This window comes from Xenopus laevis, chromosome 2L (assembly GCF_017654675.1).
Source record: "Xenopus laevis strain J_2021 chromosome 2L, Xenopus_laevis_v10.1, whole genome shotgun sequence".
In the NCBI taxonomy this organism is placed as follows: domain Eukaryota; kingdom Metazoa; phylum Chordata; class Amphibia; order Anura; family Pipidae; genus Xenopus; species Xenopus laevis.
Genome location: NC_054373.1, coordinates 144,609,092 through 144,681,180, shown reverse-complemented (window position 1 = coordinate 144,681,180; position 72,089 = coordinate 144,609,092). Strand labels below are relative to the sequence as shown.

Here is a 72,089-nt window from a genome sequence, read left to right as displayed (position 1 = left end):
GGGCTTTCTGCCAAAAGCCAATTAAGTTAGAAATTTTGTATCTTTTTTTTGGCGGTTCAGTGCAAAGAAAGTGGGACATTTCAGTATAAATGCGGGACTGTCCTGCTCAAAATGGGACAGTTGGGAGGTATGTTCAAATAATATGAGGTGAAATCTGTGTCGCCCCCCCTGCAGCAAATGGTACAGCTTCTCCATCAGCCTGTTACCTGCATGGGTTGAACCACTCATCAGAAAGGAGGACACCTGTAAGTTTAGAATAGTCCAGCTGCTGCAAGACACTAATGAATAGATGCCACAAATAGTTCTCGTTTCCTGTGTTACCTGTGTAAGGGAAGGGTTAGAGAATTAACTCCATCTTCCCCCGCGCTCTCTAAGCTTCTTCCCCCCCCAGATGTGACTGTATAGTGCAGGGCTGGGCATGTTGCCCCCTCCACCACCAGCACATACAAGCTGACCTGCCACATCACCCCCATCAGGTACACCCCCCTCATGTATGCGAGTACATGCGCACAGACCGGAATCTGCAGACTAGACTGGGCCCCCCCCCCCAAGCTCTGCCCCCTAGGCAGGTGCCTACTCTGCCTACCCCTAGTTCCAGCCCTGGTATAGTGACACGCTTTACTCTATTCCCAATCACTACTAAACGTAAGCCCGCAGACGGGACTTCAGGATCTGTAGCCTGAGACTGATTCTAGTTGTAAAAGTAATACGAAGTGACACGTGAGTACCTGTATTTGATAAGGAGACAAGACAGAGAGGTGGTCCCTTCCCCAAGTGACTGACACCAACTCAGCCTCTGATGTACATGCACCGTTTAGTTTCTCCCGCTCTGCAACTACTCCTGTTCTACTGTCCGTTGTTTGGCTCTTCCACTTGTCCCTCACACGCTTGTCCGGCCATCCGAGGTTTTTACTTGCTGTACCACACTACAATCCGTGGGCTAGCCTGCCCTTATCTTATATTTGTCAAAGAGCTCCCCTGCAGCTCACAGGGAGGAAAAAAACTAAATAAAAGCTCCAGTCGGGGAGGGAAAAAAGCTCCGGTATTTTAAGACATGGCATCCTGCCAGAGGGAATGGAAATGAATGGAAAATTAATTCCACCCCAATTCCAGCACTGGCAGTGACTACACTGGAGAATTGTAATGCTATTTGTCAAATGAGTTTTGCCTCCTTATAGATCCCTAGTAAGGCCTCACCTATGCAGTGTATGCAGAGCAGTTTTGGGCTCCATTCCTTAAAGGAAAACTATACCCCCCAAACTATGTAGGTCTCTATTAAAAGATACTGAGTAAAACAGCTCATGTGTAAAACCCTGCTTCATGTAAATGAACCATAATCATAATAATATACTTTTTTAGTAGTATGTGCCATTGGGTAATCCTAAATAGAAAATTGCCATTTTAAAAAATAAGGGCCGCCCCCTGAGATCGTACGATTCACTGTGCACACATACAAACCACATGTAAGGTCACATGAGCCAATTAACAGTCAGAGTTCTGCCTTTTGCTTCCTCACTTCTTCCTGTTACAGTTAGTGTTGTAGTATTTCTGGTCAGGTGATCTCTGAGGCAGCACAGATAGAGTCACGAAATGGTGGTTCAAGGCAAGAGATGTAAAAGGGCAATATTTATGTAAATATATATTCCAGTTTGGTAAGATTCTTTAATATGTCATTCAATTTGATATAAACTATCTGTTGCTTAAGTATTCATTTTGGGGGTATAGTTTTCCTTTAAGAATGATATTAATTCACTGGAAAGAGTGAAGTGAAACTGTAAAGGGAATGGAAGAGTTAAATTATTAATAAAGTGAAGGTTGGGGTTGTTTTCTCTGCAGAAAAGCTACTTGTGAGGGGACTTGATTACTTATTATAAGTACATTAGAGTACATTATAGACTGAATCAGAAATGTACACACCTGCACTTCTGCCTAGCTTCCCTTTAAAGGGGATCTATTGCAAAAACTAACATTTAATATACACTTCACCTAAAGGAAATAAAAAAACTTTCTAAGCATAATCATTTAAAACTATCAACTATGCCTCTCTCCGCCAACCATGCAGCTTTGGGTGTGTGTTATTTTGACAGACATTCAGCTCTTACATTTTGTCTGGACAAAGGGAGCACACGCCAATGAATTTAACTTGTCAATCAAAATCCGATTCTGATTGCAGAAAGAGGGACACTGAAGAGTAAAGGTGGCCATACACGGATAGATCCGCTCGTTTGGCGATGTCGCCAAACGAGCGGATCTCCCTCCGATATGCCCACCTTGAGGTGGGCAATATCGGGCTGATCCGATCGTGGGCCCTAGGGCCCAACGATCGGATCCTAGCGTTCACCAAACGGGCGGTCGGATCGCGGGACCGCATCAACGAACAGATGCGGCCGCGATCCGACGGGATTTTTAATCCCATCCGATCGAGATCTGGCCGACTTTCGGCCAGATCTCGATCGGGGAAGCCCGTCGGGGGCCCCCATACACGGGCCAATAAGCTGCCGACACGGTCTGTCGGCAGCTTTTATCGGCCCGTGTATGGCCACCTTAACTTGAGCATTTCAGAATCCATACAGGCTTAAATTGATTGTATCTAGAAATTTTCTTATTTCTATGAGAGAAAATTCTATCAAACTGCAATGTTCACAATATCCCCTTAAAGACAATAGGAGCAGCAAAAGGTGGAGGGACTTGACTAGCCTTGAACCTGCGCAGAGTGCCTTAGCCTAAGATTGGGAATCCATTTAGCAACTCAAGAATTGTGTTATTGATTACTTATACAGATCTTTTTCTTATAGGAAGCCAATTCACTGTGCCAGCATGGAGATCCACCCTAAAGAAGCCGAGAAGCCAGAAAGGCTCCAGTCACACAGCTTGCAGTCCAACACTCATAAACATGCTGCTTGTTTGCTCTGTGACTAATACTCTAATTACTGATAAAGACACTTCATTTCCATTTCATTTATTACAGGTGTGGCAGGTGTTAGATATTAACTTGCCAATAAGATAGCGTATTGACCTTTAAGGGCAATGGCACACATGTTGCTTTCTCTGCCAGTTTATTTCACCAGCAGGGAAGCGTCTGCCACTGCCGTCTCTCATTCATGCCATCAGCTGTTCATAAAAACCATAATGTAAATAATGCCAACATGTGGGATGCAGATCAGGTGTGGGATCAGTCTATTAGACCTGCGCAAGTCTATAGTTTCAAGATTCTGGTGGCCTGTGGGATAGCTGGAACCAAGAGATAGTTATACCCCCACTATATAGCACTGCCCACATAACAAGTACATGGAATGGGTCATGGTGGATTGAGTTTCTTACAGCAGTAATAGGCACAAGATATTTCTCTCTCCTCTTAGCATTCTGTCTCTCTTTACTTAGTCTCATACTTTGGGGCAGATTTACTAAAGAGCGAAGTGAGCATCGTTAGTGAAAATTCGCCAGAAATCCCATCCCCAGGCACATCACAATTTACTAACAGGCGTAGAGGACAATTCGTTAGAGACTGTTACTATCGTAGTTTCACGCCGTGTCGGCAGGTGAATTTTCACTCAGACGAACGATCATTGCTCCCCAAATTCATTAAAGTGCGAATTTTACAGAATGTTACCTCTTTCACCAGAGTTTCCTTTGCCACCTTATACCTTTCAGACTGATAAGATGAAGCTACATCCTCCTCCATCTTATGTCAGTGACATCATATCCTGTATGCCGGAAAGTCATAAAAGTTCTAAAAAAACTCTGGCCTTTTTCCATACTTTAAAGCGGGATTGCCTTCAAAGGTCCTAACTATTAAAGATTTTGTGTTAACCAATTTGGGGGGCATACCACATTTGTTTTAGGGTGGGCTCATGTCTAGGGCATCAGACGATCTCTTTTGGCCTTATTTAGCTTCCTTGGACATTTTAGTGAATTTGCGCCTAATAAAGTGGCGCAAAGTGTGGCAGATCTTTTGTTGTCGAAAATTCTCCCTTCAGGGAATTTGCCCGTTTGTGTTAGGATGATTATTTTGAAACATTTAGCTGCAATACATTGTCAAGACAAAGGGAGCCTATATCAATGTATCTCACCTAACAAAATCTGACTCCTGCATGAAGAAAAACAGATGCCGAGATAGGGTTAGTGAAGAGTGATGCGATCATTTCAGAAATTATACAGAATTGTGAATGATTATATTTAGAAAGTTTATTTCCGTGAGATGAGGTCCATATTAAATTATACTTTTCATGATGCTTTAAGTTAATAGGAGCTGTCTGAGGCAGGGGATTTGGCCCTGTCTTCTATTAGCCTAAATTTGGTAATCATCTTAGCAACTGAAGAATCGGTTACAGATCAGTTATTCAGATCATTTATCAACACTGGGCAAATTTGCCCACGGGCAGTTACCCATAGCAACCAATCAGTGATTGGCTTTTTAAAGCCAGTTGCAGTTAGAATAATGAATGCAACAATTTGATTGGTTGCCATGGATTACCACCCATGGGCAAATTTGCCCAGTGTTGATATATGACCCACTGTGCCAGCATGGAGGCCCACCCTAAATAGAACTTGAAGAGAAGCCAGTAAGGCTTCAGTCACACTATCAAGCAGTCCAACATTGCACTATGACTAACACTTTCATTACTGATTAAGACAGTTCATTGACATTTCATTTACTACAGGTTTGATAGAGATACTACAGTAGATATTAACGTGCCAATAAGATAATGTATTGACTAAGGGCTATGGCACACGGATTGTTCTGCCAGTCTATTTGCCAGCAGAAAAGTGCCTGTAACTGCCGCTTCCCATTCATGCCATCAACTGGGTATAAAAACTATAATGAATTCTGAAAGTAATGCTTTATGGACTGCAATTTCATTAGCATTGGGCCCTCACCTTACACCTGAGCTTTCACTCCCCCCATCCTTCTTACTGCCCAGCATCGCTCCTGAGGCCACATCGGCTTTCCCCCATATGTGATGGGCCCTTGTGCAGTCACACCCCCTTCTTCCTAGTTCAGCCACTGCATACATATAAATATATTGTTTCATATAATTTGGGGCACAAGGGATGCATTCCTAGTCTGCAGACTTGCTGAGGAATCTGGGGATTTAACACATTAAAGCTGCTCTGGGAAATACTAAGGGGGTTATGTTATAAAAGGCACTAAGTTTGCCCTGGGAGCAGTAACCGATAGTATCTTATTGGTTGGTTGCTATGAGTTACTGCCCCTGGGCAAACTTAGTGCCTTTAATTACATATGGGAGTTAGGCTTCTCTAAAAGCAACTGAATGGTTACATACTATATATCATAGCCAGAAACCAGTTTGACTTCTTTTGTTTTTTACAAGAACTCTTCAGTCTGTTCACTACTTTGGTTCAAATACAAACTTGGCTGAAACATAGTTACTAGTGTAATATATTCGTCAGTTTCTGTAAGTACAATAGTTCTAGACCTCAACCCAGTTGTAACCTGTCAATTACTAGTTGCTTATTTACACCACCATCATTATGATCAAACAGGACCCATTTGGGAGCATCTCCATCCAGGATGAATTCTGAATCATTGACTGATTCCAGATGCAACTGTCAACCTAAGGATCAGCATAAGTGATGAGTCTGAGGCTTCTTTGCCCATCATCTACATTCATTTCACATTGGATAATTAGTAATTAAATAGATGACCATATATGGCATACTACTGCTAAGGGTTCTTACTCACAGGCACCTGTAGGCGACGAGCGCAGGAAAAATGCAGCATGTTGCGTCTCAACCTGCGTTCGGTGCCTACACGCGCAGGGGAGCGCAGCTACAACCGCTCGTGAGTAAGAGCCCTAAGTGTGCCACTGTATCATGTAAATAGACTATATTTATCAGAATATGTACAGCAACAACTTTCACTTAGGTAGAACGTGTAAGATAGTGTGGTGCGATATCAGGCTGCTTTCTAAAAGTTATGTTACCCAAAAACAGACTGGTCCACTTAATATATTACTTTAGTGTCCAGCTGATTCCGTGTGATGCCTGTGCACCTTTTAAATGTGCGTCATTACATTCCTAAGGTTAGCCAGTTCCTTTCCAGTATTTGCTGAGGTTGTAACACAAGGTAACAAGCTTTACAGAACGCTGACCTGCACTCATCTGGCCTGAACTGGTTGATCTGAGAATGCTCTAGGTTTTGTTGGTCAAGAAATGCAACGTTTTGCTAATCGAACTCCTTATTCAACATGCAGAAACATGATAAGCAGCAGAGCAGGAAAACATAGTGTTGTCAGTAGATAACTCCATTAAAGGAACAGTAACACCAAAAAACTGTAAGTGTTTAAAGGAATGACAATATAATTTACTGTTGCCCTGCACTGGTAAAACTAGTGGTAAAACACATCGATTGTTTATCTAAACAAGTTGCTGTGCAGCTATAGGGCCAGCCATTCAAGCACAGGATACACAGTAGATAAGTGCAGACAAATCCTATTGTATACTACAGAGATTATCTGTTAACTGCTGTGTATCTTGTGCCTTGTCTTCTTTTTGCAGCTTTGAATCGTTGCCCCCATTTTTAGGTGTTACTCTTCCTTAAACTCAGCTCCTATTCAGATGAGGGAAGTCTGATGCTCATTTCTGTTACATAACCTTATTGCAGAATTCACACAATGACCCTGCTAATAGAATGCCTAGAAAACCAGAAGTGGCAAATTTCCTGCATTATTCATTTTGCCTTCAGTTTTGCAACATCTTAAAATCTTATGATTGTAAAAGCCCATACAGGTCATTTAAGATATTACTGGGCCCCGCAGCAAATTATTTTTCAGGCCCCCAAACAGTGGCGTAACTAGATGTTACTGAGCTCCACGGCAAATGAATTTTAGTGCCCCCAACATATCCAGAGGGTGTCCTTTTTTAACCAATATATGCTGAAATTGCTCAATAATTAGGGCCTCATGGGGCCCCATGTACCTCTTGGGCCCCCCTGCCGCCACAGGTTGTGCTTCCTCTGTAGTTACGCCCCTACCCCCAAAATGTCTAGAGGTTGATTTGTTTTACCAATATTTATTGAAATGGTATATGACTTAGGGCCTCGTGGTGCCCCTATACTGCCTAGGCCCCCCCTGCAGTTGCAGTGTCTGGTGCAAGTTTGGGGGACACAACAGAGAAGGGGTGTAACAATAAAGAAAGAAAAGCCACTGGGGAGACACCTAAACAACAATACCAGCTGGGAGGTGCATATATTATAATGTATAATATTTACTTTTACTAGGCACATGTATTACCAAGGGGCCCCATCTGAGGGCAGGTACAGGCCCGTATTTGTGGCGAGGCCACATAGGCCCGGGCCTAGGGCGGCAAAAATGTAGGGGCGGCATGCCGCCCAACCGCAACCCTGCCGCCACAGTGTTCCCGTGATTTAAATTGCGATCAATGTCGCTTCACGCAGCCGGCGCTAGGACCATGTAGTGCCGGCAGCGGCAGGGGGGCGTGCGCAACAGAAGAAGTCGGCGCTTGGACAATGCGGCCTTGGGGCGCCGCGATTTGAAATCCGGCCCTGGGCAGGTATCCAGAATAAGTGCCCTCTCAGTCCTTCAAGGGGTAGTTCAACCTAAAGGAGATCTATTGTGAAAATGAAAATTTTATATAAGATTCATCCCACTGAAATAAGACACTTTCTAAATACAATCAATTTAATATTCTGTAGCATTTAAGAAATAATCAAGTTACTCTTCAGTATCTCACTCTCCGCAACCTGTCTCTATTCATGCTGAGGTCTGGGTCAGACTTTGATTGACAGGTAGGTTTAATACATCTTTTAGGGGGGCTCCCTTTCTTAGCAGAATAACTCTAATAACCAACTTCAGCATGAACAAAAGGTAACAAAATAACAGACTCTGGCAAACACCCTGCATGCATAGAAACAGGATTTCCATCAGAACCGACTATTTTTAAAGAGTGAGCACATAGGTTAAGGGTGCAACACACCAGCAAAGGATGTATTAGACCTAACTGTCAATCAAAAACTGACTCCACCTACTGCATGAAGACAGAATGAAGAGAGAGAGGGAGAGTGAAGAGTAACTTGATTATTTTATAAATGGTACAGAATATTTAATTGATTATATTTAGAGAGTTTCTTATTTCAGCAAGATGAAGTTTATATTAAATTTTCATTTTTGCAATAGATTCCCTTTTAATGGAAAACTAAAAATGGCCTAATGCATTTCGTGCCTGTTGGGGCACTTGCTCATAATAAAACTTTTTTGTACTAATAAATGACCTTATACTTTTAATATACTTTGTTTTTGAACTCTTGGAAAAACCCACCATACATCTACATTTTCCATTATTGATATATACCGTGGACCGTGGGATTTCCCTCAAATTCTACTTAAAAATTAACTGCTGAATTTACAGTGTGTGGTGCCCTTACTTTACCTATTTTTGTTGCGGGCTTTCATACACAATTTTTCTGCTTCCTTGGTAGTTCACCTTAAGATGAACTTTTATTATGATGTGATTTTCTGAGACAATTTGCAGTTGGTCTTTACTTTTTTTTTATTTGTAGTTTTTACATTATTTAGCTTCTTGTTCAATTTGGAATTTCAGCACCACAAACATCTGGTTGCTAGGATCTAAATTATCCTAGCATCCAGCCAGTGATTTGAATGCAAGACTAGAATATAAATAGGAAAGGGTCTGAATAAAAAGATAAGTAAGAACAAGTAACAATTACATTTGTTTTATGGCTGCTGGGGTCTGGAGACAGTCAGAAGAATAATTCAAAAACTATACAAAATAAAAAATGAAGACCAATTGGTCTAGCTGCTAAGAATTGGTCATTGTATAACATACTAAAAGTTAACTTAAAAGTGAACTGCCTCTTTAAAGGTGTTGTCCAACTCACTTAATTAACTTTTAGGGGCACATTCACTTAGGGTCGAATATCGAGGGTTAATTAACCCTCGTTATTCGACTGTCGAAGTTAAATCCTTCGGCTTCGAATATCGAAGTCGAAGGATTTACCGCAATTCGTTCGATCGATCAAAGGAAAAATCGTTCGATCGAACAATTAATTCTTTAGAATCGAACGATTCGAAGGATTTTAATCCATCGATCGAAAGGAAAATCGTTCGATCGATGGATTAAAATCCTTCGAATCTTACTAAAAGTGAACTTAAAAGTGAACTGCCTCTTTAAAGGTGTTATCCAACTCACTTAATTAACTTTTAGGGGCACATTTACTTAGGGTCGAATATTAAGGGTTAATTAACCCTCGATATTCGACTGTCGAAGGATTTACCGCAATTCGTTTGATCGAACGATCGAAGGATAAATCGTTCGATCGAACAATTGAATCCTTCTAATCGAACGATTCGAAGAATTTTAATCCATCGATCAAACGATTTTCCTTCGACCAAAAATTTGTTAGAAAGCCTATGAACATTGAGGTTCAGTAAGTTTTACTTGGCGAAGTGGGGGTTGAAGTTTTTTTTAAAGAGACAGTACTTCAACTATCGAATGGTCGAATAGTTAAACGATTTTTAGTTCGAATCGTTCGATTCAAAGTTGAAGGTCGAATTAGTCATTTCGATGGTCGAAGTAGCCAAAAAAATCATTCGAAAATTCGAAGTTTTTTTTATTCTATTCCTTCACTCGAACTAAGTAAATGTGCCCCTTAGTATTGTGTAGACAGTCGATGTCTAAGATAATTTGCACTTGGTTTTGTTTGTGTGTGTCTTTTGAATTATTTACATAACATTTATTATGATTATGATTATTTACATTTTTCTATATCTCCCAGGCTTGGGATCTAAACTGTTACCTAGTTGCTATGGGATGAGCAGTTCCTATTTTTGCAATAAAAATAACAGTAGGATTGAAGCTCCAGGTCAATCTGTTGTTTGGTTTTCAGGATCAGTGACGGCGACCTGACAGCATTTTCAGCAGTACTGTGGAAATCAATAGCTTAGGAATCATTAAATTATGAAGGCCAACTGAAAAGGTCTTTCCCATAAAAAAACAAGTGGCTGGGCCTAGGGTCGAGGCCCACCAAGTTTTCTCCCGGAGCCCCAGCAGCCCAGACTCTGAACAGGAACCATCTATCTGGTAACAAACGTTTACTGGAACATGTTGTACTAGCCATTTGCATTCTGTAGCTTCCCCTGCTGTAAATGAATGCACTTAAGCTTTCACAGCAAACCTTTGTAGGAGCAAAATACTTCAACTGGCAATGAGCTATTTTCCATAAAGCTTGGTAATTTCCAGGTGACACCTAATGATGATTAGATTGTGCCCTTTACTAAGCAATCTTGCTGAACAAACAGTGCTCTGATCACCTGATTCCATGTGGGACTGGTGCCAACCAATGACCTGGAACTGCAAAAACCAACACCTCTGCTTTGTGATCCATGAGTTGGGTATCCGGAAAGCTGACATGTGTGGCTAGTTTAACCTTCAACTACTTGGGAACAACTCAAGCCGTGTGCCTAAAATCCCTAAATCAAAGCATACGAGCTGGATCATCTACATAGAAAGTCTTGTCCCAGACATATAAAGTGCTTAAAGGAGTTGTTCACCTTCAAACACCTAGTTGTTTTCAGATAGTTCACCAGAAATAATGACCTTTTCCAATTACTTTCAATTTTCTATGTGTGTCTGTTTTTCTAATATTGAAGCATAAATTTTCACCTTCTAAAGCAGCTCTGGGAGGGAGGGGGTCACCGACCCTGTAAACTTCTAAATTGATACATTTAGTTAATACGTTTCTTATCTTAGTCCCTGCTGAGTCCCTGGGTTTCATTACAGGCAGCTGTTAGAATCGATACAATAGTTGCTAATACTCTGGAGATGCTGCTGAGAAATGTATCAACTACAGTAAATGTTGCAAATGTTGTTGAGTCAGTGCACCTGAATTACTGACCTGTCAGACTCAAATGTCAGAGACAGAGGCATTCAACGTTAAGATTTTTATCTTATTTCTGGGGAACAAAAAAAACATTTGCTTGTTTTTTTCATGCACCCCCCTGCCCTGTACTTTTCTATGAGATTTCCAATATGTTGGTGGATAGGTATTAAGGAAAGAAAGGCAATGGCACACTGGGCACGATCAAGCAGGGAAAAACCCTTGCGAAGATTTATTTGCACACGATGCAACGTTTCGGGGTGGTCCCCTTTGTCAAGCATGCTTGACAAAGGGGAAACGTTGCATCGTGTGCAAATAAATCTTCGCAAGGGTTTTCCCTGCTTGATCATGCCCAGTGTGCCATTGCCTTTCTTTCCTTACTATTGGTTGAGGAGGGTGCCGATCCCTCCTGGTATTTGAGCACCTGGCAGAGTTCCTGAAGGCCAGGGTGTGCGAGGTGACTCTTCTTTTCTGGATAGGTATTAGCCAAGTGGCCACCCAGGCTATTAAAGGGGTTGTTCATCTTTAAATTAACTTTCAGTGTGATATAGAGATTGATATTCTGAGATAATTTGCAATTGGTTTTCATTTTTTATTATTTGTGTTTTTTGAGTTATTTAGCTTTTGATTCAGCAGCTCTTCAGAAAAGCGGTAGGTTAGTTCACCTTTAAGACAACTTTTAATATGTTGTAGAGTGTCTAATTCTAAGGAACGTTTCAGTTGGTTGTCATTTATTTTTTATAGTCTAAAGCTGGCCATAGACGCAAAGATCTGATTGTACAAATCCTCGATTCGTACAATTTTTGGACTGTGTGTGGAGAGTCCCGACATTTTCTGTCCCACGGAGATCGGTCGTTTGGACGATCGGGCAGGTTAAAATATTTCTGCCGATAATATCTCTGCATGTATTGCCGATCGTACGATTTTCAGTGAGAGACTGTCACCAGCTTTGTTGGACATATCACCTGACAAAGGTTGCATGTGCTTAATCAAAGCACAGGATTAATCCCGAATTCCATTTCATAATGATTCCTGTCTAATTTTTGCTTCTTTGGGGAAAAGGAACCAAGCAGTATTTCATATACAGCAAAAATCTTGCCTTTTTGGGGTGGGTCCCAAGGAAATAATAGTATAAAACAGTCAGAATATCAATCCAACAACCTGTCTTCAAGCATTTATTGGAAAAAGCTATGTAACTTTTTTGTGATATATAAGTGAATCATGATGATGACTGTGGTAACAATTCAGTTCCTTAGTGTATAAACAAATATGTTCATCCGTAGTGTATTATGAGCTGAATTCTGAGGAAATAAATGTCAGGCTAATCAGCAGATAGTGACAATAGAAGAGGAAGAGGGTGGTCTGGTGGTTGACCAGACAAAGTAAGGATTACAGATAACCTAGCAGTGTTGGCCTGGTCATGGTGAGCCATCTTGTGGCCATGACTGGATCTACTATCTTTTCTGTGAATGTTACTGTATTACCTTTATAATATTATTATTTGCATGTATTTTTAGAGCACCAACATATCCTAATGTATCTATTAACTTAATAATGTATTTGTCACTGCATATATTTATTTAAAAATGTTATTTAGCAAGGCTTTCTCTGGACAAATAACAGTGCTTATTACTGAGCAACAAAGCAGTCTCTGTGTTAGGCATAAATGCTGCTGCTAGACATCAGTTGCTCCCATATGCATATCCCTTTACTGGCTCCCAATCTCTTGTAGAATCAAATTCAAACTACTCACGCTTACATTCAAGACCCTTAATGATTTTAGCAGGAACATTCAATAAATTTGAATTTTATTATACACACTCGTCTAACCCTGCAATATGGTGAGCTTTTGGGTGCGCATCTGACGATTGATTGTATCCATAAAAGCATTGGTAGCATTCTGTTCCATGGAAAATATGACTTAAATATTATATTGATTTGAGAGAATTTATATTGATAAACAAAACTATTTCTTTGTAACAGTAACATAAATATCTGAATGAAAATCAAGAAATAGGAGAGTGATTTGAGATCAACTGATCACCAGCTAAAGGTCTACTGGTAAAGCCCAATCCCAAGCTAAAGCACTATAACATTACCTGGGCCAGATCAATGCCCAAACGTTTGCCCTACCACTTGTGCCTTTATCATATCCACCCACTTGGATAGTAAGCTCTGCAGGAAAGGGCCCTTCTTCTCTCTTGTCCCTGTGATCCAAGTCCTGTGATAGTTCCCCTTATATATTTACCAATACTGGGCAATTCGTCACTTGGGCAGTAACCATAGCAACCAGTTACTATCTTTGAATAATGAAAGGAAATGTTTGGTTACCATAGGTAACTGCCAGCGAATAACACGATTCCGTAAACATATCGAAATCAGTACAATAGGACGACCATCTTTTCCATCTATTAGAAAGTTGTAAATAGGGTGAGGGTAAGTTTAACAATTCCTTCTACTTATGGACCAGACAAGGTCCTACTGGGTCCGGTCCCGCACACCTATTGTTGGCCTATAATCCGCGGGGCATCATGGGAGGTCGAGAGCGGTGATTACGCTGTGGGAGCCAGAAGCGAAGCTGATTTGCTGATTCTTGAGAGAAGTGGCGTGAAACCGACGTGTTTATTTCACCAGTTGCTCGATTGCACTTCCTACCTCCATTCGTCGCTCTGCATTCTCATTGTTGGCCTGTCGCTTGGCAGCTGCCCCGGAAGTTGTCTCCGGGGCCGGTTCAGCTCCGGTGAAGTCTCCGCCGGATCCCGCGGCGGGCTAAAGGGACTGAGCTTCGGGGTGGGGGGAGAAGCGCGGGGTTGCTGTGCGTCGATGAGGCTCCTTGAGGAGGTGAGATGTGGCTGGGAATGAGAGTCCTCACCTGAGCGACAGTAGGGGGGTTGGGTTAAACATAAGAGTAACAGGGGACCCGGCGCACACTTGAGTGGTACAGTCCTTTACAATAGCGAGATAATTGCTGTAAATCCCAGTTTCCTCAGTCAGGCAAGCTCTTGTTCATTTGTCTCATATGCATCCGTGTCATTCCTGTCATAGATTGACTCTGTCTTTCTGCCTGATGTGAACCTGGGAGTGGGACCCCCCTGTGGGGTAGATAATGGGCGCACCCCACGAGTGAGTGGAGAGGGAAAGGAAGTCTGTCTGTATTTACTAAACTACTCACTGTTGCTTTACGGACAGACGTGTTTCTGTGGGACAGGCACCGACTCCACAAACTCGCAGGGAATAACTAATGTATCTGCTACTTGAGATCCTACAAGAGTCTCTATCCCCTGAGCACTAACTTTTACTGTGATGTACTTAAAAGTATTCTAAAACCATTCACAGTCAGTCTTCCTTTTTCTTTTTTTTTTTAATTTAAAATGTTTGTACCTTTTCTACTTTATTACTTGTAGTTTGGAATTCCAATTGCTGGCTGGTTACTATGGCTTAATAACCACACAAACCTGGCAGCAGTTGTGAAGTCAGAATGTCGGATCAGTAGCAGGGAACGTGTGTAAAAGTACAAATATCACTGTCGTTGGGACTCCCACAGTGGATCTGTTTTTGGTTTTGGGGAGTCAGTGACCAATGATATATCATTTACAATTACAGGCTGATCATGACCAGAATAGGAACACTATTCAGAAACCATACAATATCAATAATAAAGGCCAATTGAAAAGTTGATTAGACTAGATCTTCCTACTACTAAAAAGTATTACATAAGAGAATATCTCCTTTAAAGGAAAGTTATACCCCCCAAACAATGTAGGTCTCTATAAAAAGATATGGCATAAAACAGTTCATATGTAAAACCCTGCTTCATGTAAATAAACCATTTTCATAATAATATTATGTAGTAGTATGTGCCATTGGCAAATCCTAAATAGAAAAATACCATTTTTAAAAATAAGGGCCACCCCCTGGGATCGTACGATTCACTGTACTCACAAACATACCAACAAACCATACATGTTAGGTCACATGAGCCAATTAACAGACAGAGTTGTGTCTTTTGCTTCAACACTTCTTCCTGTTACAGATAGAGTTGTAGTTTTCCTTGAAGTAAAAGCGAGGACCCCCCCATGGAAACTAGATGCATTTGTTGGTGGGGACCAGCCTCAGTGCTAATAAATTCTAGCGGGATGCATATTTCTTTTGTTTTCAATATAGAGCAACCAAACCTAACATTGCAGACTCATTTGTACTTGAATGTGGAAAAGAGCGACAGCAGTAGGCATCTTTCAATCTGAAAATTCTGTAGGAAGTGCATTAGACTGCCAAGCATGGATCACATTTTCATGCCTTTCCAATTCAAAGGGGGTGGCAGTCAGCAGTGGTGGTTTTTGAGCTTCTCTGCCAGTTGGAGAATACAATCTATGTGCCATGTTCATTTTAGCTTAGGAACATAAGAAAACTTAAAGGTATACTGTAATGCAGGGATCCCCAACCTTTTGAACCCGTGAGCAACATTTAGAAGAAAAAGGAGTTGAGGAGCAACACTAGCATGATAAATGGGGTGCCAAATAAGGGCTGTCATTGGCCGTTTGGTAGTTCCTATGTGGATTGTCACGATACATTGAGGCTCTGTTTGGCAGTACATATGGTTTTTATACAACCAAAACTTGCCTCCAAGCCAAGAATTCAAAAATTAGCACCTGCTTTGAGACCACTGGGAGCAACATCCAAGGGCTTGCAGAGCAACATGTTGCTCACGAGCTGCTGGTTGGGGATCAATGCTGTAATGACATGTTTTGTTTTCTCCCTCAGTTTTCATGTGTACAAATGATTGTCCCATGTGTACTAGTAATTATACCTGCAAAAAAGTGACCATGTGGCTAACACCAGGCTGGATGATGGCAGCATGATCAATGGCAAGAGTGTGGTACTAAGAACTCGGTGTAAGCATTCTGCAGTGTAGTTCAGCTCAGAAACAAAACACATTCTTGAGGGGTAGGGGTATTAAATGCAGTGACAATTTCCCCTACAACAAACAAGGGCTCAATCAGAAATGATAGGGCCATGCCAACTAAGCAGGATGGAGAAACTTATTAAAACCAAAACAAAAGGTCATCTTAATAAGTCTGTTCTGTCCATGCCCACTGTTTACCCTGGTCATGCTACATTCCAGAAAAAAAATTCTCTGGCCTCTACAGAACCCTAATAATTCTTGGCTAAGCCCTGTCCCCTTTTTGGTCTGCATTTCAGGGCTTTTGTATCTTCCCAAGACCCTATTATGATCAGGCTTCTAACTGGACTACCACATATCCTCACCAATACAGTGACCCTGACAACAGACCAGTGATTAAAAGATAAATATTTAATTTTACGCCCAGTACAATATAGATATTCAAATGGTTGAAAATGCCCAGAGACTGATCCCTGTGGGAACTCCATTTACTACTTAATTTTTTTTAATGTAATTTTAAAATGTTCGAAAAGACAGAGAATGTGTTTTTGCTCACATAGATAAAGCTTATCCATAATAAATATTCATATAATATCAGAGATCAAGTACTGGGAGCATTGTATAAACAGAATTGTTGAATAGGCCTTTTTTTTTATATCGGTTACTTTGCCTCTTGTTAGTTTCCTCATCTAGAACCTATCCTTGTTTGATGTAATAGTATGCCAGTCTGGGATGTGGTGTAGTATCAAATTCTTTAGTGTATCACATCAGCAGTCTTGCCCTGATTCAGTTGACTGCCAGCATCTTCATAGAAGCTAAATATATTGGTTTAGCACAAACATTTCTTCATGAAACTATTCTGTCTAACAGGTATACTCTCTGTGATATAATCCCCAGTAGAATGAACCTTACAGATTTTTCTCTTATGCTGATATAAAATGTATAGGTTTATAATTTTGCTAGCTGCAATCTTTCATTTTACTAAATTGACATTGTATCAACTTTACGGAAGTCGTTTGGTACAGACACTGATAAACATGAGTGTTTCTTAAGTCACAGATTCCCATGCAATGGCCTGGAGCTGTGGCTGGGGGGGCCTAGCCCGAAGGCCAGTTAGGGTGAGATTTGGGGACAAATAGTTTTTTTCTTCTGGAAGCTTGAAGTTTGATTAGCCTGAGCGCATAGCTGAACCTTTACATTCTATCCTTGATATTCTTTGAACAATGGTGGTAGCACTTTGCGCCAAAAGGGAGAGTTTGCCTTTTTGCGCCAAAAGTGAGACTTTGCATTTTGGTGCCAAAAGAGAGACTTTGCATTTTGGCGCCAAAAGAGAGACTTTGCATTTTGGCGCCAAAAGAGAATCTTTGCATTTTGGCGCCAAAAGAGAATCTTTGCATTTTGGCGCCAAAAGAGAATCTTTGCATTTTGGCGCCAAAAGAGAAACTTTGCATTTTGGAGCCAAAAGAGAAACTTTGCATTTTGGCGCCAAAAGAGAAACTTTGCATTTTGGCGCCAAAAGAGAAACTTAGCATTTCGGCGCCAAAATGAGACTTTGCGTTTCGGTGCCAAAAGTTACCGTTTGCATTTTAAGCCAAAAGTGAGTTTGCATTTTGCACCAAAAGTGAGGGTTTGCATTTCGCAGCCAAAAGTGAGAGTATGCACTTCAGTGCCAAAAGGGAGAGTTTGCATTTTGGTGCCAACATGAGACTTTGCATTTTGGCGCCAAAAGAGAGACTTTGCATTTTGCGCCAAAAGTGAAAGTTTGCGTTTTGGCGGCAAAAGTGAAAGTTTGCGTTTTGGCGCCAAAAGTGAAAGTTTGCGTTTTGGCGCCAAAAGTGAAAGTTTGCGTTTTGGCGGCAAAAGTGAAAGTTTGCGTTTTGGCGGCAAAAGTGAAAGTTTGCGTTTTGGCGGCAAAAGTGAAAGTTTGCGTTTTGGCGGCAAAAGTGAAAGTTTGCGTTTTGGCGGCAAAAGTGAAAGTTTGCGTTTTGGCGGCAAAAGTGAAAGTTTGCGTTTTGGCGGCAAAAGTGAAAGTTTGCGTTTTGGCGGCAAAAGTGAAAGTTTGCGTTTTGGCGCCAAAAGTGAAAGTTTGCGTTTTGGCGCCAAAAGTGAAAGTTTGCGTTTTGGCGCCAAAAGTGAAAGTTTGCGGTTTGGCGCCAAAAGTGAAAGTTTGCGTTTTGGCGGCAAAAGTGAAAGTTTGCGTTTTGGCGGCAAAAGTGAAAGTTTGCGTTTTGGCGGCAAAAGTGAAAGTTTGCGTTTTGGCGGCAAAAGTGAAAGTTTGCGTTTTGGCGGCAAAAGTGAAAGTTTGCGTTTTGGCGGCAAAAGTGAAAGTTTGCGTTTTGGCGCCAAAAGTGAAAGTTTGCGTTTTGGCGCCAAAAGTGAAAGTTTGCGTTTTGGCGCCAAAAGTGAAAGTTTGCGTTTTGGCGGCAAAAGTGAAAGTTTGCGTTTTGGCGGCAAAAGTGAAAGTTTGCGTTTTGGCGGCAAAAGTGAAAGTTTGCGTTTTGGCGGCAAAAGTGAAAGTTTGCGTTTTGGCGGCAAAAGTGAAAGTTTGCGTTTTGGCGGCAAAAGTGAAAGTTTGCGTTTTGGCGGCAAAAGTGAAAGTTTGCGTTTTGGCGCCAAAAGTGAAAGTTTGCGTTTTGGCGCCAAAAGTGAGACTTTGCATTTTGCTGCGCAAAGTGAGACTTTGCGTTTTGGCACCAAAAAGTGAGACTTTGCGTTTTGGAGCCAACAGTAAGACTTTGCGTTTTGGCGCCAAAAGTTACTGTTTGCATTTTAAGCCAAAAGTGTGTTTGCATTTTGCACCAAAAGTGAGAGTATGCTGTTTTACGGAAAAAGTGAGATAATTTTGGAGCCAAAAGGGAGTGTTTGCGTTGTAGCGCCAAAAGGGAGAGTTCGTGTTTTGGCGCCAAAAGGGAGAGTTCGTGTTTTGGCACCAAAAGTGAGAGTATTCATTTTGGCACCAAAAGTGAGAGTATGCATTTTGGCACAAACTGCAAACTCACTTTTGGCGCCAAACGCAAAGTCTGCGTTTTGGCGGCAAAAGTGAAAGTTTGCGTTTTGGCGGCAAAAGTGAAAGTTTGCGTTTTGGCGGCAAAAGTGAAAGTTTGCGTTTTGGCGCCAAAAGTGAAAGTTTGCGTTTTGGCGCCAAAAGTGAGACTTTGCATTTTGCTGCGCAAAGTGAGACTTTGCGTTTTGGCACCAAAAAGTGAGACTTTGCGTTTTGGAGCCAACAGTAAGACTTTGCGTTTTGGCGCCAAAAGTTACTGTTTGCATTTTAAGCCAAAAGTGTGTTTGCATTTTGCACCAAAAGTGAGAGTATGCTGTTTTACGGAAAAAGTGAGATAATTTTGGAGCCAAAAGGGAGTGTTTGCGTTGTAGCGCCAAAAGGGAGAGTTCGTGTTTTGGCGCCAAAAGGGAGAGTTCGTGTTTTGGCACCAAAAGTGAGAGTATTCATTTTGGCACCAAAAGTGAGAGTATGCATTTTGGCACAAACTGCAAACTCACTTTTGGCGCCAAACGCAAAGTCTGCGTTTTGGCGCCAAAAGTGAAAGTTTGCGTTTTGGCGCCAAAAGTGAGACTTCGCGTTTTGGCGCCAAAAGTGAAAGTTTGCGTTTTGGCGCCAAAAGTGAGACTTCGCGTTTTGGCGCCAAAAGTGAGACTTCGCGTTTTGGCGCCAAAAGTGAGACTTCGCGTTTTGGCGCCAAAAGTGAGACTTCGCGTTTTGGCGCCAAAAGTGAGACTTCGCGTTTTGGCGCCAAAAGTGAAAGTTCGCGTTTTGGCGCCAAAAGTGAAAGTTTGCGTTTTGGCGCCAAAAGTGAAAGTTTGCGTTTTGGCGCCAAAAGTGAAAGTTTGCGTTTTGGCGCCAAAAGTGAAAGTTTGCGTTTTAGCGCCAAAAGTGAAAGTTTGCATTTTAGCGCCAAAAGTGAGACTTTGCATTTTAGCGCCAAAAGTGAGACTTTGCATTTTGCTGCGCAAAGTGAGACTTTGCGTTTTGGAGCCAACAGTAAGACTTTGCGTTTTGGCGCCAAAAGTTACTGTTTGCATTTTAAGCCAAAAGTGTGTTTGCATTTTGCACCAAAAGTGAGGGTTTGCATTTCGCAGCCAAAAGTGAGAGTATGCTGTTTTACGGAAAAAGTGAGATAATTTTGGAGCCAAAAGGGAGTGTTCATTTTGGCACCAAAAGTGAGAGTATGCATTTTGGCGCAAACTCACTTTTGGCGCCAAACGCAAAGTCTGCGTTTTGGCGCCAAAAGTGAAAGTTTGCGTTTTGGCGCCAAAAGTGAGACTTGCATTTTGCACCAAAAGTGAGGGTTTGCATTTCGCAGCCAAAAGTGAGAGTATGCTGTTTTACGGAAAAAGTGAGATAATTTTGGAGCCAAAAGGGAGTGTTTGCGTTGTAGCGCCAAAAGGGAGAGTTCGTGTTTTGGCACCAAAAATGAGAGTATTCATTTTGGCACCAAAAGTGAGAGTATGCATTTTGGCACAAACTGCAAACTCACTTTTGGCGCCAAACGCCAAAAGTGAGACTTCGCGTTTTGGCGCCAAAAGTGAGACTTCGCGTTTTGGCGCCAAAAGTGAGACTTCGCGTTTTGGCGCCAAAAGTGAGACTTCGCGTTTTGGCGCCAAAAGTGAAAGTTTGCGTTTTGGCGCCAAAAGTGAAAGTTTGCGTTTTGGCGCCAAAAGTGAAAGTTTGCGTTTTGGCGCCAAAAGTGAAAGTTTGCGTTTTAGCGCCAAAAGTGAAAGTTTGCATTTTAGCGCCAAAAGTGAGACTTTGCATTTTAGCGCCAAAAGTGAGACTTTGCATTTTGCTGCGCAAAGTGAGACTTTGCGTTTTGGAGCCAACAGTAAGACTTTGCGTTTTGGCGCCAAAAGTTACTGTTTGCATTTTAAGCCAAAAGTGTGTTTGCATTTTGCACCAAAAGTGAGGGTTTGCATTTCGCAGCCAAAAGTGAGAGTATGCTGTTTTACGGAAAAAGTGAGATAATTTTGGAGCCAAAAGGGAGTGTTTGCGTTGTAGCGCCAAAAGGGAGAGTTCGTGTTTTGGAGCCAAAAGGGAGAGTTCGTGTTTTGGCACCAAAAGTGAGAGTATTCATTTTGGCACCAAAAGTGAGAGTATGCATTTTGGCGCAAACTCACTTTTGGCGCCAAACGCAAAGTCTGCGTTTTGGCGCCAAAAGTGAAAGTTTGCGTTTTGGCGCCAAAAGTGAGACTTCGCGTTTTGGCGCCAAAAGTGAAAGTTTGCGTTTTGGCGCCAAAAGTGAGACTTCGCGTTTTGGCGCAAAAAGTGAGACTTCGCGTTTTGGCGCCAAAAGTGAGACTTCGCGTTTTGGCGCCAAAAGTGAGACTTCGCGTTTTGGCGCCAAAAGTGAAAGTTCGCGTTTTGGCGCCAAAAGTGAAAGTTCGCGTTTTGGCGCCAAAAGTGAAAGTTCGCGTTTTGGCGCCAAAAGTGAAAGTTCGCGTTTTGGCGCCAAAAGTGAAAGTTCGCGTTTTGGCGCCAAAAGTGAAAGTTCGCGTTTTGGCGCCAAAAGTGAAAGTTCGCGTTTTGGCGCCAAAAGTGAAAGTTCGCGTTTTGGTTTGGCGCCAAAAGTGAAAGTTCGCGTTTTGGCGCCAAAAGTGAAAGTTCGCGTTTTGGCGCCAAAAGTGAAAGTTCGCGTTTTGGCGCCAAAAGTGAAAGTTCGCGTTTTGGCGCCAAAAGTGAGACTTTGCGTTTTGGCGCCAAAAGAGAGACTTTGCATTTTGGCGCCAAAAGTGAGACTTTGCATTTTGCTGCGCAAAGTGAGACTTTGTGTTTTGGCACCAAAAAGTGAGACTTTGCGTTTTGGAGCCAACAGTAAGACTTTGCGTTTTGGCGCCAAAAGTTACCGTTTGCATTTTAAGCCAAAAGTGTGTTTGCATTTTGCACCAAAAGTGAGGGTTTGCATTTCGCAGCCAAAAGTGAGAGTATGCTGTTTTACGGAAAAAGTGAGATAATTTTGGAGCCAAAAGGGAGTGTTTGCGTTGTAGCGCCAAAAGGGAGAGTTCGTGTTTTGGCACCAAAAGTGAGAGTATTCATTTTGGCACCAAAAGTGAGAGTATGCATTTTGGCACAAACTGCAAACTCACTTTTGGCGCCAAACGCAAAGTCTCACTTTTGGCGCCAAAAGTGAAAGTTTGCGTTTTGCCGCCAAACGCAAAGTCTGCGTTTTGGCGCCAAAAGTGAAAGTTTGCGTTTTGGCGCCAAAAGTGAGGCTTCGCGTTTTGGCGCCAAAAGTGAGACTTCGCGTTTTGGCGCCAAAAGTGAGACTTCGCGTTTTGGCGCCAAAAGTGAGACTTCGCGTTTTGGCGCCAAAAGTGAGACTTCGCGTTTTGGCGCCAAAAGTGAGACTTCGCGTTTTGGCGCCAAAAGTGAGACTTCGCGTTTTGGCGCCAAAAGTGAGACTTCGCGTTTTGGCGCCAAAAGTGAGACTTCGCGTTTTGGCGCCAAAAGTGAGACTTCGCGTTTTGGCGCCAAAAGTGAAAGTTTGCGTTTTGGCGCCAAAAGTGAAAGTTTGCGTTTTGGCGCCAAAAGTGAAAGTTTGCGTTTTGGCGCCAAAAGAGAGACTTTGCGTTTTGGCGCCAAAAGTGAGACTTTGCGTTTTGCTGCGCAAAGTGAGACTTTGTGTTTTGGCACCAAAAAGTGAAACTTTGCGTTTTGGAGCCAACAGTAAGACTTTGCGTTTTGGCGCCAAAAGTTACCGTTTGCATTTTAAGCCAAAAGTGTGTTTGCATTTTGCACCAAAAGTGAGGGTTTGCATTTCGCAGCCAAAAGTGAGAGTATGCTGTTTTATGGAAAAAGTGAGATAATTTTGGAGCCAAAAGGGAGCGTTGTAGCGCCAAAAGGGAGAGTTCGTGTTTTGGCACCAAAAGTGAGAGTATGCATTTTGGCACCAAAAGTGAGAGTATGCATTTTGGCACAAACTGCAAACTCACTTTTGGCGCCAAACGCAAAGTCTCACTTTTGGCGCCAAAAGTGAGACTTTGCATTTTTGCGCCAAAAGTGAAAGTTTGAATTTTGGCGCTAAAGGTGAGAGTTTGCGTTTTGGTGCCAAAAATGAGAGTATGCATTTTGGCGCCAAAAGTGAGACTTTGCGTTTGGCGCCAAAAGTGAGTTTGCAGTTTGTGCCAAAAGTGAGAGTTTGCTTTTTGCGCCAAAAGTGAGAGTATGTATTTTGGCACCAAAAGTGAGACTTTACATTGTTTGCCAAAAGTGAGAGTATGCACTTCGGCGCCAAAAGGGAGAGTTTACATTTTAGCGCCAAAAGTAAGATCATTTTGCCGCTAAAGGTGAGAGTTTGCGTTTTGGTGCCAAAAATTAGAGTATGCATTTTGGCGCCAAAAGAGAGACTTTGCATTTTGGCGCCAAAAGGGAGACTTTGCATTTTGCTGCCAAAAGTGAGACTTTGCGTTTGGCGCCAAAAGTGAGAGCATGCATTTTGAAGCCAAAAGTGAGACTTTGCATTATGAAGCCAAAGTGAGAGTTTTGGGAGACTTTGCGTTTTGCACCAAATGGGAGACTTTGCGTTTTGCACCAAATGGGAGACTTTGCGTTTTGCACCAAATGGGAGACTTTGCGTTTTGCACCAAATGGGAGACTTTGCGTTTTGCACCAAATGGGAGACTTTGCGTTTTGCACCAAATGGGAGACTTTGCGTTTTGCACCAAAAGGGAGACTTTGCGTTTTGCACCAAAAGGGAGACTTTGCGTTTTGCACCAAAAGGGAGACTTTGCGTTTTGCACCAAAAGGGAGACTTTGCGTTTTGCACCAAAAGGGAGACTTTGCGTTTTGCACCAAAAGGGAGACTTTGCGTTTTGCACCAAAAGGGAGACTTTGCGTTTTGCACCAAAAGGGAGACTTTGCGTTTTGCACCAAAAGGGAGACTTTGCGTTTTGCACCAAAAGGGAGACTTTGCGTTTCGCAGCCAAAAGGGAGACTTTGCGTTTCGCCGCCAAAAGTGAGAGTTTGCGTTTTGCAGTCAAAAGTGAGAGTATGCATTTCTCATTCTGCGCCAAAAGGGAGACTTTGCGGTTTTACGCCAAAAGTGAGATCATTTTGGTGCCAAAAGTGAGATCATTTTGGCGCCAAAAGTGAGAGCATGCATTTTGGAGCAAAAAGTGATACTTTTATTTTGGTGCCAAGAGTGAGCGTTTGCATTTTGGAGTCAAAAGTGAGACTTTGCACTTTGGCGCCAAAAGTGATACTTCTCATTTTGGCGCCAAAATTTTTCTGCACCAAATGGGAGACTTTGCATTTTTCTGCACCAAATGGGAGACTTTGCATTTTGCACCAAATGGGAGACTTTGCATTTTGCACCAAATTTTGGCGCCAAAAGGGAAAGTTTGCGCTTTAGCGCCAAAAGTGAGAGTTTGCATTTAGCAGCCAAAAGTGAGAGTATGCACTTCGGCGCCAAAAGGGAGACTTTGCGGTTTGCCACCAAAAGTGAGACTGCGGTTTTACGCCAAAAGTGAGAGTACGCGTTTTGGCGCCAAAAGTGAGAGTACGCGTTTTGGCGCCAAAAGTGAGAGTACGCGTTTTGGCGCCAAAAGTGAGAGGACGCGTTTTGGCGCCAAAAGTGAGAGGACGCGTTTTGGCGCCAAAAGTGAGAGGACGCGTTTTGGCGCCAAAAGTGAGAGGACGCGCTTTGGCGCCAAAAGTGAGAGGACGCGCTTTGGCGCCAAAAGTGAGAGGACGCGCTTTGGCGCCAAAAGTGAGAGGACGCGCTTTGGCGCCAAAAGTGAGAGGACGCGCTTTGGCGCCAAAAGTGAGAGGACGCGCTTTGGCGCCAAAAGTGAGAGGACGCGCTTTGGCGCCAAAAGTGAGAGGACGCGCTTTGGCGCCAAAAGTGAGAGGACGCGCTTTGGCGCCAAAAGTGAGAGGACGCGCTTTGGCGCCAAAAGTGAGAGGACGCGCTTTGGCGCCAAAAGTGAGAGGACGCGCTTTGGCGCCAAAAGTGAGAGGACGCAGCGCCAAAAGTGAGAGGACGCAGCGCCAAAAGTGAGAGGACGCAGCGCCAAAAGTGAGAGGACGCAGCGCCAAAAGTGAGAGGACGCAGCGCCAAAAGTGAGAGGACGCAGCGCCAAAAGTGAGAGGACGCAGCGCCAAAAGTGAGAGGACGCAGCGCCAAAAGTGAGAGGACGCAGCGCCAAAAGTGAGAGGACGCAGCGCCAAAAGTGAGAGGACGCAGCGCCAAAAGTGAGAGGACGCAGCGCCAAAAGTGAGAGGACGCAGCGCCAAAAGCATTTTTGGCGAGAGGACGCAGCGCCAAAAGTGAGAGGACGCAGCGCCAAAAGTGAGAGGACGCAGCGCCAAAAATGCGCTGCGTCCTCTCACTTTTGGCGCTGCGTCCTCTCGCCAAAAATGCGTGAGAGGACGCAGCGCCAAAAGTGAGAGGACGCAGCGCCAAAAGTGAGAGGACGCAGCGCCAAAAGTGAGAGGACGCAGCGCCAAAAGTGAGAGGACGCAGCGCCAAAAGTGAGAGGACGCAGCGCCAAAAGTGAGAGGACGCAGCGCCAAAAGTGAGAGCATTTTTGGCGCCAAAAGTGAGACTTTGCATTATGGAGGCAAAGTGAGAGTTTGCGTTTTGGTGCAAAATTTTGCACCAAATGGGAGACTTTGCATTTTGCACCAAATGGGAGACTTTGCATTTTGCACCAAATGAGAGACTTTGCATTTTGCACCAAATTTTGGCACCAAAAAGGAGAGTTTGCGTTTTAGCGCCAAAAGTGAGAGTATGCATTTTGGCGCCAAAAGTGAGAGCATTTTGGCGCCAAAAGTGAGAGCATTTTGAGAGTTTGCATTTTGCAGCCAAAAGTGAGAGTATGCACTTTGGCGCCAAAAGGCAGACTTTGCGTTTTGCCGCCAAAAGTGAGAGTTTTAATTTTGGCGCCAAAAGAGAGAGTTTGCATTTAGCAGCCAAAAGTGAGAGTATGCATTTTGCATTTTTCTGCACCAAATGGTAGACTTTGCATTTTGCACCAAATGGGAGACTTTGCATTTTGCACCAAAAGCGAGAGTATGCATTTCGGCGCCAAAAAGGAGACTTTGCATTTTGGCGCCAAAAGGGAGACTTTGCGTTTCAGATGCAGACAGAGATCTTGCAATTGGCTATTTGCAATTGATCTTCATTTTTTATGTTTCTGTTTTTTTTTTAATTGTTCAGCCTTTTGTTCACCAGCTTTCGAGTTTTGAATTCCAGTAGCTGGAGCTTGAATGAGAGACTGAAACATCAGCAGGCGAGTGCCTGAATAGAAAGATAAATTATAAACAAAGAGTTAAAATTAAATTCTAGCCTGAAATTACTAGTGTTTTGGTTTCCAGGGTCCGTGACCTCCAACAATCGGATGGTATTTTAAATTGTAAAATGGAAAGAGGAAGGCAAGCAATAAAAAAAATAAAAATAAATAAAACATGAAGAATATCAATAAGACCAATTTAATAGTTAAGAATAGGAAATGCTACAATGTATAGAAAGTTAACTTTAAGCAAACTTCCCTTTTAATCTATATTGGAAGGGAATGTCATGTTTTTGAGTTATTTTTTTTTTTTTTATCCAGCAGCTCTGCAGATTGCATATTCAGCAATCTGGTTGCTAGGGCCCAAATTACCCTAGCAACCATGCACTGATCTTAATAAGAGTCTGGAATATGAATAGGAGATGGCCTGAAGTTGCTTAGAATTAACCATTCTATAACTTAAACGTGAACCACCCGTTTGAGTATAATACACTGGCTCATTCTTCTTTATGCACATTGTCTCCTTTAAGCAACTGCTGCTTTCAGTTACAATTATATTTACAAACAACTTTAAAAGCACTGGAAATTCAAGTAAATGCATACTAGAAAGTTGTTCAGAATCAAGTTCTCTTTTATTAGGTACATTTTTGTTTTTGGATTTGCATACTTTTAATTATGTTAAAAAAACAATTTTTGGCTGGATATATATATTATGTATTGGCATATGCTAATTCTATTTCCCTTGGCTTAATACATGGATCAAATCATATTATCTTAAGCTGGCCATAGATGCAAAGATCCGATCGTACAATTCACATACGATCGGACTTTCCCATCTCCCGACCCGCCACTAACCATTCAGATCAAAGTCTTACCAGTCAGATTAGTTAAAGGAAAACTATACCCCCAAACAATGCAGGTCTCTATAAAAAGATATTGCATAAAACAGCTCATATGTAAAACCCTGCTTCGTGTAAATAAACCATTTTCATAATAATATACTTTTCTAGTAGTATGTGCCATTGGGTATTCATAAATAGAAAACAGCCATTTTAAAAAATAAGGGCCGCCCCCTGAGATCGTAGGATTCACTGTACTGTATGTTAGGTCACATGAGCCAATTAACAGACAGAGTTGTGTCTTATGCTTCCACACTTCTTCCTGTTACAGTTGTAGTGTAGAGTTGTAGAGTTGTAGTATTTCTGGTCAGGTGATCTCTGAGACAGCACACAGACCATCACGAAATGGTGGCTCAAGGCAAGAGATGTAAAAGGGCAAGATTTAATTAAATATATATTCCAGTTTGGTAAGATTATTTAATATGCCAATTAATATGATATGAACTATCTGTTGCTTAAGTATTCATTTTGGGGGTATAGTTTTCCTTTAAAGAACAGATCAGCAATGTTCTGCCCCTGACAGCAATCGTACAATATCTATGTCCAACCAAAGCTGGTGACAGTCTCCCACTGAAAATCGTATGATCGGCAATACACGCAGAGATATTATCGGCAGCCGACAGAAATTTTCTAACCTGTCCGATCGACCAAACGACCGATCTGCGCCGGACGAAAAATGTCAGGACTCTCCAAAATCGTACGAATCCTCGATTCGTACGATCAGATCTTTGCGTCTATGGCCAGCTTTATTTCTGCAGCATAGAGCTGTAGCAAACTGTCCATTCTTTGCTTAAACATGCTTCATTGTCTTTGTCTTACTTTAGTCCCTTGCCCCCCCCCCAAAAAAAAATAATATGAATATTCCTTCATTCTAGGGCGTGAGTAAGAATATTCTTGCTAAGGAAATATGACAAGTCTTCAGATTATAACATTAAAGCTGTCTTCTTGTGTTTTCAGAAAAGCATCTCAAGGATGGAAATTGAGGATTACAATGGGCGCTCCTACATGTCCGGTATGTTTAACGCTTCAAATATTTATAACTGTAATGATATGAAATCCCTATTTCTTTATGGAATAAATGTGGTCCTCTTTGCAAACATTCTAGTCTACTTGTTACAGAAGCAGGATTGGTGACTTGACATTTGTTAACCCTATCATACGGCACGTGCAGCTAGTGGCGGATTAAGGACATGTGAGGCCCCTAGGCTACACTTTCCACAGGGCCCCCTTCTAGGGCAGTACACGCCATGTTTTGTTTTTTGTTTTTGTTTAAAAAAAGCAGACCGTCGTGTAAATACGCTAGTGGTTTAAAGCTAATTCAATGGCACATGACGCTAGCGTATTTACACAGTAATCTGCAATTACCGGTAACATCCAAATTATTATCAGTAATAGTAAAATAATTTCAGACATTTCTGACTAAAACCAACTGTATAACAACAGCACCACAAGAATAATTAACACAAGTCTCCGTATTTGAATTTTTATTTTTATCTGAAAATCTTTTAATTTTCATTTGAGCCTTTCTGCGGGCAGGGTGCACCTACAGCAGGGCAGGGAGAGTGACACAATAGACAAGCTGCTGTCCTGGTCTAAAAGTTAAACATGGAGTGGACCTTTTATTTTACTGTCTGCAGAAATTATTTCACGGTCTGCAGACTACAAAAATTATTTCACTGTGTGCAGAAATGATTTCACTGTCTGCAGGCTACAAAAATTATTCCACTGTGTCTGCAGAAATTATTTCACTGTCTGCACTGCAGGCTACAAAAATTATTTTACTGTCTGCAGAAATTATTTCAGACTGTTTCACTTTTAGGCGCAGGCTGGTTCTTCTGCCTCTACACTACAGCTGTTACTGGGCCCAGCCGGGTGCCCCCTGCACCCTCCCTGCTGCTGGCCGACTCAACCCCAGGCTCACCTGAAATTGTTAATTAAAAAAATTCTCTTCCCACTGGCACAGTGCCACTGAGTCCTCCTGCAGGACCGGGTGCTACAGCTGCTACTGCTAGTCTGCTACTTTCTGTCCATTATGCTGGCTGACCTGGCCCCGTGGCTCGTTGGGCCCCCGCCCCACCCCCTGTGCCTTGCTCTAGCTAGCTGCCTGGGACTAAGTCTGACTGTCTAAGACAATGGAGAAGAAGGAGATTAACATGTTATTGAGTAAGTAGCTGCAAGCTGATAAAAATCAACTCTTGGGCGGCTAGTCACAACGACAAAGAAGGCAGACTGAGTCAGACTGACCGCATGTGTGCAAAAGCTCAACTCTTTTAAGCCTTCGGCTGCGGTGCACACCAGTGACGTCACTGGTGAGCGCCTTCCAAACACCCGGTCAGGCTTAGAGTCGAGATTGTTTGCACCACACGCAGAGAGACGCACTGTCACGCACACCTGTTCTCCCAGTCCCAGGCAGCAAGCCTGGGGGGGGAGGCACCTGGACCCGGTGAATTTTTAAAATTAAAAAAAAAAATCAATAAAAAACACATGGGCCCCTACCACCAATGGGCCCCTAAGCGTTAATCCGCCCCTGCCTGCAGCTTTTATTTATGCTGTATATTTTGTGCCCAGGTGCTGAGGTCACAGTATTTAATAACACATTTTTATTTCAACTATATTGTTCTCATCTGCTTCTCATTTCACAGTCCCTTGTCAGAGTACTCATTTAATGGAAACTGCACTTGGTCTTTGTATATCTACAAAGCATTAAAGGGGTGGTTCACCTTCAAACAACTAGTTGTTTTCAGATAGATCACCAGAAATAATGATTTTTTCCAATGACTTTCTATTTTCTATGTGTGTCTGTTTTTCTAATATTGAAGTGTCAAGTGTCTTTTTTCACCTTCTGAAGCAACTCTGGGAGGGGGGTCGCCGACCCTGTAAACTGTTCTAAACGGATACATTTAGTTGATAAATTTCTTATCTTTGTCCCTGCTGAGCAGAATCTCTGGGTTTCATTACAGCAGGGATCCCCAACCTTTAGAACCCGTGAGCAACATTCAGAAGTAAAAGGAGTTGGGGAGCAACACTAGTATGAAAAATGTTCTTGGGGTGCCAAATAAGGGCTGTGATTGGCCATTTAATAGCCCCTATGTGGATTGTCAACCAACATTGAGGCTCTGTTTTGCTGTACAACTGGTTTATATGCAACTAAAACTTGCCTCCAAGCCTGGAATTCAAAAATAATCACCTGCTTTGATGCCACTGGGAGCAACATCCAAGGGGTTGGAGAGCAACATGTTGCTCACGAGCTACTGGTTGGGGATCACTTCATTACAGGCAGCTGTTAGAATTGATACAATAGTCGCTAATACTCCAGAGATGCTGCTGAGAAATGGATCAACTAAATTGTCGCAAAATTTGCAACAGTTTAGAGTCTGCGCCTGAATTACTGAGCTGCCAGACTCAAACACCAGAGACAGGAACATTCAACTTTAAACTTAGATTTTGAAAAAACAGTAAAAAATAAATAATGGAAAGTAATTGAAAAAAGTTTTTATTTCTGGGGAACAATCTAAAAACAACTGAATTGAAAAAGGTGTTTGGAAGGTGAACAACCCCTTTAAAGGACAAGGAAAGTTAAACTAAAAAAGTAGGCTAGAAATGTTGTACATTATGTTTTGGGCTTCGATATCAGCTCCAGGGAACCAAAGCCCTTTAGCAGTAAAGATCTGTGTCTCCAAAGATGCCCCAGTAGCTCCCCATCTTCTTTTCTGTTTATTCACTGCACATACTCTGTGCTGCTGTCACTTACTGAGCTTAGGGACTGACTCATAATATACAGTACACATAGAATAGAAATGTCACAATATAAGGCTGATTAGTAATTAATGTGAATGATTACTACGTGGCAGCACAGAAACCAGTGCAACTAGCATCAGAATTGAATAATCAGCCCTGTAGCATCAGCTTATATTACAGACAAACTCATTTTCTTCTTGATAATTAGTGACGACCCCTAAGCTTAGCTTCTCAACTGCTGCTCAGAGCTCACTGAGCATGTGTGAGTGTCACAGACACTTTCCAAAATGGTGACCCCCGTGACAAGTTTGAAGTCATGGATCATTGCTGCTATTGACAAGCTGAAACTTTAGGCTGGGGCAATAAGCTCATTATATAAAACATGGGGTTTTTAGCTATATTCATTTTTAGGGTTTAGTTCTCTTTTAAAGGTTAGGGTACACTGGACATGTTTTCCATAAGAGATACCATCCCCTTAGTCCTCTAGTAAGGTGAAAGCACTGCTCTGTAGTATGTAAAAAGCTTCCCATAAATCAATGGAGAATTTATGTAAAACCTGATTCGTGGTTTATTCCCATTGAATGGCATTGAGATGGCAGATGAAAGGCGTAAAGGAACAGTTCAGTGTAAAAATAAAAACTGGGTAAATAGGCTGTGCAAAATAAAAAATGTTTCTAATATAGTTAGCTGGCCAAAAATGTAATGTATAAAGGCTGGAGTGACTGGATGTCTTAACATAATAGCCAGAATACTACGTCCTGCTTTTCAGCTCTCAGTGACTCAGTTAGTGACTTTAAGGGTGCCCACATGGGACAAAACTGTTCAGTGAGTTAGGAATTGATCCTCAGCATGCAGCTCGGATTCAAAAGCAAACAGTTATGACCCGTGTGCCCCCCCTCAAGTCACTGATTGGTTACTGGATGGTAACCAATCAGTGGAAACCAAGAGAGATGAAAAGCAGGAAGTAGGGTTCTGGCTATTATGTTAGACATCCAGTCACTCCAGCCTTTATTCATTACATTTTTGCCTAAATAACTATATTCAAAACATTTTTATTTTGCACAGATTATTTATTTACCCATACCTCCCAACTCTCCCGTTTTTAGACGGACAGTCCCTCTTTTGACAGCTCAACCCACAGTCCCTCGTTTGTACTGGAAAGTCCTTTTTTTCTCTGCACTGAACAGCCAGAAAAAGAAACAAAGTTTCTAACTTAATTGGCTTTTGGCAGAGAGCCCAGAACAGCCACAGCAGCAGATAAGATACTTTTGTAACAATTTTGCGATAAGCAAATGAGTAATTGTAACAATATAAGATAACAGGTCCCTTGGGAAAAGTTAGACTCACAACTTCATTACCTTCATTAGCAAAACTGCAATAACTGGGGAAAAAACACAGAAAAATGTTCTAACTTTCATAACCTGCAAAATTTTGTAAAATGAACATAATAGGGGGTGTGGCCACAAAATAATGGGCGTGGTCATTTCACTGCACTATGTGCGCCAACTTTTGTTGTCCCTCTTATTATTTCCAAAATGTTGGGAGGCATGGTTTACCCAGTTTTTATTTTTAAACTGAGCAATTCCTTTAAACTTAGCCACATCAGTGTTATTAAAATAAACTCCCTCCTTATGCTGCAATGAAATGCTCTTATGCTTAAAACATTGCAGGAAGCACCTTTCCTACTGTGGTCGGTCATAAGCTGGAGTCTATATTCTACTCATCAACTGTTGCAGCTCTTGATCGACCAAAAGGTAAACATGACTGAACACTGACTTGATTTGCTGCTTGCATGCAGCCATCAGCCAACCCATAATTGCATGAGCTTTTAAAGAAAGTTGTCTGACTGGCCAGTGTATAGTGACTATATTATCAGATATCGCTAAATTCAGTGGCCAGGTGAACTTGTAATGTAATAAGCTATTCCAAGGTATTAGTACATTATATTTAAAGGGCAAGGAAAGTCTAATTTACTGGGGGCGATGCCTTGCCCCAAGCTTGACTTTACGTGTCCCTTGAAATACATATAAAACCCTTCAATTTCTTTTCTGGTGTTACTGGCCCTTATATCGGCTTTGGTTTAGAGCACATGTCCTTGTGATTGCTAGGACCAAAGTGAAAAGCATGTTTTAGGCAGAATTGTACCCACTTACATTTGGTGTTTTCTTTGGCACTGCAGCTGGAGATTCATCGCTGGAAAAGGATTTTTCAGATGCGCTTATTGGCCCCACTGTAAGCACCCCAAATAGCCGGCATTCATCACCAAGCCGCTCACGGAGTGGTAAGTCTATTTTACTGGTAAAAAGTTCATTTTTATGCATTCCTGAAATATTCTCCAGAATTTCAATCCATCACCTTCCACAAAAAGTTCAAATTGGGCAGTTGTTGTCACATTGGCTAATAGCATTTACAAATGCATTCATTTTTTTTGTCAGTTAATAGAGCACTGAAAACATTTTATTTGAAATAGCTTATTTAATATCCTCAATGGAAAATGCACTATAAGGCCCATGGAATGCAAGGCTTTTCACGTAACAAGGTGCTTTCAGAAGGGAACAGCTATGGGGGCACCGTTATACCCTTGGCACATAGTTTGACAACAAAACCACCTTTCACCATTCAGATTAGTGATACAGACCAGCTTGGAGATAATAGAACTTGAATGTGGTAACTATGAGTTTACCTTTGTGGTTATGAAGTCTTCATCAATTAATCCCTACTCCTCTCTGGTTCCAGAGGCAACGTCATACTTTCAAAGATAAACTGGCAAGGGCATTTCTCACTCGGTCAGCCAACAATGGAAAGGTCCACCTGTTTTAAAAATCAATCAACTTTATTGAACATCATTTAAAACAGTTCAGCAGTGGGACAGGCATCCGGCTGGCTTAATGATTTTCATGGTTGACCATGCCACTTCTTCAGAAACCTGTAGCATCACCTTCAACAGGAACCTTTATAGTTATACAACCATTATGGAATTAACATTTGAATGTTTAAAGGGGAAATAAAAATGTAATATTAGCTTCAGCATACTGAAATAAGAAACTTTCTAAATACAATCAAATAAAAATTCTGTACTGTTTATGAAAGAATCAAGTTCACTATCCCTCTCTCGCATCTATTTCTATTCATTCTGTCTTCATGCAGGAGTTGGGTGTCAGATGAATGATCCAATATATGTTATTGGGGGGCTCATTTTGCCTATAAGATGTATTAGAGCTCACGCTATTAAAATCACCAGAAATCATGTCTCTCTACATGCAGGATTTGTGCAAAAGGCAGTTATTTTGTTTGTAATGGAATCCGTTATTTGAGTGAGCTCTAATTCATCTGCTAGAAAAGGAAGCCCCCCTATAAGATTTATTGGATCATTCATCTGACACCCAACTCCTGCATGAAGACAGAATGAGGAGAAACAGATGCTAAGAGAGGAACAGTGAATATAAACTTGATTATTTCAGAAACTATGCAGAATATTTAACTGACAATTTTTGAAAGTTTCTTATTTCAGTATGAGGAAACTTATATTAAATTTTCATGATAGTTCCCCTTTAAAATCCTTTAAACAAAGAACAGTACTAAAACACTTCACTACACATCAAAGTTCATCCAGTCAAATACCACATACAGATACATGTACAGTATATACTCAATATGATCTATTTCAAAGACGGTATCTTTTAAGTAACAATAAAACACCAAATCTTAACAAGCATGCAGAGAGGACTGGAACTCTCATTTATTAATCTATTCAGAGACTCCCCTAGACAAAATGGAGGGCCGGCTTGTCTGACTGAGTGAGAGATGCCCTTGCCAGTTTATGTTTGAATGTTTGCAGCTTGGAGATTACCTAGTTTCCCTTACTCTTACTCCTTTCCTGCTATTTCTTGTGCTGTTTGTGAGGCTTAACTACAAATCATCTCTTAGCACTGCCAGGAATAAGCACCTAAAAATCTTAAAATTGTAGTTTCAGCAATTTAAATAGCAAAAACAAAGCCAGCACAACATATGGTCATCTTGAAAAGATGTTATTAAAATGCAAACACCTCACAGCTTCTCAAATAACCCCCCTCTTGATTCACCTGTTAAATTGATCTTGCATTTTCAACCATCTTTTTCTGCTTTTGATGTTCTTGTCTTGTCATTTTCCCCTTTCCTTTCCACTGGCATTCTACTCATCTTACATCCCTCTTTCCCTAACTTATGTATGAATGTTTATCATAAGGCTTGAGGCGTTGCATGTGTTTGTTTTGAGCACATTTCACCTTCTGTTATTTGTTATAAAAAAAATACTGGAGGATTATAGCCTAGAACAGGGACCCCCAAACCATTGAACCTGTGAGCAACATTCAGAAGTAAAAGGATTTGGGGAGCAACGCAAGCATGAAAAATGTTCTTAGGGTGCCAAATAAGGGCTGTGATTGGTCATTTGGTAGCCCCTATGTGGATTGTCAACCTACCTTAAGGCTCTGTTTAGCACTGCACCTGGTTTTTATGCAACCAAATCTTGCCTCCATGTCTAGAATTCAAAAATAAGCACCTGCTCTGAGGCCACTGAGAGCAACATCCAAGGGGTGGCAGAGCAACATGTTACTCACGAGCTACTGGTTGAGGATCACTGGGCTAGAAAATGATTCACTCATTTGAGCTGTCAGCCAGAAGGAACAGAAAGATGTTGGTCCGTTGTATAGTATCTGTCTATTCAGCTCACATGCAAATTAGTAAAGTAAGGTGGAGGGTTATTGAGCATTCCCCACTTTTCCTATTTATTACAGACTATACTGAGCATATTAAGTGCCATTGTTACTAGGAAGAACTTGTGTCATAAATCTAAGTTGTATGTGGGCAAGGGGTGGTGGAAGAGGATGGAACTTTAGCTGCTTTGTTTATAATGGTTGCTAAGGGTGTGGGAGATGACCCTTGCAACCATGTTATGCTTGGCAGCTTTACTTCTGACCAGGTTCTAAAAGGTTTCTTAGTCAGCACCTGTAACCTCCAAATTGCTTTAACTCGGTGCAAGTCCAACTATTTCCACCTTCCATCCGTTTAGACTAAATTTTATGTTATTGACAGCACCAATCATAAGTTTCTTTTCTTAAAATGCCTTTATTGAGACATGGGCTCTGACCTTAAACACTTGGCAGTTTCTAAAAGTAAAAACTAAGCTTGTTAAACCTCTGCTTATTTTAGTATTAAACTACTAAAATGGTCTTTTTATGGAAATACAAAGTACAACTTTTAAGAGCTTTGGCACCAGTCATTTCTATCAGGAAAATTGCTCTTGTGTGAATTGTAGATAAGTACAACAGCCTATTAATTCACACAAATCAAATTCAATTAAAAAACAATGATGGTTATAAACAGTATTATAAACAGTGGCCCTGTTTATGAAGAAGCTAAGACTTGTCCACAAATACGAAACACATTGGAATTGGCATGAAGAACACAGGAAGCAAATTAAATTATTTAATACAATAATGATCAACTGCTTACGTTTATGATGCTTTTTATAACAGTTAATGTATGTAAGTTATTCACTAAGAGTTAGTTATTTCATTCGTCTACATTACAGCAAACTCTATTAAAGTAGAGATGTACAGTGACGATGAGTCTGGGCGCCTACTTTCCCATGAAGACCGTCTGAGCGAGAAGGAAGATGAGATAATGGGGGATGACTCACTGGTTGAGCCTCTGGGCTACTGCGATGGTCCTGGACAAGACCCTCACTCTCCAGGCGGCATCCGCCTCCCAAACGGGAAGTTGAAATGTGATATTTGTGGAATGGTATGCATTGGACCTAATGTGTTGATGGTGCACAAAAGAAGTCACACAGGTAAGGCACTAACTGTGTAATAGTAACTTGGTTTAACATTTTATAATTAGTTCTAAGGTTTTTATCCTAAATGCTATTTATCGAAGATGATTGCATTTTGTATGTATATATGTATAAATACCACATTGCCCTCGCTCTCCTGTGAATTTCTGTGCATCATAAATCTTTTTTTTTTTTTGGGGGGGGGGGGGGGTTGTGTGTGTGTGTGTGTGTATATATATGTATATGTATATGTATGTGTGTGTGTATATATATATATATATATATATATATATATATATATATATATATATATATATATATATATATATATATATATATATATATATATATATATATATATATATATATATATATATGTATGTATGTGTGTATATGTATGTATATGTATGTATGTATGTATGTATATGTATGTATGTATGTATGTATATATATATATGTATATATGTATGTATGTATATATGTATATGTGTGTGTGTGTGTGTGTGTGTGTGTATATATATATATATATATATGTGTGTATATATATATATATATATATATATATATATATATAATGTGTGTATATATATGTATATATATATATATATATATATATATATATATATATATATATATGTATATATATGTATGTATATATATGTATATATGTATGTGTGTGTGTATATATATATATATATATATATATATATATATATATATATATATATATATATATATATATATATATATATATATATATATATATATATATATATATATATATATATATGTGTATATATGTATATATATATATATATATAGAGATGCAGATGTTCCGCACACCATAAGTGGCAAAAGACCTGGGTGCTAATCCAAAAGATAAATGGATACAGGTGCAGGGTGGGACAGCACTCCAAGGATTTGAAGACAAGGATATATATATATGGATCTGTTATCTAGAATGTCTGGGACCTGCAGTTTTCAAGATAAGGGATTTTTCTGTAATTTGGATCAAAATAAACCCAATATGGATTCATGCAGCTTAATTACCATCAAGTACAAGGTTCAGTGGTTAATATTACAGAGAAAAAAGTAATAATTTTAAAAACGTTAATTATTTGTTTAAAATTAACTCATCTGAACAGGAAGAATGTTGAGAAGAGTAGAAGGAAGAAATATACATATTTACAGCTGTCCTATTTTATTTATTTTTACGGTTTTCTCTGTTTGAAGCATGTAGTCCTATACATATATATGGATGACTTAAATTTAGGTGGTGAATGGATGAAAACATATTAACTTACACCTTCCCTTTTGGCCTGCCTTTTTTCTTCTCTGATGGGGCATTTTGACATTTATTTCATGGTGTGTTCTGGGGTACAGCATAGATATGTTTTCTCGTAGGGATATATGGTGCTGGTTTCACTGTAGGCTAAAAATCAGAAGTGAAGTGAACTGATGGACGGGGCCAGTAGGGTTTTTGCAGTCATTCTCAATTAGTCAACCTGAAACATAACTTTCTAAAGCACATTTCCTGCTATATTTAAGAGTATAATGCACTGGCACATTTTTGTTTTTCTCACACTATGGCTTGCTTGTGGGATGCAGCAATCAGTGAGGACTTTGTTTAATGCTGTCTTAGGTGAGCGTCCTTTTCACTGTAACCAGTGTGGTGCCTCATTCACTCAGAAGGGGAATCTCCTACGGCACATAAAACTGCACTCGGGTGAGAAGCCCTTCAAATGCCCATTCTGTAACTACGCTTGTCGTCGTCGGGATGCACTTTCGGGTCACCTGCGCACGCATGCTGGTGAGTCTAAATGACATTTCAATTCTAGCCTCTTCCGAATTCTGCTATTTATTGTCACTCTGGAGTACCATATTGGTGGTTTACATCTTCTTGTATAAACCAAACTGTATAATGTAGTGTTGCTAAAAGTGAATTAAGAATATTGAGATAGGGGTTTTAAGAAGAAGCAAAGTATGACTTAAAGGACATGTCAACCCCAAAAATAATTGTTTGCCTAATAAAAGAAAACCTAATTCTAAGCAACTTTGCAGTATACATTTATAACAAATTTTATATGGTTTTTAAGTTATTTGTAGATGAATTGCTATTGAAAGCAGTGTTTGTCTGTTCCTTTCTATTCTCTGCCCTGGTGGCTCTGGCTTTTGAAACAATATAACGCAAGCCAACCGATTAACAGACCTGTTTTGCTGGAGGAGACTGGCTTCTGCAACATTTTTTAAAAAGTAACAACCAGGAGTTAAGCAAATGCTGCTTTCATTAGCAATTACATTTACAAATAACTTTTAAAGCACTAACTTTTTTTAATGTTGGAAAGTTGCTTATAGTTGTGTTTTCTTTTATTATGCAAAAAAAATAAAAAAAAGTCCTTTAAGACAAACACAATTTCACATAGTAATTTCACTTGGTACCTGCTCAGTTATATTTGAGTTTTTCCAAAATCAGTAAAGAAAAACCAGGAAGTAATAACGTACATGATCAGTATGACCGTTCATATACATGGTAGACAGTCTGAGATGTGCATAATCAGAAAGTTATTGAGATCCTTGACAATATTGTTAATGTTCTTTACAATTTATATCTTTCATAACTAACACCGTCAGGGATATTTGAAAATACCTCAAATCGAAGCTATCATTTGGTTGATGCGGTGACTCCTGGAGAGTGATCTCAGAACCAAACATATTTTAATGTGTATATATCATTTTTATTTAATGTTTTTCTGTTAAACAACATTTTGATGCTCATAATAGTTAATTTGGGCTGAAAAAAAAGTCCATCAACTTTAAATCCTCCATGTGATGCCAAGCGCACACACGCGCACACACATACATACACACACGTGTGTGTGTGGTGTTCACCCCATTCAGTGTTGTAAATACTGAACTGTAGCTATAAAAATGGATCATTTCATATATTTTGCAAACATCTGTGGGGCTGCATGGTGCTTTCACATTATGCTGCATACTCCCTTCTGCAAGCTGCTTTTTAGAAGACATATCCGTGTTTTATGGGCAGGCTCTGTTTTTCATTTTTTCCAGTCTCCTCCCCCACAGTCGGCAAGCCTTACAAATGCAACTACTGTGGCCGTAGCTACAAGCAGCAGAACACACTGGAAGAACACAAAGAGCGCTGCCACAACTATTTGCAGAGCCTCAGCAATGAAGCCCAGCACTTACCTGCACATCCAGGTGAATGGGGACCACAGGGAGGGAACTGCATATGTACAAGTATGTATATAATATATATGTGTATATCGCTATCTATATGTGTATTTTATACATATATATATATAGATACACATACATAGACATATATATATATATATATATATATATATATATATATAAGTCCAAAATCTGGTGCACTCAAAACAAGCGCAACTGCCTAGGTGCTGGTTATAATAAATCAATAGTAGAGCAAAAGAACCGCACTCACAGGACTTTCTGAAGGTGCAAAAACAAAAATGATGTATATATATATATATATATATATATATATATATATATATATATATATGGCTGGGATGTAAGTGGCTATTTCATTATTTATGTCTGACATCTGACTTATTCTATATTTTTCCTAATTTTGCTGACATTTAACAGCTCCAATCAAGAATCGGTCATTCTTATGGTTTCTGATACAGTTTTATTTACCATTAATAATCTTGCTTACCAACACCACATTGTCTTTGTCTGACATATTGAGATTAATACACAGTATTTGCTCACTCTTCAGTAAATACTAATAAAAACCTTTAAAAGGTATATATTTAATGTGAAGTGGTGTGGGTGTTCTTAAATTCCTGTTAACCAGCCTCACTCTAACCTCATGTTCTATCACTTGGTTGCTCTAAGTTTTGTCCTTCAAAAGCCATGTTTCAATATCTTGCAACAAAGAGATCACCAGAGGTAACCGTTCTGTCTCCCACAGTCAGTATAGAATCTTCACTCAAATTTCTCCAATATTGTCTGAAGCAGGGAGCATCGCAAGAGCAGAACGGGAACTGGGCTGGAACTTGGCCTGGGGCACAACCAAGGTGCCCCCAGATGACTTTAGATCTGGGTTGGCATCTCTGTTGCTCTGAATTTTAAGGCTCTATACAAAAAAACGAATGACTTTGATGCATAACTTGACCATAAGCACGTATAAGAGGAGACAGACATTTTTTAAAAAGGTTTTCAGTGTATTGAATGTACCTGTCAGTCTTTTTCCATCAAGCCGTAACACAAAATGCATAGGGGAATCGCTGAGGGGAATATAGCGACCCTGGTAAAGGTGGCCATACACTGAGAGATCCGCTCGTTTGGCGATGTCGCCAAACGAGCGGATCTCTCCCCGATATGCCCACCTTGAGGTGGGCAATATCGGGCTGATCCGATCGTGGGCCCTAGGGCCCAACGATTGGATCCTAACGCATGGGAAACGGGGGTCGGATCGCGGGACCGCATCAACGAACAGATGCAGCCGTGATCCGACGGGATTTTTCGTCCCATCCGATCGAGATCTGACCGACTTTCGGCCAGATCTCGATCGGTGAAGCCCGTCGGGGGGCCCCATACACGGGCCAATAAGCTGCCGACATGGACTGTCGGCAGCTTTTATCGGCCCGTGTATGGCCACCTTAAATAAAAAAACTCTCTTAGAATCCCTAAAACAAGTAAGTTTCCAATATTTATGCATTATTTCTGATAGGTCTCCTACTGTACAGTCTACCGTGTGCAGTAGGAGCCAATCAGAAGCAAGTATGCTCGTCGATGGATTTGTATTCTCTGTTCTGAATGGGTCAGCTGTGCTGAGAGAACAGGATGGCCGGCAACTGTCTAAGTTTCTTTAACAGCCGAGGTAGGACTGGCTGAGGCTGCCTGTTAAAATGGAGGAAACCAGATCGTTTATCTTTTCAACAGTAAGGAAAAAAAATAATGCATATATACTGTATTGGAAATTAACTTGTTTTTATGGATTCAACCGCCTCCTAATAACTTTAAATACAGGCACTGAAAATAATTAAATCAGATTTAAGAGCTTCTATGAAGGAGGATATGGCAGAAGCAATTCTGTTACTAAGAACAAGACTTTAGTTGATTTTGGATTGTATTTAACAGCTATATGCCAGGTTCAATTGATATACAAGTTGTTTTAGAGTTTCCATTTGCTTTTGGTTTATGTAGTTTATTTTGATTTTGGTTTAGAATTGCCAAAATATGAAAGTGTAATTACCAAAAAATGAAAGTGTAATCAAAGTAATTTGTTTTTGGTGTTACTGTTCCTTCAAAAACAGAGGAGTTGCAGTCGTAGGAATTATGTACTAACTCTGCAACCATTTTCTCTCTGCCAGTAGCGTTCGTTGAGGGGGGCGGGCCCTGGTGCGTGACGCGCAGCCGGGCCCCGCCCCCTCCGTACCGCCGAATTAGTCCGCATTTCTCAATGGCACACGGACTGCCAGGGGGCCCTGAGGGGGTGCGGGCCCTGGCCCGCTCGCACCCCCTGCCACTTGGATAATACATGTAGGGACTTTGTATGCTGAAGAATCTCATCATAACCCCTGCTGTTGGCATGTATGTCTACAGCAGGCAGGACTGGCAATCTGTGGATTCTGGCAAATGCCAGAAGGGCTGCTATAAGATGTCATAGACAATCACTTTATATTTGGCTTTTTGGGGGGGATGTTTGGGCCATTGTGTACTTGAAATGTAAGGGCTTATTTTGAATCCAAGTCCAGGCCTGGTCTGGAAGGTAATAACTAGGAATGCACCAAATCCAGGATTCGGTTAGGGATTCGACCTTTTCAGCAGGATTCGGATTCGGCCGAATCCTTCTGCCTGGCCGAACCGAATCCTAATTTGCATATGCAAAATTGCATATGCAAATGAGGTGCAGGGAGGGAAATCACGTGACTTTTTGTCACAAAACAAGGACGTAAAAAATGGTTTCCCTTTCCCACCAATAATTTGCATATACAAATTAGGATTCCGATTTGGTTCGGAATTTGGCCGAATCTTTCACGAAGGATTCAGGGGTTCGACCGAATCCAAAATAGTGGATTCGGTGCATCCCTAGTAATAACACAAGAAGAACTAAAAGCACAATAGAAATTTAAGGCCGATAAAGATGGCTGTTGGTATGTAGCTCCCATCATCTTCAAATTGCCAGCTTGCTTGATACTGGACCATGTAGCAAATTGTGAATGCTATGTTGTGCCTCATTTTACTACATAGCATTGACAAGTCAATCTCTTCTCTCCTTTCCTTCCAGGTGAGGAGATTCGAGAGCTGGAGATGGGACCAGATGCCATGATGCACCCCTCCTCTGACCTGCCGTCTTTTATGGACAGGCTGGCATGCAACCTCACAAAACGCAAGCGCTCCACTCCTCAAAAATTTATGGGTAAGAGCACGTGCGCAAGTGTGCTGGAGGGGGCACTGGTAATGGTACATATCAGGCTCCAAATTACAAAGACTGAGCAATTCTGAAATAGGTTAATACTACAAGGAATGGCTAATTTGTCTTTTGTAATTGTAAACATTGTAGCGCCTCTGTTTAATTGACGTAGACCTGTAGCACTTTTGTCTGCCTGTTGTCTGTGGATTGTGAATTAAACTGAAAAACTGACCTATAGATTGGACTGAATTGCACTTTTTGTATTATATTTACAAAAGAGTAAATTGTTTGTGTGTGTATACAAACACACATACATACACACACTATTTTTGGCTTGATAAAGGGCACGTTGCTTGCTTGAAACGTAGCCTGTGTTTTATTGTAATTTTTTTTTTTTTGTTGCATATTGGAGGAGGGTATCCACAGTCCCACTAAGAAGGCTGTGCATCTGTACATCCAACGTTTCAGCCCACATTAGGACCTTTTTCAAGGATAAGTGAATACAGTGACTCAGTGCATTCATACTCGGTTTCCCCATTTCAAAATTTGGTGCCAAATATGACATCACACATACCAAAGTTATGCATCACCAACCTTTTCACTAGGGATGCACCGAATCCAGGATTCAGCTCGGGATTCGGCCAGGATTCGGGCTTTTTCAGCAGGATTCGGATTCAGCCGAATCCTTCTGCCCAGCCGAACCGAGTCCTAATTTGCATATGCAAATTAGGGGCAGGGAGGGAAATTGTGTGACTTTTTGTCACAAAACAAGGAAGTCAAAAATGTTTTCCCATTCCCACCCCTAATTAGCATATGCAAATAAGGATTTGGATTCAGTATTCAGCCGAATCTTTCGCGAAGGATTCGGGGGTTCGGCTGAATCCAAAATAGTGGATTCGGTGCATCCCTACTTTTCACCACTAGGTGTCACTGGTACGTGGTGTCACTGGTACGTATTGAAAAGTGATAATAGGCCATTCAAACATCAATTCTTTGAAAGGACCTGTGAAATTCATACAAATTATATACTTCATATCAGAGCTGATAGTTATATTCGTTAACATAGTAACATATTACAATTCTTTGCAATACTGTTAAAACAGGCATGTCCAAAGTCTTGCCCACGGGCTAATTAGGGCCCGTTTTCAAATTTACAGCGTCCCTCAGCCTCCGTCATGAAATGAATAATAATGCGGCCCTCCAGCACAGTGCGATCAGGAATCGCCTAGCAGTAATATTTGGGCACATTAGTGAAATGATCTGCCACTTGGTCTATACTGCTGCCTGTGTGCTGAAGGTGTTGGCAATAGACACGTACTGGCACATAGTGACGCACTGCTCTCACATACTTCTTTACGGCTGAAGGTACATTAGACATACTGACGTGCCAGTACAGTAAAGTAAAAAAATATTTGACAGTGGCGCAACATTACGTGCCAATAGTGTCTATTTCTAACACCTTCAGCACACAGGCAGCAGAGTATAGACCAAGTGGCTGATCATTTCACTAATGTGCCCAAATATTACGGCTACGTGATTCCTTGTTTAACTGAGTGAAATGATGTTATTGGTTCAAAGAATGTCAGGCTGAATGGTGGCCCCCACACATTTTCACCTCACCAAATTTGGCTCTTGTTGCAAAAAGTTTGGACACCCCTGTGTTAAAATCAAGCTTACTGATGCACCAAATGACAAAATGTTTCAATAAACATCCTGTACCCTTGTTTTGGTTTGTCTCTGTGCACTCTTTATTTTTACTGTCTTATCTGTGTATCACAACATGGAGAACATTTGCTATACTACAGTTGGTGATGCATAACTTTGGCATGTGTGACATCATTTTTGGCACAAATTTTGAAATGGGGAAAATTGAGTAAGAATTCCGCCGCACACCTGTATTCAACTTCTACTGCAATGGTGGTGCTGGTCATCCGTAGGCCCGGCCGGGTCCCCTAGTAACAGTGTTTGGAAAGAGATCCGCACACACTCAATTAAATGCAGTCAGGGAAAGCACCCCTTTTATTATGCCACCAGAAATTCAAAGTTTCGGGGGGGGGGAACCCCTCCCTTCATCCGTTTCGGGGGGGGAACCCCTCCCTTCATCCTGATGAAGGGAAGGTTTCCCCCTCCGAAACGTGTGTGTGCGGATCTGTTTCCAAACAAACACTATAAATGCATTGAGTCACTGTATTCACTTATCCTTAATGTGGGCTGAAACGTTGGATGTACAGATACATACTAAAAACAATTTAATCTGCAACTTATTGGAGTGTGTGTCCTTTTGAAGATTTCTATATGTTTACTTGACCCTGCACCCACAATTACTGACACAAATCAGGAATCAGAGTGCAGAATAAGACACGCACACAGGCAATTTACTCTTTTGTAAATATACCACAAAAAGTGTCTGAGTTCAGTCCAACCTAACGGTCAGTTTATATATGTAATGCTGAATATTCCAGTACTCCACTATGTTTCATTGCTGTGCCAAAAATGCTTGTTTCCTTTCAGGGGAGAAGCAGATGCGACTCAGCCTTGCTGATCTCCCATATGAAATGAACTCCAGCTTTGAAAAGGATGTGGAGATTGTGTCCCACCACCCTTTGGACACTGCTTATGGCAATTCTTTGGCATTTGTGGGAGGTCCTATGCGCTTACCACCAACAAACTGCATTTCAGAAATTACTCCTGTCATTAGCTCTGTGTATACCCAACTCCAGCCCATGCAAGGACGGCCAGACATGCCAGGAAACAGAGAAGCAGCGGAGGGCCATGAGGACATCCCAGATGGAACACAGATACATTACAGAGGACGTAGTGAACATGGGGCTTCCCCTACTAATGGCTGCCAGGACTCAAATACAGACACAGAAAGTAACCATGAAGAGAGGGGATCCCAGGCTACCAGCAGCCGGCAAAGCCCGGCCTATGCCAAAGAGGACCAGAGACCATCTGATGGAGGGTTGCTTTTACCTTCACGATCTATGCCTGGCACAGCCAAAGAATCCCTGAGGGTGCTGGGAGAGGATGGGGTGCAAGTGAAGGTATTTAAATGCGAACACTGCCGGGTACTTTTCCTAGACCACGTCATGTTTACTATCCACATGGGTTGCCATGGTTTCAGAGACCCTTTTGAGTGCAATATCTGTGGTTACCACTGTCAGGACCGGTACGAGTTTTCATCTCATATCGTGAGAGGCGAGCACAAGGTTTAACAGTGGAGACGGAGTAAATGAAATCATGTGCAAAAAGAGCACTGTTTTTTACGAGCCTTGAAAACTGCTGCCCCATTTCCAATTTTATTTTTTGTTTCTTTGTAAAGAGACATTCTAAGCACTTTCCATTGTTTTTAAATCTCTTAATCAAATTTAGCACTAACATTATCTGCAGAAACGTTCTACCATAGAGAACTACAAATAGGATTCATGCAAGGATTAGTATCTCTGTACAAAGCTTAAAAGGGAAAGCATAACCAAAAATAAATCAGGCTTGACTGATACTAAGTATATATTATCCTATGACATTACATATTTATTATCCTTCTTAGTTTTCCTGTTTAGTGGATATTCACCTTTTTTTTTGATTCCCTATTATGCCCCATTAGTGCAAATGAGAGCACATATATGACACACAGGTGCCTGCTTTGCATTCACAATAATAAACAGTGCTACAAAACAAATTGCAGGTAAAATACATCCACTATACTTAATGCCTTCACAGGTTTCTTTCTCCTTAGACTTATTTAAGCTTAACTTATTTTTGGTAACACTTTCCCTTTACTATAAAGGCACATGAGCAGAGCTAAAAAAAACAATGTCGGACGTTCTGCTTTATTTTAATCAAAAGGTGGCAAGGCACTCTTGGAGCGCTTGTCAAGTAACACTGTTGCAGGAACTCACAAGCTTGGCTTAAGCCTTACTTTGATTGGTTCATTCAATTAAAGTGCCTTGTTGTCTTTAAGGGGTACACATGTGGTTGCAGAAGAGCATAGTTTTTGCTTAGTCAAACTTCCTGATGCTCCACAGAGGAGAAGCTGACATTCTACAACATAAAGTTGTTCTAATGCAAAGTAGCTCGGAGTCTGTTACCCCCTACTAATGCACACATCTCACCAGATGTCTCCAGCATGGTCCAGTGAAGAAGGAGGGCAGCCCAAGTTTAAGATAAAATTTGGGAAAATGATGCCCTTTTATAGTGTACTCTGGGAAAGGAATGGGAAACTATTCTACAAAATAAAACCTCTTTACTCCTCAGCACTCAGACCAGTGGTGCTGTAAACCTCCTCTATACCCTGTACTTTTTCTCTTTTGCACTGACTGTAAACAAAAATAAGAGAGAAAAAAAGCTAAAGACTAAGTACCCCCTAAAGGGGTGACGTTTTGACAAGAAAAATCCTTTTTTTTTTATCTGGCAATTATTTGATTTTCCATAGTTACACTTTTGTCTCCCTTTAGCTGCCTGATTAATGTTCAATTTGCTGCAGCGTTACACTACCTCTTGCAGTAAAACAACATGAATTCTAGGGTTTCCGCTTTTAATTTGCCCTCTTTCCCCCTGCTGACTTATGTACTGGTATTTTTTTTTTTTGTGTGTGTGTTGCATGTCGAAACACACACAGCCTGATCTTGATCAGGAACCAACAATTTCCATTTCAAGGCTTTGGAGTGAAATCTGACCAGAGCATGATAATCACTGTAATACCAGCTATGCATTAAATGTTGCTGTACAGTTATGCTTTGCTATTCTCCTAGGAAACAAAAGTCTTATGGTGAGTTGGCAATTCAAATTTATGATCGCTCCATTATTGCTATGTTGAATTTGTTTTTAGTTTAACTTGCGCTGTAATATCCTGAAGCAATTCACAACCCTACTAAATAAGGCAGATGTGCATGTTACATTGCATTATTCCTTTTTAGTTTACATATTGATTCCTCAAATCATGTAAACAACGAGCATATTGCATGCTTTTATTTCCTGAATAGGATAGAGAGCGTAAAGTAAATTCAACCCCATGCTTCATAGAATTTGTTTATAAGTTTTTCCACTGTTAAAAATGTGGGAAAACTTTTCTTTTCCCAGCTATGCAGAAATAAGATCAATGTATGGCAGCATCACTGTGTTTCCTTCTGATTATTTTTGGGATTTATCTCTCTGGCCCTTTGGTTATTGAATAGTATTCACTATCCCCCAAATGTCTTCTTCACTTCTATAATTTAATACCTTAAGTGGATAACATTTAATTCTTTAAGGATTTGATTTAGAATTTGTTCCTATTAAAGGAGAAGGAAAGTCTTCTTGCACTAGGGGGTGCCAAATGTTAGGCACCCCCAAGTGATTGTGTTTACTTAGCTAAACCCCTGGGCCAGTGTTCCTATCCGCAGAAAACTGCAACGGCCCTGGGTTATTTCAGCGAGCACCACAGAGCGATCCTTCCAGTTTCTTCTTTCTTCAAATTTCCCGGGGCCGACGCATGCGCAGTAGAACGAAATAGTCGACTTTTTGTTAAAGTTCAGGTTTTCGCTCTGCTGCACAAAGAGAGAAGAAGCTGGAAGAGGATCGTCCGTGGTGCTCGCTGGAAGAATCCCAGGCTGGTGCAGTTTTCTGCTGATAGGAGCACCGGCCGGGGGTTTCAGGTAAGTAAATGCAATCACTTGGGGGTGCCTAACATTTGGCACCCCCAAGTGCAAGAAGACTTTCCTTATTCTTTAAAGCCCTGTTTAATGCAAAATGTGCTTTATATCACATGCACAGTGGCTGAATTGCTCCTAAACTGTAACTTCGGCTTCCTAACCACATACCTTTTATCTGCAACAGTTTCTCCAGTGATTATGTATTTATTTTAAAAACTTTCAGTTTAAACTTAGTAGTACGTGACAGCCGTTGGACACTTCCATTACATACAATTTTAAAAACGAAGCATATTATCCATATAACCAAGTTCAATGTGAATTTTCAGCAGAAGTTCTTTATTTACATGTGGGATACACAGAACTAATCATCCTCCCTGCTGCTTTAAACCAAAGGTGGTTGAATTGTTTTTTTTTTTTTTATTTCAATCAAAGCAACACAAAACACCTCCAAAAATCTGTTCTTTACAGGCAATTTGTCTTGTAAGGCTATGTACAAAAAGTTTTGGCACCTCTGAAAACGAAACATATATGGTGACTGAATGAGAAAGCAGTTATAAGTGTTATCCTACACTGTGATTGCTCATCTGCAGATGTAAATACAGATGTAAATTATTCACTAATATATTTTATTTCCCCAGCAAAAGTTTAAATGAGGGAACACTAACATTAAAGGGGTCTCTGCAAAGTTGCAGCTCTGACTGAAAGGCCACAATCTGTTCTTTTAATTTACTGCTTCTCCAGTTCTTAGCAACACTACAGTCTTACACCAGCAATGTAATTGTAAGTATATGGGGTTTTTACACAAGGTTAAACTGTGAAATTGTCATGATGATATATGATCTATGGTATGGAATGCTTATTTTGAGTGTAAGTATTACCAGTGCACATGAAGGGGTAGACCTTAGTATTTCCTTTCCACATCAGTATTCCCATACATCTTAATGGATATTGAATACACCACTAATATAATTGCTTTCTTGTTCAGATCATATATTTGCATATTAGCTTTGATCCCAGAAGCTGGACTATTTTCCACTTTCTGTGGCTGTTTTATGTGATAGCAACATTTGGAATATATCTCTCCTTCCTCCATGTCTAGTTATACATTCGGTTTTCTATAGTGATCAAATCAAACACAAGAAATACTACACCCCCAAGTATAAATATGAAACCAAAAGCTTTAATCGCAAATAAAAAGCAGAAATTGTATTTATAGGTTATATTTTTCCCTTCAAATGGAAATATACTTTGTTTATAGCCAGTGTTAATCTTCCATTTATGGCAATGGCACAAAAAAATGGCAGTCAAAAAAACTGTGCACCTAGTGAGGAATGAAGTGGGTTTGCCTAAATGGACAGTTATCTGACGAAATGTATTAGTGCAGAGGTTTGGGTGAGAACTGCCCATTTTATATCAATAGATTTCCCAGGGAAATTGAAAGCTTTTTACAGTTTAGTTTAAATTTTTACTGCAGTTTCTTTAAATTAAAATGCTTTGGAAAGCGAGACAAATATCTCTTGTAGATCTGGTTGTTGGAGCTTCCAGTCCCCTTCGTTTGAGTTTACAAGTAGAAATTGGCTGGTCCTGCCACTCATCATGCCTCATTACTGTGAGTACTTCTCAATTACTGCCACAAAACACAGTGATTTACATATCTGAGGATCCATTGCCTTTTAGAGTGTAACTAGCATGAGAACAAAAATGGAATAGAAATGTCATCCTACGGATATATGAAACTTTTTAAATATAGTCCATTATAAATGTGCATAAATGTATGGTTCTTAAATAATCAACTTTCTTTATACTAAGTCCCTCTTGGCAATCTGTCTCCACATCAATAATATTTGATTATATTTAGAAAATGTCTTATTCCATTAAGATGAAGCCTATGTCACATTTGAAGTACATTTTGATACTGTATGTCTCCTTTTGAGCAACACGCTTCACTGTAATCTGGTCTAGCCAGTTGTCAAACCCTTGTATATGGATAGCAATTGCTACTGAAAGGTCATTGTTTCCCCCATAGTTTCACTGCAGAAATACCACTTGTAACGGAGACATTGGTTCATTTGATTGCACTTTTAATTGCTGAAAGATATCCTTGTGGTGTTTGGACACTCCAAGAAAGTAACTGGCCTGATCAAAGCCTACATTATCAACTAAATGCATATCTTATTGCAGTGATCCCCAACCAGTAGCTCGTGAGTAACATGTTGCTCCCCAACCCCTTGGATGTTGCTCTCAGTCGCCTCAGAGCAGGTGATTATTTTTTTTTGCTTGGATACAAGTTTTAGTTGCATAAACAGAGGCTCCTATAGGCTGCCAGTCCACATAGGGGCTAACAATAGTCAATCACAGTCCTTATTTAGCACCACCCAATAACATTTTTCATGCTTGTGTTGCTCCTAGGGATGCACCGAATCCAGGATTCAGTTCGGGATTCGGCCAGGATTCGGATTCGGCCGAATCCTTGTTCCTGGCTGAACCAAATCCGAATCCTAATTTGCATATGCAAATTATGGGTAGAGCGGGATTTCATGTGACTTTTCGTCAAAAAACTAGGAAGTAAACCAATTTTTTCCACTTTTTCCTTTCCCACCCCTAATTTGCAGATGCAAATTAGGATTCGGTTTGGTATTTGGCCAAATCTTCCACAAAGGATTCGGGGATTCGGTTGAATACAAAATAGTGGATTCGGTGCATCCCTAGTTGCTCCCCAACGTTTTTTTACATCTGAAAGATGCTCATGGGTGAAAAAGGTTGGTGACCCCCTGGCTTATTGTATGTGCAGAGTAATCCCTGTTTGCAAGTTGAAATTGATAAACCTAAGCCTGTAGGAGCTGCCATTATTTCCTTCCCTAAGTTCCCTCAGATCACAGTGGAACGTGCAACTGATTTATTGCTTGTATGTTTGACATCTGTGTAGGCAGTCAATGTCAAGGCAAGCAGTATGGCAGATCCAACACAATATACAATGCACACGTGCAAAGGGACAATGTTGAGTCTACTAAATAAGCTATGCACTTTTATTTTGTGTTCAACACCTCTAACAAACACATGGTGGGGAATTGGTCTAGTGAATGAGTTTAAAGCCAAAGTTCTGATTATGGTCAATTATGTAAAATGGTCTTCATTGTATTCCATTAAAGGGGACCTGTCCCCACACATAAAAAGCTATTTAATTTAAGTCCTTTGCAAGTTAAACATGGAACCCAAATATTTTTTTTTTAAATTAAAACATCCATACTTGTTATAAATATCTGAGCTGTCTATCAAATATTACCTGTTCCGCCTCTATGCCTCAGGCAGTCAATTGCTTTCACTTTCCATTCAGAACCTACATGTCACTGCACTCGCCACATTCCTCTTCACACTCTTTCTTTAGAGTGACAGGTTCCCTTTAAGTTGTTTTTCCTGTTCTTTATCACTTCCCAGTAGAATTTCCATTTTGGTTATATTTGTAAAGGGGGAGTAACAACCATTTCACTGTGTCTGTAGACCAGCGTATACCAAAGCTGAAACACAAATCGACGATAAACCTGTAAAGAACCTTTCAAAGCATTCATTCACTTCTCTTTAAATAAACCTCCCTGATCTTTTATAAAGCAAAGCTGAAATGTTTCTAGCCATGGATAGTCCCTGTGTTGCAGAACATGATACAGTAGGAAAGTAACTGTCCAAGCACTTGCCGATGACAATATTATAATAGTAGGGAAGGGGGTCAGTAGTTTTGCCAAATACAGATGCTTGCACTTTGCTTCTTATTTTGTAGTTATGTTTCTTAGAATAAAACAAGTCCATTAGAAATGTTCTTTTAAGCCCTCTTGTGGCATAAGGTCTCCTGTGTTTTTTATGGCCAGTAGTTCTATGACTTATAACATGGTGGCCCACGTGCTTTCCACGTTCCAGTGGGACACCCCTCCTGATATATATGTCCAGGGTGCATGAGTGCTGGTCTAGAGTGCAGATTACCAGTCCCCATTTGCATTAAGTAAACTTTGTATATGCTAAATCCAGGACATGAATTAGAAGGGCCATGCCAAAAGAATGTAGAGAGGTAAATAGGAGCAGATATTGGGGCTCTAGTATGGGCATGGGAAACAGAACAGCAGCCTAAGCCATAGGGCTAAGGCATTGAAATAACTTTAATATCTACTGGACTATAAGTTGATGCTCCTGACCGTTTTGTATATGACCCAATCAGTGTAAAAATAAAATTGGGTTAATAGGTTGTGTGAAATAAAACATGTTTTCAATATAGATACGATAGTTAAAAATCCAGTCACTCCAGCCTTTATACATTACATTTTCGGCTAACTAACTATATTAGAATTTTTATTTTATTTTGCACAGCCTATCTATTTACCCAGTTTTAATTTTACACTGAATACTGTATTACTCCAATTGAAATAGGGCCAAAATTAGTTGTGTACACAAGGAAAAAAAGGAAAATATCTTCCAAAGAAAAATTGGCAGAACAGTATTTTATTGACTTCTCCCATGGTTCACACATTAAAATCTAATTCATTTATTCATATGCATACTCTATCTTTGTATAATGCAAAACACTGACTCTGCTGAATATTCCCAAGACACGATGAATGCAAATTCCAAAACACAATTACTCATTATCTATCCTTACTACCCATGCTGTAGAGTTCAGCTTCTTGTATAAAAACAAATTAAGAATACAATGATCCATTTGTTCTTAGAGAGAAAAGTGTAAATGAATATGATTTCCATGTACTGCTGAAATAACCACATTATATTGTGAATATGTTAAATTGCACAAAAACAATGAAAGCCTGTTTCTGAATGTTGCAATTGTTGGATTCTATAATCCATAAATAGGATTATTTTCTATAGTTTGCCTTTTTTTTTTGTTACTGTGAAGGATACTGGGCATGACAGTTAAATCTAGCACAAGAATTGGTCTAGCCTAGAGGTATTCTGGACATAAGTTAAATTTAATCCCCCATTTTTCACCCTACAAGTCATATTAATTTATATAAACCCGTTTCTTCTTGTCACTTTCACACCCTAATCTTGCTGAGTGTCCTTTGTGCACCTTTAAAAGTAAAATACCCAGGACAACCCTTGGCCTTTCTTGTGCAATATGACAACATAACCCATGGCCTTTGGCTTGTGGGATGATAGATTGCATCACTGTAGAATATAGAGCCCAATGTGCCTGTAGGTGAGCCCCCACCCCCCAAACACACCCATCCCAAAAAGGTTTTGCATTTAGGGAACTTAAAGGGGTAGTTCACCTTTAAATTAACATGTTCTAGAATGGCTAATTCTAAGCAACTTTTCTATTGGTCTTCATTTTTTCTTCTTTTTTATATAGTTTTTGAATTATTTGAGTCTTTCCAGCTTCCAAATGAGGGTCACTGACCCCAGCTAAATAACAAATGCTCTGTAAGAGAACAAATGTATTGTTATTGCTATTTTTTTTATCATTCGTCTTTCTATTCAGGCCTCTCCTATTCATATTCCAATCTCTTGTTCAGATCAATGCATGGTTGCTAGGGTCATAGGATTGTTGAGTTTGCACACTGGAGAGCTGCTGAATAAAAAAGCTAAACAACTCAAAACCCACAAATAATAAAAAACTAAAACCAAATGCAAATTGTCTCAGACAACACTCTCTACATAATACTAAGGGCAGGACTAGATGAAGCGCTTGGACCCGACACGTCACAATGCGACTAAACGCATGTGACGCGTCGGATGTTTTACAGAAAACGGAAGTGAAGGACAATCGCAGGAAACAACTACATTGATCCGACTGTCAGATGAAAACGCAGCGCGTAGTTGTTTCCTGCGATTCTCCTTCACTTCCATTTTCTGTAAAACATCCGACACGTCGCATGCGTCTAGTCACATTGTGATGTGTCTGGTCCAAGCGCTTCATCTAGTCCTGCCCTAAAAGTTAACTTGGAGGTGAACAACCCCTTTAACTCCTTACAATCTTGATCCTCTAAAAATAACACAATGCTAGGCAATAAACAATTCATCTGCAAATAGGGTTGCCACCTGCCTGGCATTTTACCATCCTGGCCGATAAAATTTAAGCTTGATCCCAATGTTATTAATAGGGGAACTGCATAAAAATATAGGAAGTCCGGTATTTTTTTCAAGAAAAGGTGGCAACCCTATCTGCAAACCAATTCATCTACACAATATAAGCAATCTAACCACGTTTGTTGTTCCATCCACCTTAAACCAGAACCACTGATAAGGAATGCTGCACTTTGGCAGCTGGATTATACAGGGTGATCTATTGTTCTATGCAGTGCCTGGCTATCTGCATGTTCCTCATGGTGAAAATTAAAAATAATGGTGTTTCCTTTTTTTACAACCTTACTAATAAATATTTTTCAACATAGTAAGTGTTTTATCCCGTGAACTGTGCCAGAATGATTTAATAAATATATGAAACCACAGACTACTTCAAACTTGGAAAATATATAGCAAGTTGTAGGCGACGTGCAAGGGCTTCTAACAAGACAAAAAACACACTAATGTACATTTTCTAATTCCCACAATGTTGCTCCAGACTATGATGAAAGAACTTTCCAGTTATGCATTTGTTTTTAACACGCCATAATAAAAATGTGCAATATATCCAGTTATCCCTGTGATTCCAGATATTTTCCAGTCACTGGGTTCTCTTTGATTTTAGCATCATAACTTTTTGTTTGTGAGGTTAGGGTTGCTTTTAAAACTTGCTGCAAAGCGTTTTTGTATCTGTAACATAGTGTAAGTAAACATTTGTGTTATGGAGATAATGTATGTTTTGTATTGTTCTGGCTGAAGATCTGTTATAAATAAATAATAAATGAGTAATTTATTATGCCTCGTTTTGTTTTTAATTTGCTATTAGCAGTGTCACAAAGGCAAGGGGGTATATTTATCAAAGAGTGAAGTTTGTCACAGCGCGTCGGATCATGCCAAAAAATGTCCATGTAGTCCTACCCTAAATGTATCAATTTAGAAGAGTTTACATGGTCAACGACCCCCTCCCTGAGCTGCTTTAGAAGCCGAAAAATTCAACTTTACACTTCAATATTAGAAAAACAGTCACATATAGAAAATAGAAAGTAATTGGAAAAAGTCGTTATTTCTGGTGAACTATCTGAAAACAACTATGTGTTTGAAGATGAACAACCCCTTTAAATGACTTGCTTTTCTTTATAGGTATAAAAAGGAACCTTGTGGATGAAAGGTGTCTCATTCAACAGGCATTATTGGAATTGATATTTAGGGGCATATTTATCAAGGGTCGAAATTCGAATTCAAAAAGACCAACCTTAATTTAAAGGGCAGATTTATCAAGGGTCGAAGTTCGAAGTTAAAAAAAAGACCAACCAAATAGAGGTCGAAGTGGTCCGTATTCAGCCTACTTCGAATCAAGCAATCGAAGTGATATCGCCTTCGATCTACTTTGATTCTGAGTTTTTCCCCCAAAAAACTTTTCTCTCTCAAACTCCACCAATTGCCTCCATATAGGTTCTAAGACAGCATAAGCTAAAACAGCACTTCGGCAGCTTTTAGGTATCGAATGGTCGAAGTTTTCAAGAGACAGTACATGATAAATTTCGATATTCTAATTTCGAAGTTTTTTTTCAACTTCAAAATCGAAGTTGGACTATTCGATGGTCGAAGTACCCAAAAATTACTCTGAAATTCGAAGTTTTTTACATTGAAAATTCACTTCGACCTTTGATAAATCTGCCCCTAGGTCAAAGGTTTTTTTTTGGTCGAATAGGTCAGTTTTCGATCGAATAGGTCCGTATTCGGCCAAATTCGAATCGTATGAATCTAAGGAATATCGCATTCGATTTGAAGTTTTTCCCCCCAAAAAAACGTAGATTTTTCAAAGTCCAACAATTGACTCCAAATAGGTTCTAGGAGGTCCCCCATAGGCTAAAACAGCAATTCGGCAGGTTTTAGATGGCGAATGGTCGAAGTTGAATTTTTAAAGAGACAGTAAATGATAAATTTCAATATTCTAATTTTTTTCAAATCGAATATGGACTATTCCCTAGTCATAAAAAATAGCTCAAAATTTAAAAAAAAAATTTCATTCGAAAATTCACCTCGACCTTTGATAAATCTGCCCCATAATATTTAATACTAACTAGCAGTTAGGCAGGTTAAAAAAGTTAAAAGGTTGAACTTGATGGACGTGTGTCTTTTTTTCAACCTAACTTACTATGTTACTATGTAAGGTATGAAGATCCAAACCCCCATATACGGAGGCTTATTTATCAAAACTCTAATTTGTGAATTTTCCAAATAAAATAAATGAAATGCATGTATGTATAACTTTTCAAAGCTTTATAGGGAGACAATCTTACAGTCAGGTCTGGACTGAGAATCAAAATAGGCCCTGGCATTTCAGGTAAATAGTGAGTGTCTATGACATCTTACAGCAGCCCCTCTGGCATTTGCCAGAACCCACAGATTGCCAGTCCCGGCCTGCTTACACTATATAAAAGCACACAAAGGGAGGACAAGCAACATAATAAATACAATAGACTGGTATGGGATCTATTATCCAGAAAGCTCTGAATTACAGGAAGGCCATCTCTCAGACTCCATTTTAATCAAATTATTAACTTTTTTTTAAAAAAAAAAAAAAAGTTAAACTTTAATAATAAAACAGTGCATTTTACTTAAAGGGGTGGTTCACCTTTTAGGTAACTTTTATTATGTAATAGCATTGCCTATTCTAAGTAACTTTTCATTTGGTTTTCATTATTTATTTTTTATAGTTTTATAGTTATGTGCCTTTGTCTTCTGACCCCTGGCCGTCGCTGACCCCTTCTAAAAAGCAAATGCTCTGTAAGGCTACACATGTATTGTTACTTTTTATTACTCATCTTTCTATTCAGGCCTCTCCTATTCATATTCCAGTCTCTTATTCAAATCAATGCAGGGTTGCTAGGGGAATTTGGACCCTAGTTACCAGATACTGAAAACTGTAGAGCTGCTGAATAAAAAGCTAAATAACTCAATAACCACAACTAATAAAAAATGAAAGCCAATTGCAAATTTTCTTTGAATATCAATCTCTACATCATACTAAAATTAATCTCAAATGTGAACAACCCCTTTAAGCCAAACTAAAACATAATTAGTCTTTATTGGTGGCAAAATCTTCCTATTTGGGTTTATTTAATATTTGAATGATTTTCTTTAGAAGACTTATGGAGATGCAAATTATGGAACCCCAGGTCCCAACCTTTCTGGGTTACAGGTCCTTTACCTGTAAATAAATACACAGAGAGGTAAGAGAGGCTCTGGAAGGAGGTCCCTGCCATGTAAAGTTTCCAGTCTAAGTACATTGTTACCAAATTTGAAAGTTTGCTTATTAAAAAAAACTGTACGTTATTCACCTACAGGCAATAATTCAAAAAACTTGTTTTTTTTTTATCTTTCAATTTTGTTGTTTTCTCTTACAACTTTGATTTTGTACTAGAACTGGTCGTGGATTGGGTATTTTTCTCACTAATCGCACTATTGGATCAATTTGTAAGTTATTGCTATACATGATTATATTTTAGGCTGTATTGTTGCACTTTTTATTGGCAAAACCTGTGCATTTTGGCTTTTAGGCGTTATACAATGTAGACAGTGTGTATTATGTGAATGTGAGTATGTGACAGCCAGAGACGACACATATCAGCAGCTCCTGTACAAACACGCAGCCCACACTGCATCCTTTTCCCCACATCCACATCCCTATTCATAACTCTCATAAGAATTTCCCTATAACTTTCTTCCTAACACTACAAACGCACGTCAAAAACAATAACCGTACCACAGGTTACCAACCACTACACTAATGTGCGCATGTTCACTCTGACCACGTGATCCTCTAGGACTTAGAGAGCCTTAACTACCTATCCTTCCGCGGTGACGCAAGAAAAAAAAGTTCCAACACCGCTTGAGTACCACCTACCAAGACCGCGAGCAAGGCATTAGAAAGGCGCACAGCCAACAGAGTGGCTCGTCTTTGTCTCATCAGTGTTGCGTCATCTCCGCCGCGTAGGGATTGGCTTTATAAGGGCAGCGCGGCACCTTCCGGTCCTCTTTACAGTCCTCGAGTCCAAAATGGTGAGAGATTGCAGCCGGCAGTGGCAGCGCTAGACCGAATTATCCTTGTTTGCAAAACTCGCCCGTGTAGCATCGTTAGTTTTCAGGCCTCTGTGCTTGTCTCGAGACATATTGGGATCGGGAAAAGGGTGTTCGTCGTGCGCCGCATGGCGGGGAATACACGCGGTCTCTGACTCCTTCTCTTGGAATCCGGGCCGGCGTCACAAGCGCTGAGCGATCGAGCAATGCGCCGAGTACAGTGTCCGTGTAGTTGTGGGAAAACATCATTTGTACCTATTTTCCGCCCTCATGTTCTCCAATATCGGCGCAAGCTGTTTCCATTGATTGGGCCCTTGTGATTAAACTGGATACTCGTTACTACTGCAATGCAACACTCCTCTTTCAATACACTTATTAATCTGCCCACCTGTACTCTGCATCTTGCTGCACTAAACCCCTGTGCGTCCTGATGCTGCTGCTTTGTGACAGTCGCAGTGTTTGGCGTCACATGGGGCGTTTAGTTGGCCCCGGTGGATACAATTAAATTAATGGCTATTGCATATTTATTTGGGGTGACATTGTGTGTGTCAGCCTGGGTCTGTGCAATCATGAATCACAGGTGTAAATGTAATAAATGAGCTTCTTTTTGCTACTTGTTCTATAAGCCATAGCCACAGTCAGTTGGTACACAAACAAATGTTTGACTAGTTCCCTCAGGTTATTAGATGGTTAATTTAAAGATGAATAAAATTAGTGTATTTGTGTGGACAGGGCTATTTGTATATTTTACACATGTCTCCATTTGTCACAGTCCCCCATAGCCCTCAGAGGGTTAAGCCAGGAAACCAGTATCAGCTCTGCACTATTCTGTTTATTCCTTTTGTACAGTGTAACGGCAAGTAAGTCCTATGTGGTTAGTGGGTGTCACGTTTTGTCATACTCACCTAAGTTTTGTATTTCTTTCTACTGGTGTGTTTTAACAACGTTTCTTCTTACACAGACCAAGAAGCGAAGGAATAACGGACGCGCCAAGAAGGGTCGTGGACATGTCCAGCCCATCCGTTGCACAAACTGCGCTCGCTGCGTCCCCAAGGACAAGGCCATCAAGAAGTTTGTCATCAGGAACATTGTGGAAGCTGCAGCCGTCAGGGATATCTCTGAAGCCAGTGTCTTTGATTGTAAGTTTACACATCTGTAGTAAGGCATTAAGCTGAGCTGTTCAGTTCTGCAGGTGGTTTCTATTCACATTGGTGGGAGTGGCTCAATGGCCTGTACCTAAATGTTTTTGTGGGGACACAACAGGCTGTAAAAACTTCTTAACTTTCCTTGTTAAAGGGATACCGTCATGGGAATGTGTGTATACAGTGTAATTTAGAAATAAGAAGTAGATCATAAAAATCATGACCGAATCCCTTATACTTAAATTGGTATTGTTAATCTTTTGCAAGCTTAGTTTATCTGCATGTGATTGTACACATCTTGCTTTTACTACTTAAGACTTTTTCAGGGCTTCTTGTTTGTACAAATGGGTAATTGTGTGTCCGAGGATTCTTACACCTGCACTATTTAAATTGAACTGCTTTTTCCACTGCAGCATCTGAAAGATTTCAGAAGAATCTGCTTACCCTGCAGTAGATGCTGATGCTGCCCCTCTACTGCCCTTCTTGCATATCTCTCATCTTGGCTGTTTTTTCTAGTTCTACTGTCTGAGCCAAATGCTTATGAGCAGATTGATGCAAGTGGTTTGCTAACTCCTGCCTAGAGATGTCAAATCGTATGCATGTTGTGGGGCAGCTGTATTTGGAGGGGCACACACAGCAGCCATATAACATACTACTGACACACAATAAAAAAAAAGCTGTAGGTGAAACCATCTTGGGCTTAAGTTGCCATTTAAAGAAAATCATAAAATGAGTATAGTTGCTAATATGGAATATACATAGTTTGAGGGCTACAAAAAACAGCTTCATGTGGGATTCTTCATATTCTTAATTCTAGCCTCTGAGCAGGTGAAGTAGAAATCGGCTTGGTGCAGTTTCTGATATCCATTAAACTCTAGATTTGTGATGGAACATTTGTGCAAAATTGAATTAACTTAAAACCTTGATCTTTTCTTCCAGCATATGCACTTCCCAAGCTGTATGTGAAACTGCATTACTGCGTTAGCTGTGCAATCCACAGCAAGGTGGTCAGAAACCGCTCCCGAGAAGCCCGTAAGGACCGGACACCCCCTCCCAGGTTCAGGCCTGCGGTATGTTTCCTACCTGAAAGATTTCACCTATACTGGGCTTAACCCTCTCCCTTCTGGCCTCTTAGATCTTGCTTTGCCCCATGTTGCCAGACCTGTGGTGAAGCATATTTGGCTTCAAAAAGCATGTGTTCCTGTCTGGGCTCAGTGCTAATTCATTGGTAGGCGTATTGTTGCCCTTAACTGGATGTGTTAAGGGTAATGATCCAATGATGTTGACTGTCACAGGCACCGTTCTGTAATCTCTGTATGCCTGTTTTTTGGACTTGCTGACCCCTGCAACTTAAAGGAACAATAACTCAAAAAAATTGAGTGTTTTAAAGGATATAAAGTGCAGTTGCTCTGCGTTGGTAAAATTGGTGTGTTTGCTCCAGAAACACAACTATAGTTTATATAGACAAGCTGCTGTATAGCCATGGGGGCAGCCATTCAAGCAAAGAATACGCAGTAGGTAACAAGTTCTGAAGAATCCCATTGTATACTACAGTATTTCTGATATCTGCTGTGTATCCTGTCTTTTCTCCTTTCTCAGCTTTGAATGGCTACATAGCAACTTCTTTATATAAAGTAGATTTTCTGAAGCAAACACACCAGTTTTACCAGACTTATCCAACAGGATATTTTAATCATTTTCTCATTTTTTGCTGTTGCTGTTCCTTTAAAGGTGTTCACCTTTGCGTTAAGGTTCAGTATGATAGAGTGCTGTTCTGAGACGATTTGCAATTGGTTTTAATTTTTTATTTTTGGTCTATATCTTTTTATTCAGCAGCTCTCCAATTTCAGCTGGTTGCTAGGGTTCAAATTACCCTAGCAGCCATTCACTGATTTAAATAGACTGTAATATGCGTAGGAGAGGCCTGAATACAAAAATGAGTAATAAAAAGTAACAATAACAATACATTTGTAGCCTTGCAGAGCATTTGTTTTTAGAAACATTTGAAAGCTCCTGCAAAGTAGTAGTGAAGCTTTGACATTCTAGGATTATTTTCAGTTTGACCAGGGACATGTCCAAATTAAGTCCTTGGGTGTATCACTGGCACCTTAGGCAAAGAAAAGTAGTGGTTTTTAAAAGGGGTTCAGTATTTATGGTGGACTATAAATAAAGTTAGTCTTGCTATACACATTTGTGTAAGTGTGTATGCAATTATGTATATACAAATTCCCTGCGGACTGGATGTTGCCCCCTGCTTTCTTAAAGGCTCCATAGACTTCACTCTGCAGTGTCATTTAATCCAGCCCTCGAACATGCTAGATGAGAATGAATTGACCCACTACATGTCATAAGTTGGATAGCACTGGTCTAAGCGAATCTTTGCTATATGCACCCTAATGTTGTGTGTCAATAAGTACAGCTACTCTGTATTTCTGTGTATGTTTTGACTCATTTTGCTTAATTTATAAAGTGGCACTTTCAGATCTTCATATAAGCCTAACTTTATTTATTTTTTTTTCCCCCAGGGTGTACCTCAGAGAGCTCCTCCCAAACAAATGTAAATCCGACTGGCTTAAGATGTATCTTACGAAATAAACGTTAAAAACAATAGTCTGTCTCCATGTTAAAGTTCTTTATAATGGTAAAGATACATGTTTTGCAAAGGGCAAACCTTGTAGAAGTGCTTAAGTCTAGTGACTTGTGTTCTGTCACACCTCGGGGCAGATTTATCAAGGGTCGAAGTAAAAAAACTCAGAATTTCAAAGTAATTTTTGGGTACTTTGATCATCGAATAGGCCAAAATTAGATTTGTATTTAAAAAAAACTTCGAAAATTCGACCACTCAAAAATCTAAGTATGGTCTTTTTAAAAAAACGTAGACACTTCGCCTCCTTAAACTTGCTGAATTGCTGTTTAGCCTATGGTGGACTATTGATTACCAGAATTGGTCTGTCATTTATACTTTGGGGGATATACTACACTGGCCCCTCCCAGCAATTAGAAGACTGGTGTACAATGTTTATAGTTAATATCAAGTTAATCATAAGTATTTTGTATAGTTTGTTTGCCCAGTTGGGAGAGAGCCACCATTGCACTGCTTACACTACATGGCAATACATCTTCCATATTCTAGGTGTTCTGCCTCCCTTTCTAAGCAATGAAAGTGTGATCTCTAACTTATCGAGTTGTCTTGTGATCGCAATAATTTACAACCTCAGGAATGTCAGCAGACCGTTGAACTCAATCAGAATGGCACCTTGAAAATTGTTGAGAAGTTTAATTGAAAACTGATCTTGTAAGCAGTGAACATCCGGATAGGTCAAAAGATTATAATCTGAAAAACTCTAGCAATATACGTGCAGTTGAAAATGGGGCCTAGCATATTCTACTGGACAAGTGGAGTAAACCAACAGATAGAGGGGATAACAGGAGGAGAGATGGGACAAAACAAGGAAAAGCAAACCATGAAACAAATGATGCATGTGTAACCTGACACTAGGGATTACACTAATAATTGGACAAGCTTTCACAAGCAACACCCTCTCCCCCCCACCCTTAAGAATTTTGTTGGGCTCTGACAATTATGATCTAAATCAGGCAATTAGTTAAAATATTTTATGAATTTAAAAAAACATGCACATGTTAAGACTCTAAACTATTGGCCACTAGAGGGCTCTAAAGAATCAGGGGACAACTATAGAACTATAATACCAATGATCAGCACTCTTAATTTTTTCTCTAATAAAACAGCATCTTTTACAAAATCAGATAATTCACCCTTAATGGATGGCAAACCAGTATTGGGTTTATTTAATGTTTTTAATTGATTTTCTAGTAGACTTTAAGGTATGAACATCCAAATTACAGAAAGATCCATTAAAACCCCAGGTCGGGGGCAGCAGCCTCTTGCTTCAAGTACAGCCCTGGATTTGTAGGCACACAATTACCTCCCACACTGCGGGAGTATAACTGAGATAAGATCACAGAAATAGGGATGAGTTGACACAGATGGTACATTCTTACAGCGGGTCAGATATAGCAGATGTATGGCATGAAGGCAATTCAGATATTTGTGTGGGTCACTGTCTTAGCATCACTGCCAGGTTTATTGTGGCGTAATGTCTAGTCTGTAATGACTTGCATGGGTTTGGTGAAACCGCAGGTTGTAGTTCTGCAGGTGGCTTCCATGTTCAAGTCTACACTATTATGTATGTATATTTTGATTTGTATAGTGCTTCTTGAGAGCAAAGCACTGTACAGCAAAACAATAAATTAGTAGTAACAAACAAGGGTTCACTGCATTAATGAGTAACAATAAGTGCATTATTAGAAATACAATTGACATAAATATAAAATATAATTAAAATACAGATTAAGGTCTCATATCAAGGAGACAAAAGGATGGAGGACCCTACCGAGTGGGGCTTACAGTGTAAATGGGAGGGTAACTTATGGACACAATTTGGAGGGGTATTATGCCATTCAAGTCTCTAATGGAGGGTACAAGAGTTATCTGGATACAGCCTCAATAAAAATACCATGCCAAGCTGAAGATAAAATCGCACATTCACAACTCAATGCAATTACATAGAGATTATAAACACTGGACAAATTTGCTCATGGACAGTAACTCATTGCAAGCAATCGGCGATTAAATGCAAGTGTTTGGTTGGCTGCCACGGGTTTCTGCACAGGGGAAATTTACCCAGTGCTAATATATGAGTCAGTGTTAGCCTGCTATACCATGTTATACAAAATATACTATATAACCTGCAGATATGTTCAGGAATATTTCTTATGAGTAACTTGTATGTCTACTTATTTCTCATGCATTTAGATAATTAACCAAGCAATCGTATTGTATGTGTTTCTTTTCACAGTTGACCTTTTCCTTTACTCTGCACTCTCAAACCATTTTCCAGTAGACAGATTAGAACAGAATATTGTGTTACACATGGGTTTAAGAAGTATTTAGTTGGTTGCAAATGGTTCCACAACCTCTCTTACAGTCCTGCCTTAAATAGACCGTAAGGTGTACTTACATAGCTTGTTCCTTCCAACCACAACAGCAATGTCTCCACTAGATGCAGCTCATTATTGTCTCTAGTGCTTATAATTATACTGTATTGTTCTCTGGATTTAAATAGAGAATGCCATAGTAGAGGCCAGCATTGCATTCCGGGGGCTTTCATGGTTTTAAATGCAATATACACCTTAATTATTAATGTTTATTATGCTTTGGCATACATGACCACCATCAACAAGCACCCAGGCACCCTTATGTACAAATGCTTGCTTAGTTGGGTAAATGAATCTTTAGTTCCCATTAAATATGCTTCCTGTCTCACTTGCCAGCTCTGCCTAAGGGAAATACAGGCTACAAAGGCAAATCAGTTTTATTTGTCTGTTGGATTGTATTTCCATTACAAAGTGCACATAGATGGGGGTGTTGAAGAGAGAACTGACCAGAGATTTATTCGCTAATGAATAAAATGTTGTTCTTTGTATCAGTAGAGAACAATGTCAAACATGGGGATCCAGTGTAAAAGACTTTTAACATCCCTTGTAGTTCATATTTCTAACTTGCTCTTTTATCTGTCTCCTTTGAAGTTCCACCTTACATTGTTCAGGTCCCGCAACTCATGTCTGTGTCTTTCAAGGAGGTTGCTGCCGGGCACTGAATTTACTCTGATGTTCCCCCAAGTGGAACCTGACCTCTCCTACATTCACAAATGTGCCATCAGTGGTGGGCCAAGCCATGACAGTAGAGGTTTTTACAGAAATATTTATTAAGCTGAAACCGTTTCCTGGCTGTTGTCGTTTGATCTCATTAACTACTAGTAATACTGAGGTCCCAGTTGGAACCCTGCCCTATAATACTATTGTGTGTTCAAAATGTTTCTTTACCTTAAAACATGTTACAGCAGAATGTGTATATGTTTAAAGCAGAATATATATTTCGGCATTAATATTTCTTAAAATATACTGTAGATACAGTTTATTGCTATAGTACTAAGCAGGGCTAACAAAGACAATTATTCTAATGATTATTGAGGGTTCAGCCCAGATAACTTTAAATGCTTGGTAAAATGTAACAAACAAGTGTTACAGAATAAAAATAGGACCTGCGCACAAAAGCTTACAATCTAAAGGAAAACATCTCCACGCAAGAAATGATTAGTACTCTGCTAATTTATTGGGTCAGTAATTGAATAATAATCAATTGCTTCAATGTCCTGAGACACACAAGGCTCATTCTATGCCTGTACAGCTCATAGTGGCAACAGATTGACCTTACTGCAGAAACACTTGCACATTTCTCAGCGCAAGATATTACGTGTGATTCAGGCACCAAGTATCCTATACGTTCCTATGGGATGCAGCGGGGGTGAAAATGACCCATGGGACATGGGACTCACAAAAATCCGCTTTAGCAGTATCAGTGTAGGTATAGGATCCATTATCCGGAAACCCAGTACCCAGAAAGCTCCGAATTATGCAAAGGCCATCTCACATAGACTCCATTTTAAGCAAATCACGTAAATATGATTTCCTTTATCTCTATAATAATAAAGCAAGTACCTTGTACGTGATCCAAACTAAGATTAAAATTAATCTTTATTGGAAGCAAAACAATCCTATTAGGTTTATTTAATGTTTATATGATTTTTATAGACAAAGTATGGACGAAAATTATGGAAAGACCCCCTTATCCGGAAAACCCCAGGTCTAGAGCATTCTGGATAACAGGTCCTGTACGTCCATAAAGCTCTTATTATTAAGGTAGAGTCTTGCAGGGGACATGATGTAACAATTATAGGACAAGGCATGTATAAAACCAGGCTTAAGCTCCCCATAGACGCAAAGATTTCTCAAGCCAAACGACCGATTTTAGGGAAGTCTGACCAATCCTTCGAAATTATTGTGCGGTTAGTGGGATTCGAACGATCGAACATCTTACGATTTTTCGGCCGACATCTGTCAGGAAATTGATCGGCCAGGTTAAACAATCTTTGTCGGTCCCAGTGCAATCTATCTATGTTTGCAGGGCCAAGCTCAACCCTTTTCCTGGCAAATTGGTCTTTTTAGTTGATGGACAATTCGTACGATCGTTCTGAAATAATCGTGGTCTCACGATGACGATCGGATCTCTTAAAAATCTCAACATCTATGGCCAGCTTTAGACAAACTATGGCCTTCCAGATCCAAACATGGTATCCTTGGGAATTGTATCTATGATCACTATTTGATATTTAAAATAGTCTTTCAGCATACCACTAGTTTTAAGGGTTTTCTGCTATGGGTTGTATATTGACATTCACATAGTTCTGTGGTCATTTCTTCATACAAGCCACTTTTGATTTTGCCCCTACTGTTGTTATATGTATTGGAGTGAAAAAGTATACTCTTTTAATTTTGTAGCCCACTTCAGATCAGCAGATATGACATGTTGAAACTGAGTTTTAAAGGGGTTGTTCACCTTTGAGTTAACTTTTAGTATGATATAGGGAGTGATATTCTGAGGAACAGTAACTCCAAAAAATGAAAGTGTTTTAAAGGAATGACAACGTAAAGTGCAGTTTCTATGCACTGGCAAAATTGGTGTGTTTGTTTCAGGGTAGGTAAGGTAATGTAAAAGCATCAGGAAAATACTTTATGGCAAAATTATAAATAGCATTCAAAGACAATGTTATGATAGATAATAAAAAAATATACCTTCACACTAGAGCAAACAATGGAAAGTGAATTTAAATCATAAGCTTATCAGGATACATTTGTGCCATTTGTTATTAAAAAAAACATAGGGACATTTCATTGGACTAGGGTCAGAGTAAAAGCGAAGATTTTATTGGCAGATACCAACTATTGCCCCTTGTAGGACAGACTAACAGGTAACTAAACTTGGAACAAACTTGAACCTGCCATTATGTAACCCTATAAGCAATGTTGGACTTGGCTCCACAGGGCCTACCAGAGGCTCCATGTAACTCCCTTCATAAAAAAACTACTGTATATAATAATATAACACCATGAAAATATGGCGCAAATGTCTTTAGGATCCCCACCTTATACAGAGTTCTCCGTAGAATGGAAAATACAGGTATAGGATCCATTATCCGGAAACCCATTATCCAGAAAGCTCCGAATTACGGAAAGGCTGTCTCCCGTAGATTCCATTTTATCCAGATTATCCAAATTTTTAAAAATGATTTCCTTTTTCTCTGTAATAATAAAACAGTAGCCTGTACTTGATCCCAATTAAGATATAATTAATCCTTATTGGAAGCAAAACCAGCCTATTGGGTTTATTTCATGCTTACATGATTTTCTAGTAGACTCAAGGTATGAAGATCCAAATACCAGAAAGATCTATTATCTGGAAAGCCCCTGGTCGTGAACATTCTGGATAACAGGTCCCATACCTGTACTAGTGATCTTACTGCATACTTGGCTAATATTAATATAGAGCAAAAGAATGTGTTGCCATGTTATTCCAGTATTCATTCCCTGCCTTTCATCTAGTCATTAATTCCCATCACATTTCTTCTCCCAGTGTCTCCCCTGAGTTTTGCATTCAGCATTGTTCCTCTCCTATTCATCTGTCCCAGGGCTTGAGATGGCTTAACCCCACTGTGGGGCCACTTCCTTATTCTCAGGCATTTGGCAGGAGCCCCTGAATCTGCAGGGGGGTTGCAAACAGAATTATTTTCAACAAAATCCTCAAATGGAAGCTCATGATGACGTGCACCGGTTCCCCAAAATAGCAGTTACTTTGTCCTTAGGGTGACTAAACGCTTATTCACACTTTGTAAGTGTCCAGCTGTCAAAAAACCTATTAATGATGTGGATGGATGGGAATTAGTCAGCGCTGTGCAATAAAAACACAGTTGCAATTTTATGCTCAAAACAACCAACAAAAAGAAAGTCATGCACAAAATATTTGCCCCCAGTGCCAGACGGGTCCACATTCGTGACTTTAATCTACCAAAGCTTAATTGTACGGGTGATGAAAGCATTTATGTTTAATTATAGAACTATAAAGGAATCATATACAAAATAATATAATGAATTAAATATAAAGAATCTCGCTCTCTCTCTCTCTATAGAGAGAGAGAGACTTGTAGATCAACAGCCTCTGGGGGACTGCAGATTACTAATATCTGCTTCATAACCATGTGTATTCTAGTACAGGTATGAGATCTGTTAACCGGAAACCCGTTATCCAGAAAGCTCAGAATTACAGGATGGCCATCTCCTGTAGACTTCATTTCAATCAAATAATTCAACATTTTTAAAATGTCATCCTTTTTCTCTGTAATAATGAAACTGTACCCTGTACCTGATCCTGATGAAGATATAATTAATTCTTACTGGTGGCAAAACAATCAGGCCTGGATTTGTGGAAAGGCCACCTAGGGCGGCATTATTTTAGGGGGCGTCATGCTGCCCAACCACACCCACATTGGTTCAGAAACACTGGGCATGCAAATGAGATAAAATAGTTTGTATAATTTCCTGTGCGCCAATCCCCAATGGTCCTGATGATTAAAATTTGCACAAATAAAATGGAGGAGACGAGGGCGACAGACATCAGCGGGCCTAGGGGTGCCCGCTATGTAAATCCGGCCCTGAAAACAATTGGGTTTAATTAATGTGTATATTATTTTTTAGTAGACTTAAGGCATGGAGTTCCGTTATTCGGGAAACCCCAGGTCACAAGCATTCTGGATAACAGGTCCCATACCTGTAGTACTGTTTCCCCCTCTCAGTCTCCAGGAACAGGTGCAGCATCCAGCACTGAATAGACCTGAAATGAATCAGTCTTTGACTCAGGTGTTTTAGAAATATATTGCGATCAGTGGAGAGGAGACAGTGCAGGTGGGTGAGCAGGCCGGGGCCACTGGGGGATTTCCGGTGTCCGAGTCCGACACTGGAAAACAATTATGGCTCCCTGGAAGGGAGGCTCTGCTAATTTTATAGTATGGGGTCTCAATATTGCTATGTGGCCCTGCTTGCAGCAACCCTAATTGGGTCCTGTAATTATATTATCAAAGTTACATTTCTTTCAACCATTTTGCACGATCAAAGGACTGGTTTTGGGATTCTTTCCCCCATTCTCTATATTCTAAGTTGCCCTTGTTTTTTAGGTGATTTGCATTTTTGTAAATCCCTCAAGTTCTCCATTACCAATTTAAATGTGGAAGCTGTGTCTCTAGCTACCATGGAGCGATTTGATAGAAAACCTGGAATATGAATAGGAAAGAGCCTGGATAGAGTGCTATGAAATCAGGCCCTGGACTAGGGTAGAACAAGAGACTAGGACCCAACCATATGGGTGGGGGTGGGGGAAAGTGGGTTCAGTCAGTCTGAAACCAGAAGAGCATCAGATCAGCCCTCTTCTCTCTCCTAACAACTATTTGGTGGTCAGACTGCTCGGAAAAATGACCAGCAGATGGTGCTAAACAATGAATGTAAATTGCAAAAGTGCTTAGAATAGTACTCTCATCAATTTTACATTCACTTTTTTTAAAGGTTTATTTATTCTTTAAAGGATGTTAACCCCAAAGAAAACTGCCTAACAAAAGAAAATATCATTCTAAGCTACTTCAAAATACATTTATTAAACATATTCAGTCCTCTATAGCTGTGGAATGCTAAGTATTGTAGGTTAACCACACATATATAGCACCATAGGATGGACATACTTGAAGGGAGACACTGTCATGAAAAAACATGTTTTTTTTTTCCAAAACACATCAGTTAATAGTGCTGCTCCAGCAGACTTCTGCACTGAAATCCATTTCTCAAAAGATCAAACAGATTTTTTTATATTTAATATTGAAATCTGACATGGGGCTAGACATATTCTTAGTTTTCCAGGTGCTCCCAGTCATGTAACTTGTGCTCTGATAAACTTCAGTCACTCTTTACTGCTGTAGTGGAAGTTGGACTGATCTCACCCCCCCCCAGCAGTCTAACAACAGAACAATGGGAAGGTAACCAGACAGCAGCTCCCTGACACAAGATAACAGCTGCCTGGTAGCGCTAAGAACAACACTCAATAGTAAAAACCCATGTCCCACTGAGACACATTCAGTTACATTAAGTAGGAGAAACAACAGCCTGCCAGAAAGCAGTTCCATCCTAAAGTGCTGGATCTTTCTGAAAGCACATGACCAGGTAAAATGACCTGAGATGGCTGCCTATACACCAATATTACAACTAAAAAAATATATATATACTTGCTGGTTCAGGAATGAAATTTTGTACGGTAGGTTGAATTGTTTGTAGTGTAATTCAGGAATAAAAACGACATCATAAAAATCATTACAGAATCCCTTTAATGTGAAACTACATATTTATATAATTATTTAATAAGAATAATAATATTTAATGTGAAAAAACATTAGCAAAAAAGGCCCCCTCTGAGGCTCCAAAGAGAAAAGCCCTTTTGCTCTTCCCTAGATCCTCTGCTCAACATGCTCTGATAGTTGTTAGCTATAAAAAAGTTTATGACTCATATACATGTATGAGAGAGAAGATATAACCCAAACAAAGTAATAAAGCAGTCTGCAAGGGCACAAGGGTATAAGCAAGCCAGGGCGATGGAGTACAAAATCCGTGCAAAAGATCATGTACAGATAGAAAGCTACAGTCAGGCAGAGGTCAGAATAGTAACTGATAAAGACTTAAGGGCAGAAGTGGTCGACGCTAGCGACTTTTCGCCAGAAATCCCATCTGCAGGAACATCGCCAATTCACTAACAGGCGCAGACGACAATTTGCTAGCGAAAGAGACCATCGCTAGCGTTCATTCACACTCTTTCCCCAGCGACTTTTTATGTAGGCGAATGGTCATTGCTTGGCTAATTCACTTAAGTGCAGATTTTATTGAACGTTACCTCTTTCGCCAGAGTTGACTTCACCACCTCAGACCAGGCGAAGTGCTAAAATGAAGCTATAGCTTACTGCCAAAAATGCATTAAAGGTGTTGTTCACCTTTGAGATAACGGCAAATAACGATAAATCTATAAAAAATAAATAATGAAGACCAATTGAAAAGTTGCATAGAATTGGACGTTCTATAACTCAATAAAAGTTACCTTAAAGGTGAACCACTCCTTTAAAGTTGAAAAAACGCTGACGACTTTTCATTTTTTTAAGCGGTATTGCCTGCAAAAGTCCTAACTTGAACTTTTTTGGGTTAACATTTTTTCCCAGACATTTGAGGGCCATGGAACATTCATTTTACAGTGGGCTCAAGTCCAGGACATTATATGATCTCTTTT

General features: G+C 40.2%; 2 protein-coding genes across 9 annotated transcripts; both read left to right on the top strand.

The window, feature by feature from the left end:
• The first annotated feature begins 13,068 nt into the window (after positions 1–13,068).
• Positions 13,069–49,929, top strand: LOC121393082 (zinc finger protein Eos-like). Of its 8 annotated transcripts, none has more exons than XM_041582503.1 (9): positions 13,069–13,717; positions 27,878–27,932; positions 32,329–32,412; positions 32,838–32,939; positions 36,231–36,491; positions 38,116–38,283; positions 39,558–39,692; positions 42,757–42,888; positions 45,394–49,929. In XM_041582503.1, exons 1-9 carry the CDS (start codon positions 13,700–13,702, stop codon positions 46,095–46,097), a joined length of 1,659 nt encoding a protein of 552 aa, XP_041438437.1. In that variant the 5' UTR covers positions 13,069–13,699; the 3' UTR covers positions 46,098–49,929. The 8 variants fall into 8 exon arrangements, with proteins under 8 accessions (XP_041438437.1, XP_041438436.1, XP_041438438.1 ...); XM_041582502.1 differs by having other exon boundaries at positions 39,543–39,692; XM_041582504.1 differs by lacking the exon at positions 32,329–32,412 and having other exon boundaries at positions 39,543–39,692.
• Positions 49,930–58,632: 8,703 nt separating this feature from the next.
• Positions 58,633–62,410, top strand: rps26.L (ribosomal protein S26 L homeolog). The gene is given in 4 exon segments (NM_001093435.1): positions 58,633–58,640; positions 59,620–59,797; positions 60,740–60,870; positions 62,326–62,410. Coding segments are annotated over 4 exon segments (348 nt in total). The 5' UTR covers positions 58,633–58,637; the 3' UTR covers positions 62,362–62,410.
• The last annotated feature ends 9,679 nt before the right edge of the window (positions 62,411–72,089 follow it).

Excerpts from the sequence above, each read along its gene's own strand:
- LOC121393082 (XM_041582502.1), top strand. Across the intron at positions 32,940-36,230 it reads ACCAAGCCGCTCACGGAGTG|CAAACTCTATTAAAGTAGAG; the intron begins GTAAGTCTATTT and ends TCTACATTACAG. Across the intron at positions 36,492-38,115 it reads GCACAAAAGAAGTCACACAG|GTGAGCGTCCTTTTCACTGT; the intron begins GTAAGGCACTAA and ends ATGCTGTCTTAG.